We start from the raw sequence: 69,901 nt of genomic DNA on the forward strand, positions 1-69,901 counted from the left end.
ACAGTGATGTCGCTGGCAAACCTCCCAGCTTGTGATTGGGAGCGCATACTTCCATCCATCCATGGTATTTGTACATGCTGCTGAACCCTTTAGGGCAGTGTTGCTGTGTGTTCACATTGTTGAGTCTTGACGTTGACGCTGTTGATCTCGAACTGCATTTTGTCTTCAGGGAGAGATCGGTTGCCCTCGAAGCTTGTTCTTCAGTGTAAGGTGTACATGGAGTGAAGCTGTGTAATATTCAGTCAAAACACGGGCTGGGTGTAGTTCCAATGATGTTAATCTATCATTTGGCTCCAGCCGCTGTGCTCGTGGAGGACGTTGATCCAGTTCTGTAGCCACCTGTACAAACACACTAAAACTTTTAAGGATGATACTCAGTTATTTAATCGTGTATTTAATTCATTCATTATGGCAGTCCTGGCGTTCCATAAGATGAAGCCTCGTGATGAACTGAAGCTTTCCATCACACTGGTCGACTCATGGTCAAAGCATTGTGATGATTCATTTGCTCTACTGCGCCATCAAGTGGACGATTCAAGTGAAACAGACTCTTTGATGGGATGTGTAAACCTCTAAACTGAATAAATTGTTTTCATGGTTATTTATCCCGAATATTGTCTCAGTATGTCTGATACAAAAGAGAAAGTGGAAACTATCAGGACAGAGTTTTGGTATGATTGTGTAACTGTGTAATCATGCTTATGTACATCTGGATAATCACACAAACTGTGTGGCGCTTCACTTTTTAATAAACTAAAATACAGAAATCAGATTATAGGATCTATAGTTTTATTTATATTATGGTACTTATCATTTGTGACATTTATTACTGTGTGCATACTTTATTAGGAGATTAAATTAAAAAAAATCTCTTCCTTGCTGGTTCCATCGAAGAAGAAATGCTCAACTATGTAGCACGTACGTAGTCCAATTCCACAACAGTGCGATGGGGAATCAGCTGTGTTTTGCTGCCCATTTTATTTCGAATCTGGCGCGAACCGGCGAGCCAGTCCCTGAATCAGTCACGTGGTACGGACTGCCCGCAAGGCCTCGAACGTCACTGCACACGTAATCAAAGCGAGCCTCGATACGTGCTTCCCAAAAACTCCCCTGACACACGCTTGGACACACAGGACATCACTATCTTACAGGGCTTGGGCGCGTGATGTCACGGGGTGGGCGTGGAAAGTCTTTTGGGCTGATGCGCCATATAGGGCTTCGGAGCGTGATGTCACGGGGGTGGGCGTGGAAAGGATTTTGGCCCGATTCACCATTTTGGGGGTCTAAGCTAGGAGCGATAGCATAGCCATGGTTCGTACTTGCTGTGTGCTCGGCTGCAATGTTCGATCTTACGACCGGCACGGGAATAAGGTTGGATTGTCTTTTTATGCTTTCCCCACCTGGAAGCAGCATGAGGGAGCTCATATAGCGGACCTTACCAAAAGAAGGCGTCTAGCCTGGATAGCAGCCGTGGGACGACTTGATCTCCAGTTCTCTTCCATCTCTAAATATCTGTTGGTGTGCTCCCGACATTTTCACTCCGGTAAGTGAAAATGTAGTATGTTTACATCACTCTTTATAGCTTAATGATTTTTATTGTTGATGCACTCGGAGGTTATACAATCCGAACAAACATCGTATTGAGTGACTTTGCAGACACGTGCAATTCTATCGCACCACTGTAGGGAAGCCTGCCTATGAAATGGATCAAACAAATCCAGACTGGGTACCAACGCTACACATGAACTCCGAAAAAAGACGACGAACGCAAGGACAACAACAAAGAGCACTAGTCGGAGGTAAACACACCCCAAACCCCAATCCCTAATTCAAAAAAAATGCTCTTAGTGTCTGGCAATCGCCACATAAAGTTTTGAGGATTCAAACGGCCTTAATGTGAAAACCGCTGAAAGTTTCCCCTGTGTGCATGGAGGACAACAATGGGTTTAAAGTAATATCTTGCCCGATTGTCAATGTAGTAGTTTGCATCTACTTTACAATTATGGACACATAATATGACAACGAGATATTTGCAGTTCATTGATAAATGTATAACATTAATTGTGGTGGAGGGTGGACAACAACACTAAGTGCTATACTCCTTTCTGGCATCGTTGTATTTTCACTCAGTTGTACATAGAATTTGTATTCTGTTTCATCCTATTGTATATCTTATTCTATTTATTCTACTGTATATAGTATTTTTTATTTTATTCTATTCTGTACAGTTGTGTACAGAATTTTATTCTTATTGTATTCTAATTTTTGCTATATAACTTTTGCACTGTCCACTAACTGCTGTGACAAAACTAATTTGTGTGGGACATGAAGGTTATCTTATCTTGGCTATTATACTCCACGCACTCCAGCTGACTTAACGTGGTTTGAATGAGACGTACTCACAGTTTAGCGGCTTGAAAATAGCCACATTTGCACTCAGCCATTAGTAAACTGGATGCGATTTCTTATTTCGAAACTGGTCGTATTTGTGGTACTGCGCAGGGAGCAGCGACCTCTGTTCAGGCTCCGGGAGATGACGTCACACAGGTTCGCCCCCTCCCCCTCCAGGCGTCGCTATTTTGGCAGCATCCGGCTGCCGTGGTGAACGCGGCTAACCATTGTTGATAACTGTTGCGCCCCAGGTTGTACAAATAGACGAGGAAAAAAGAGAAGTACTTCCTTTTACCGCATTAGGTGAACTAAACTGAGTAGCACCATTGAAGGAGCCAGGAGTAAGCAAAACAAGACTGAAAGATGGGACCTTCCAGCCGGCGTATTCCGCTTGTTCCGATCATTTTGTATTGGGCAACTTTTATATAAGCTTTCTAACATAAGTGTTTTCATTATTTACTAGACTATCGTTGTGGTTTCTGATGATGGAAAACCACATAGCTGCATGCATAGTGGGCTTTATGTCGTGTTTTCTTAGTTAGCAAGCTCTAAAGTAGAAATAATGAAATGTTTATGTTTATTTTGTAGGCAGAAAGGCAGAGGAGGCATCTGCAGAGAAGATAAGAAGAAAAACGAGACTGGATGTGTTCAACAGAAGACAGACAGCAAAGCTACAACGGATAGCACAAATCAAGCTATCTGCAGAAGGCATCCCTGCAAGGTGAATATATCAAAGTCTTTCTCTGGGTGTGACTTAATACCGAGGAGTGCTGTCAAGTAAGCATATTGAGGCTGGGTGAGGTGAGACTAACGCTACATGATAGTGAAACTGTGTTACTTTAACCCTGCTTTAGGTGGTGGGAAAACTTAAAAAAAAACTACAATAAACACATAGAAATGATTTTAACTTTAAAACTGTTTTAAGTAGGTTCTTCTAATTCTTGGAGCTGTTTAAACCCTTAGCAAATAATGCACTCTTTATTAATCACATTTTCACCCACTGTGCATTTATACACCTGTCTGAATTGAATCATTAGTTATTATTAATCTTGCCACAGCGTGCCTTTTGTTCTGTCTTCCTCGCCTCCCCACCCTCTCGATTCTGACTGTTATAAGGGAGTTTTTCCTTCCCCACTGTCACCAGAAACATGGCCCATTTTCTACAAAAGTCAACAAAAAAGAATGAACATGATTTTGTTTTCTCTCTTATCAGGGACCCAGCAGCCAAGGATGCAGGACCAACAACCCTTGATGGTCGAAGGAGGCTTTTTAAAGGTGCTGTCCCGACACTTTTTCAGTGGAATAATTATAAAGTTGAACCAACGCAGAGTAGTGTTTGGGAGAGAACGGAGCGAGAACCCCCTGAACTAGTTCATCCTGGGGATCAAGGTCAGCACAGCGTTACAGGAGATCATGACTACTGCTCAGTCCCTGAGCCATCAGCAGAAGACCTGTCCAAAGACGTGGAGAGTCTGAGGAAGGAAATACAGGAGTTACGTGTCCAGCGAGAGTTTGGGTTACAGCGGTTTGCTGGCTCTGACACTGACATCCAATTCTATACCAGGTACATCGAAGTTCAAGTGTTTCCAGTCTTCATGAAAACAACAGATATTTACTTTTTATCTGCTGACTGTATGTTTCATGAGTGATGTTAATTAATGATTGACACGATGTTTGTCTCTCTTGTGAATAGATTTCCAAGCTATGATCATTTGATGGCATTCTGGGTTTTGATTGAGCCTTGCATCTATAAGATGATCCGGGCTTCAAGAGCCAAGTCAGCTGCCAACACGGACGAAGAAGTGTTGACACCTGCACGCACACAAACGGTATGCTATGGCTTTGTTGGTAGTTGGAACTAGAGGTGCGATGGCATTGTGTTTATGTGGCGTAATTTTTGGGCTACAAGCCACTACTTTTAGCACAAGCTTTGAACCCTGTTACTTTCAGAGGATTTGTTTTGTTTGTTCTGCTGTTGTACGGCACTACGTTGGCTGGCAGAAGGGCATGTGATCAGACACACAGTATCGGGGGACAAGAGTGGTATGTTGTCCGTCCGAAAGGCAACGTAGTCCCGTACGAAGTAGCGCGAAAAACAAACTTGATTAGCAAGAGGAGTATTACAGGAGCAAAGGAAGCTTTCATTCACAAACCCTCAGTATGGTAAACACAATAAATGCATATGATGCAGCTTTCAAATTAAAGCTCTCAGCGAGGGGAAGTAGAGCTGCTGCACATACCTTTGGCATAAACGAATCAATGGTGAGACGTTGGAGACTCCAGCGTGATGAACTGGCTCAGTCCAAAAAGATGACAAAAGCTTTCAGAGGAAATAAGAGCAGATGGCCTAAATGTATTGAAGACTGGATGAACACACAGAGAGCAAATGGGCGAGGTGTTTCAACTGTGCAGATCCGACTGAAAGCCAAAATAGTCGCCAACGAAAAAACGAAAAGGACTGTCCATCAGGGCGCGGACGACTGTGTGTCAGCAACTCCCCCCCGACTATGCAGAGAAAATAACAAACTTGCGCAAATTCACACAAAGAAAGTTAAACGAATATTCCATCGGACCGGACGAGATCATAAACATGGATGCAGTGCCGTTGACATTTGACCTGCCCCTTAGTAGGACTGTTAACAAGTCCCACTAAGACTTGTCCTACGACTCATATGAGGACGTTTGCAGTTTGTATATAAAGATAATAAAAACAACTTTATTTACTAGAAAAATAAAAGAATTCAACCCTGACAGTACAGTATGGTGTGCATAACCATTCCAGCAACCATTTACTTTGACAATATCACATTTTATTCTGATCTATAAAGTATTTTATTCTATTGTACACAGTGTCTTATTCTTATCCTATCCTATTGTTTTTCTGAATTTTTGCCACTTTCTGCTGTAACTCAACAAATTTCCCACGTGTGGGGCTAATAAGGGTCTATCCTGTCTTATCTTACAAAACATTTAGCCAAGAAAAGCATGATCGTACTAGTTCATAGATTAAGGAGTAACATTTTCCCTTTTGTTTCAACCTTTCAGAGGCAGCTGCTCCAGCCAATCGACGAGTTCTTTCTTTTCCTGGTTTTCCTGTCTGTTGGTCTGAAGGAGAGGGACCTGGCTCATCGATTCAACATACACCAGTCCACAGTGAGCAGCATCATTGCAACATGGACAAGTTTTCTTGCCACTGCACTGGGGTCTCAGTGCATCTGGCTTACACGTGCAGAAGTGCAAGCTTACCTCCCTAAGGAATTCAAAGGTTTCTCAGACACCCAGGTGATCCTTGACTGTACAGAGCTGAGGTGTCAGACAACATCCTCACCACTTCTCCAGAGTGAAACGTACTCTTCATACAAATCCCACTGCACGATGAAAGCCCTGGTTGGCATAGCTCCACATGGTCCAGTCACATTCATCTCTGATCTGTACGCAGGTTCGGTTAGTGACAAGGAACTATTCAAACAATCAGGCATTGCTGAGAAGTTGACTGAAGACATGGCAGTGATGGTAGATAAGGGCTTCCTGATCACAGATTGTTGTAAATGCAAAGTGTACCGCCCCCCTTTTGTATCTAAGCAGAAGAAGAAGAAGAACCAGGTTAAGGAGACGCAGGCCACAGTCAGACTCGGGCTACATGTGGAGCGAGTCATTAGGAGGATCAAACAGAACAAACTTTTTGATGGCATCATCACCATGTCACCTGTTTACAATATCAACCAACTGTTTGCAGTAGCATGTATGCTGTCAAATTACCAGAACACAGCATTAGTTAAAAAACGGATTAAGTGAGACGAGATGGAGTTGTCCCAAGACACCAGTGCAAGTAACTTATGCTAGACATGGAGCTTGAAATACTTACTATGTAAATAAGTTCTGCAAACATTCAATGTGTAAAATGTTTTTGATATTTTTGCTAAAATAAGAGTTTATTGATTTCACACAACAGTAAAATGTTTTTTTAAACATTCATTAAAAGTTTTGCCAATAAAATATCACTTTGTTCAGTCCAGCCTGAAGGATCTGTTTTTCTTTTTGCTGTTGCTTTCACTGTTCATTTTTCAAACACCGGTATATGTAGAAAAAGAAATAGTCAGCTTATGCACATCTGTATCATGTATATTCTTTGCACTAGGTAGTCCTTCGATGCCCACACAACTTAGGCTCACAACAGTCATTGTTTGCTACATGGATCATTTTAGTTCAGCTGGGCGTCTTTCCTTTTGTTATATTTCTTTAAGAGTTCAAAATGTGTTCATTACATAAATAAAATGTATTTTTCTCTGTAGCACTTCATGGATTTCATAAGCAACACACCTTAGTATTCACACAAAGCATAAAGATAATAAGAAATATACAGTGTTATCTTCATTTCTTTGGCGTGGAAACCGGGTCCAAATGGCTCTTTGGATGTGAAAGGTTGCAGACCCCTGATCTGGACCAAAACACAAAATTTTCTTAATATCCATGTACGAGGACATTAAACTGCTACTTTATCAAAATGTCAAACAAACGTATGTGGATAGAATTAAATAGAACAGAATAGAATTAAATAGAATTCAACTTTGTCATTGCACATGTCACAGGTACAAGGCAACGAAAAGCAGTTTGCATCCATCCAGAAGTGCTTCAGCCATGATATAGATATATTACAATATATATTAGCAATAATATAGATTATACAGTAGTGCAGTTAAGATAAGTGAAACATGGATAATTAAGCGATCTCACTTTTCTCAAAAACAAAAATAAAGAAAAAAAAAAAGGAAATCAGGTAATTCTTTGTTTTTACATTCATCAGGTCCCAATCAGCCCAAATAGCAACGAGAAATTAAAAATGCCATGAAAAAGTTCAGGTCTTGGCAGGTTAACTATGTGAGACAGCCTCACCTCAGACCTCAGAAAAATGCTTTTTTCCCCCAGACTGTCAGTGAAGTCAGGGACCTTTGTGGGGTGTTGGTGGCCTCTGTGCGTTTTTAGACAATTTCTGTCTCTGTGATCAGCAGCAGGAGATTCATAATTCAGCTGTAGAAAGATCTCAGACATTTGATTCTGCGGTTCACTGCGAGGACAATGTGAATCTCGACTGTGTTGTTCAAAACAAAAAAACAAAAACAAAACAACAGCAACAACAACAAAACCAGAATCAGAATCAGAAAGGGTTTTATTGCCAAATGTTGAGCAGGTTTACAACATTAGGAAATTGCTGCGGTGCTTCAGTGCAAACATAGTGTCATAAATAGCACTTAAATAGACATGAAAAAATAAAAGTAGGAATAAGAATTAAAAGTGCTACGTAGAAAGATTGCACCATTAGTACTTGTTTCCCTGCTCCAAACAGTGTGAAACCCTCCCAATGTCTTTAGACTTTAACAGGATCTCTGAGAAGCAGGAATCACATATTCAGCACCATTCCCTTTTCTTCTTTTACAGATCAAATCATTAGGTACCAAAACTGACAGACTCACTACCAGTGCCACAAACCCTCCATGTCCTCCTGGAGGACGTGCAGGTGAGAAGAAGGTGTGAGCTGGTGGTGAGAGAAGAACAGAATCCAGGATTTCAGTCAGTTTTTCATTCACAGAAATAAATCCCCTTTATAAAAACCCTGAAAACCAAATTTTGGGCTCTTTTCATGACAAACACGTCCTCAGATCTGTTTTTTACTGTGCTGAGTGACAACGATGGGAAATTGGCGCAAAGCCAGGAGACTGAGAGCTCATTTGGAAAAGCTCTGAGACATTTCAAACATGGTGCATTTCAACAGGAGGCTGGTATGAATCTTGATCCTGCTTCTTATGTTTTCTGTAGATCAAAAATCCAGAAACAGCAGCAACAAGAAGCACAGTGGAAATTACCAGACCAGCTATTAGTCCAACAGATCCACTCTTCTCTCCTCCATCCTCCTTCCCTCCATCCTCCTTCCCTCCATCCTCCTTCCCTCCATCCTCCTTCCCTCCATCCTCCTTCCCTCCATCCTCCTTCCCTCCATCCTCCTTCCCTCCATCCTCCTTCCCTCCATCCTCTGTGTGTGTCTGACCTGCAGGTGAGAAACAGGTGTGAGGTGTCAGCTGTCAGGTAGGTGATGAGTGAAGAACAGAACAGAATCCATTTCCTCTTCAAACTGCTGTCAGACATTATCTACTGCACTCTGATCACATCACTCAGACCAGCTGCTTTCTACAAAGTCTCATCAACAACATCTTTAGAAACAAACATCAACAACCAGGAAGCAGCTTCACCTCTGATCACACACACACTCAACTCTACTCACTCACCTGGAGGATCAACAACATGAAGGTTGATGATGCTGATGGGGTCAGTCTCCAGATTTGCTCTCTTCCTGCGGTTTGTTCTTTGTACAACACGACACTCGTATGTTCCAGTGTCATTAATCGTCACATCCTTCAGAATCAAAGACACGTCTCGTTCCTTCATCTGTCTGTCCTGCAGATCCACCCGGTTCTTAAAAGATGGATGCTGGTTGTCTGGAGAAAACTGCTTATTGCGATAAAAAAGGACATATTCTGATCCCAGGTCAGGTCTGCTCCACTCTACCATTGTGATGGTTTTGTTGTTGTTTGGAGCTCGACATGGCAGAGTGATGTTCTGTCCAGCTGTGATGTTTATCTGGACTGAATGAGAGGACACAGTTTGGGTTGTAGACATTAAAAAGCTAATTTACTCCTTTGTGCAATCTAATCATCAAGAGCTGCAAACAGACTGACATCTGGTGAAATAGATGAATTACATCACACACTGGATACTGAAATTTAGCACACAGTGATGTGTGTTATCAAAGGAGACTTTAAATATGTGGAGAATCCAGCAACATTAAAGTCTGTGGTCACTTCCTTGTGTAGTATGAATGGCCATGAGGTTTTTATCAGTAGGAAAAGCTCTAAAGCCTCTGTAAATACAGATAAAATCTAAAATTTCTTCTTTGAGTATTTTGATAAAAGCCTTATTTTTATGCATTTGCTACTACTATGAAGAACACATGAGAATTAAGGCATGGACAAGTTTGAAAGATGCTGCTCATTGTACGTTTTTGCATGTTTCTTCACATTTGTTGTGCCAAAGTAGTTACCTCCAGCAAAAATTGTTCCCCCATCCACAAGAGCGTTCAGAGGAGGAGGAGACACTTGTCTGGCTACGTTTCTTTACTCTACTTGTTACTGATCTGAAGTCACTGAAACAAATCACAAAAGCTGAAAAAACGCATTTTAATGCTAATTTCATGACATTATAATGTACCGTGCGGAAGACTATTTACCTTAAACTGTGCACTACAATAATCTGACGGGAACAGTTTGTTCAGACAAAGACTTTGATACTATAATAGTGTAAAACCAGACGTGAGCATGTCATCACATCGCACCCCAGTGAATTAACCTGGGTTTATCCCTCTATAGATTTTATCAGGCTGTGTGGCTGCATCTGCCAAAATGTGTGCGTCCCCCTCCTATAATGCACGGTTTCCTTTTGAAACTAAAAACTAAAGATAAATACACAGATCTTTTTCAGTAACAGGGGGATTCAGAAATTTGCAAATCAGTTCTGTTACTGTGGTTTTTGGTTATAATCTGATTTATTTAGCAAATAAACCTGTGTGGCACTGATTCAGTCTTTGAGCACTACGGTCACCCCGGTGTGTCGGCCAGAACACTACTTAAGGCCAAATAGAGTACGAAAGAAGGAGGGAGCTTGAGGTTCCGTTTGAGGCACTTTATTGTCACCGCTTAATTTCTGGGGCTGTAACACAGCGGGTGTACATAAGTGTGTGTCTGGGTGTGTGTGTGTGGTTTCCTACAAAGGAAATAAACAAGGGAAATAACAATAAATAAAGAGAATAGACAAGTCAAATACTCAAATATAAACATAATACAACATAGTTAACATAATCAAATATAAAGATCAGAAAAATATAATACACTTCAAACTGCTCACACTATGCAACTAAATAGCATTAGCGCGAAGTTAAGCAACCGTCAGTACACAGGAACTACTTCCGGTAGTTATACAAAATAAAAGCGCCCCCCATTATAATCCGCTATAATGCACTTATTGTGAAGGGCAAGCGGGACGCCATACTTCCGGTCAGACTACATTTTATTAATCCACGTACCTAATTGTTCGCTACAAACTCCGCTACTTCAAAGTAAACAATCACAAGCATCACATACAGAGAAGGTCTGATAACACAGGAATGACATTATGGACATACGAGCGACCGTACATGCGTCAACAAAGCTAAACCGGGGGCAGCTAACAACATAAGTTAGCATATGAAATGAGGGTGAACTCACGCGTTGCATGCGTGGCCTACCGCTCCAACTATGGACTACATTAGCTCCTAAATGGTAACATACTACAGTACTGACACAACAAAGGCAAAATACGACACAGGTCACTACTTACTTGTCATTTACGCACACCTAACATGCCCAACCAATCAGTGCACCCCCTCCGGACCAACACTGCCCAACCGCCATAAGAGAACTTGTACTAAGTGATAACCCCACTCTTTCTTCATGCGTTAAATGTGCAGTTCTTCCCACCCGTAACTGAATCAGAATAGGTGAAGCGATATTTAAGTGTACTTTTACAAATTTTGTATAACCGATCTACAGTGATATAGTAATGTTAGACTGCACCGAGGAGGAACGTCTTAACAAATAACCCCAACTTACCGTTAAACGCAGAGACCAAAAAAACCACAGTCGAGAGGAGTGCAGCGTGAACCAAGGGCATCGTAGCCATACTTCCTTTGCATTAGATCCGTCGAGGAAGCATAAAATTCCACTTGGGCACCGGTAAGGCAGAATAGCACGTCACAGGGCACAGTGACGTGCTATTCTGGGGTGGAGCCTCCAATGCGGGGCTCCACCCCTTACGTCCAACGCCTCGAAATGACATTTGACGTCGCCATCTTTGTTCCAAAAAGGACTTGTGAGTGGTCAGGGTGAGCCTGAACCTCTCTCCATAGCCCGTGGTGGGACGCAGATGCTTCACCTGCTCGTCTTGTTCCATTGGAAAGCCTTTCGTATATTCCAAATATATCTAAGAATAATCTCCGAATCTGAAAATATAAAGAAAAGCCGAAGCAGCGCGGACTCGCAGCACTGACGGGGAAGTCCCGATTGAGGCAACAGCTGACTGTGGTGGGTGTTTTCTGCACTGGGAGGAGGAGCTAACGTGGATACTGGGCGATTGGACAGCTACTTTTGGCCCAGCTGGTTTCTGAAGTCACGCGGAACCAATCAGACTGGAATTCAGTTACGGCTCATCTGATAGACAGTCATGCTCCAGACTGTCTCCACCCACGGAAAACAAATGTAGAAATACAAACAGCAAATGAGAATATAAATAAAGACATTTATGTTATTTTCTAGTTCATCCTAAAGACACACACACACACACACACACACACACACACACACAGGTGGTTAAAATGTTCTGATTGTTATATGTTATTCTCTTTAGTTGTAAAATGATCTGTGCCCTAGTCTCCAATGAGACAGTGCTGGTGAGAGTAGTTATGCCTCCGTTACACCACAAGAGGGAGTATCTCCTGAAATGAGGAGCTTTAGTGCGAGTAAACAAGCCACTCGCCATACTGCAGTGCGCCTAACAAAAGCTGTGTGAGACTGTGTGACGGTACTATGTCTATATATTTGTTGAATACAAAGTAAAGGCGGACTCACAAAGCCACACTGGTTTCTATTTCTTTTAATCTAAATGTGCAACATAACCATGATCCCGAATTTGATACTATTCAAAAAAATGAACGTTTCAAAAAAGGATCTGTCTGCTGCTGTAACCCAGATTGTGCTCTCTCTGCTGTGACCATATGCACATATGCAAATCTAACATAGGAGAATTAAACGCACAAAAATGGTAAATGGCCTGCATTTGTAGAGCGCTTTACTCAGTCCCAAAGCGCTTTACACTACACCCAGTCATCCACATCCTGGTGATGGTAGCCACAGCTGCCCTGGTGCGCACTGACAGAGGCGAGGCTGCCGGACACTGACCACCACCAGTAGGCAAACGTGGGGTTAGTATCTTGCCCGAGGATATTTGGCATGCAGCCAGAAAGCAGCCTGGGATCAAACCACATCATTTTATTGTTATAGACTAAACAATGTAGAAGATGTATTGAAGCGATTTAAATAATTTCACAGCTTCAGTGATAAACCAAGACGACAGGTGGCAGCACATGTCCTTTCTTTAGACGTTATGATCACAGCCACTCTTATTCTAAACGTAAGCTGTCTGCCCTGCTCACACTTCAAAGCTCTTTGCTGGAGTAGAGGGGACCTTATCTGGATATGTGTAGTGGTTATATTAGACAAAGGATGTCAAATATAGAGCTGTCAGGTATGGTAGGAGGAAAAGATGGAGCCCACAGAGAAGATTCATGGATGTAGTGAAGGTGGACATGCAGAGGGTTGGTGTGACAGACATGGATGCTAGAGACGGGTTTTAGTTTGTTATATGTTCAGCAGTGGTACTCATTTCAGTGACCGTAGTATAATCTGCTACAGGATAGTCGTCAGTTCAGCTTATACAGGAAAATAATTAATAATCACTAATGTCTACTATTTACTAATTATATATAGTAGTGTCTGGATTAAAAAAGTGTATGTGTAAGAGACAGTTAGAAATACTTCATGTTAACATCAACCCATGGGCTATGTTGTATAAGACACTGGCTGACATTGCTAAGGATAGGTGTGAAACCTTCATCCAACTGTGGGAACCTTGCATGAATTTTGTTAGAAAGATGGAAATCTGAGTGCAGGAGGTTTGTGTTAACTGTGTGTGTGGTTGAATATGTTTAATAAAATAAGTCTAATAGAATTTAAAAAATCAAGCACTAGTTTATTTTCAGTGATAAAGTCGCATTTTTATTGCCTCAATCTTATAAGAATGTGTTTGTTTGTTCTCTGAAACAATTTAAAAACATTCAGCCTAACATCATAGTTGTATAGTTGACCAGAGCTGACCTGGAAGATCTATGTCCTTGTTTCTGGAATGAGCGATTTGATACAGACAACCAGCATTCAGTTAAAGGATTATTCTATTCTATTCTATTCTATTCTATTCTATTCTATTCTATTCTATTAATTTCATCTTTTAGGAATCGGAAGGATCTGCAGGACAGACAAATGAAGGATGGAGGTGTGTCTTTGATTCTGAGCTAGTGGTGCTCAATACAGTTCCAGTGTGGCTCCAACTGCTCAGTATGTCTCATTCTCTCTGAAACACCTCCCATAAACTTAAGACTCTGCACCCACCATCATTTCAGTATTATGCAAACCTCAGGTGAGTTTCCAAAAGTTGATTCTGTTCATCTGGAAACTGGAACTGAAAGGGAAGAAAAAGACAGGAAACAGTAAACATTGCATTTACAAAGCAAATAAATAACACGCCCTAACCCAGAGCAGCAGAGTTAAGTATCTGGTTTACACCCATTCAAAAACTTGCCAAATCTTCTCTCGCAGCGCCAAACAGACTATTCTTCTTTTGAATCTAGTTTTAAGATTCTGGTGCTCCACGTGCTGACAATCGGGTGTCTGATTGGCTCCTTATCAGCAGCACCTGTGAGCATGGACCCTCTTGCGGCGCACAGTTAGCGTCTGCTCCTAGCGGGGGTGACAAGAGGAAGACAGTTCATATATAGCTAATGTATCTGTGAATAATAAGGAGATCTCACAGCTTTTTCCATAATGGTCTGGAAATGACTCCGTAACTGGAATACAGCTAAAATGATAATGTGCAGTTGCACTTTTAAGAAAGCTCATTTTGAAATGTATTGCTAGACACACACAAATGGATAGGATTCAGCCTGACACAAGGATAGGCCGAGGATCAAAGGATCTGCTGTTAATGACTACCATAGCCCATTACTTCAGAAAACTGGAGTTACGTTTGTCATAGAAAACATTGCCTAATTAGTAACAAGGTGTCTTTACAGCACGGTTTACAACAACAATACAATAATACCATAGTTTTACAATAATATCTAAGATGGTCGAGGTCATTGTGGAATGCGATTCAAATATAAAGCCCTAAACTCACAGCACACCTTTAAAGGCTGGTTTCATTTTTCATTTTAACTAGCGTGACTGTAGCTAGATTATGATAAGTTACTGGAATCAGTCAGTCACTGTTGAGGCTGTGTTTCCACAAGCCCCGCTAATTCTAGAGACGTATTCAACATCATTCATCACAGTCGATCGATCGATTATTTGCGCAAGGGAGGCCTCGTCTGTGTCCACCACGAAAATGACCCCGACTCTGCTGCCTTTTTATTGAGAGACAGTTCACACAAAACACATCATAGCAAAGCAACGCCCCCTTGGTTCTAAGACAAGGCATTGTATGTATATGTGTGAACTTCTGTATCTAAGTAAGAGTGTGTGTGTGTGCTACCTCCTGCTGACCAAAGGGTTGTAAACGCAGGAAGCTTACATTAAAAGCACAAGGATGTGTCTGTAATAAAAGACTACAGCCCCCCACCTAGAACCTGGAGAATCTGGGGGGAAGGACAGTGGAATTTCTTTCATCAGAGTTAAAACAATGTACAAATGGTAAACATAAAAATGACAAACATTTAAGAATTCACTCTGTCACGTCTTCCTGCTTTTGTTCTGGGGTTTTTTTTTTCTCCCTCTGATAAATAAATATGCTCTGGATAAATCCTTTTTGATGCATATTTGTTGCAAGTAGAACAACACAGAAATCTTTATACCAGTAGTTTTAAGTTGTCATATCGTTAGCATATTTATCTTTCTGCATGAAACCAGAAAATGACCTAATGTGTTACAAAACAATCGCATGTTATTGTATTTAGCAATGTAGCTTCCAGACATATAGGTTTATAGATGTTGTTCATATCAGTGCAATTTGATGTTGCCTTTGAAATTTCCAAAAGTTGATTCTGTTCATGTGGACGTAGCGTTTTGTGGGAGAAACGTTTCGTCACTCATCCAAGTGACTTCTTCAGTCTCAGCTGAAGGTTTCCCCGATCTTATAAACAGGTGAGTTTTATTTGCACCTTGCATTAAACATTTGTATGAGTTTTGTTTTGAGTCTTGAGGTACTGTTGTCCTTTCAGTTTCATTTATAAGTGCTTCGGTATAGATGGTCCTCACTTTAGGTCCTCACTAGGTCACACTAAATACTTTGATCCACTGTGTAACACCATCTGAAAGAGTCTGACTGACAACATCTTTGTTTTGTGTGCTGTTAAGAGGTGGTTAAACTTCAGCTACATTTTTATTTGAGATGTTTGATATTTGTCCTGTGAACAGGAGCCATGGTTTGATAAAGTGCTGCTTTTGTTTTGAATAATTTGATGTTAATGTGAGGACCAGTTTGATCTTGTTGCTTCAGGTCTATTTACATTGACAATTTTCTGAAGGGTCGAAGAACCCAGAGCGCGCCCTCTGACCTTTGCTTCTAGAAACTGTGAGGAGGGAAACAGAGACATTATTGTCTATTGGAGGATTCAGGAAGGAAAAATCTGACACACATCTATAGGTCTTATACTATCCCACATGATGTTCAGAGATGTTGTAAAGACATTTCAATCGGTCTGTTTTATTTGGTATTTTAACCAGTGTTAGCATCATGATGCAGGTACATCCCAGCCAGCAGATCTGGACACACCAGGCTCTTCAGCTTCTTCCTTTAATAGGTAATTAACATGGAATTATACAGGAACGCGCGGCTTTGCATTTTTCAGCCCTGATTACACAGAAATTATCACACAAGTTTTTAGATAATAAGCCACAACATTGCAAAATTGTTATATTCATGTTAGATATCAACATAAACAAAAGCATTAACGTGACGCTGGTGGAAGTTATTGTTCGAGTGTTTCTCTTGTAGCCGCTAAAACTGGTGGACCCAAATCTTCACCTCCAAGTCCGTTCACATACAAGAGGAAGGGGAGCGAGTGGGTCAGTGCTCTGGGCACAGACACTAAGCTGACTTTGAACACACACCATTTATTTCCATGGAAAAAACACAGCCAGAATCACAAATACAGGTTACACTAAAAACCCTGCCGGCAAAAATAACTATACACTATTAAAACAAAGCTAAACAAATGTCTCCCGTATGCAAAATTTCCCCCTCACAGTCCCATAATCCCACAGTCCAGCCACAAGCGGGGAAATGTTCCTTATCTAAAACAGGAGAGGTTTTTCTCTTCCGGGATGGAAACCACGCAGGCCAGAAGAACAAGGAGGGGGCTCCTGTCGCAGACCTGTCTCCTACTGACAGCGCGTCACCGCACAGTCCCGCCCCACTCCACACCTGAACACGGCCTCCCCCGTAGCACCGCCACGTGCAGGCAGAGGGACACCCCTGTGAAAATGCGGCCATCGCCACCCACTGTTGCTGTTCCTGCCGTTGGGACTGGATCACCGAACGACTCGTGGCCCCCCACAGTCAGGCAGCAGGTCCTCCAACACATGTGCGGGCTTACACGCGTTTCTTTTTCTCCTCCTCACCTTTCGTGCGTCGCTCCCCTTGTCTCTGCCCTCACCATCCCCTTTAACAGGTCAGTCTGGCGGCTGATAGGCCACCTCAGGGAACGCCCCCACCTCACAGGGGCCTACAATTGTCTGCTAGTGGATTAGAAGAATATTGTGCAACAACACTAAAATACATAATATAAATATGAGGATAAAACCATGCAATATAAATATCACAATAAAACCATGCAAATAAAATCAACACTATGTACCAATACACAGATTGATAAAACATAAAAACACAAATTTCCACTGCGTGACAGCCTTTAGTTATGAAGCATCATATTTAACCCTTATTGTGGGTTGACTGTTGGACTGCTAGCAGTACTTAGCATAATTACTGTGCCTACTATTTTAAAGAAGCATATCAACAGTAGGTCTGAAACAACACATGAACCAGAGTTGGGAGCCTGTTAAATTGGTTACAACTAATGAGCTTAAAGAAGAAGCATTAAAAAAAACAAAAACATTCCTATGTGTACCAGTCCTGTCTGAAACAGTAAACTCCTGTGTGCTGTTTAGGTATGGGGGACCGGTTTTCAGTGTTTACCAGGCACATTATTAATTAGAATAGAATTCAACTTTATTGTCATTGCACATGCACAGGGCAACGAAATGCAGTAAGTCTCTGTTCACTGACCGGGAATCGAACCCGGGCCGCGGCGTTGAGAGCGCCGAATCCTAACCACTAGACCACCAGAGCATTCAGTAATGACAATCTGATCGGTTTACTTGAACTTGGCCAAGAAAGACTTATAAATGAGACTTCCTCTCAGTTATGTGCTGAATTTTGATAAACTCTAACTATAAACCTTCTTCAACCAGAACTTAGACTCAAAGATAAAAGCTGTTTGGCTCTTAAAGCTCAGTCTGCTCCTCTAATACAACATGTTAATACAACATTTAATCACCTTCAAGGTGCAGAATGGATTTACTGAGAAAGTTTTAAAACGAGAAATGTCATTTTAGATCAATGTACGGTGGCCTTGTGGTGCCAAACACACACACCACAATGAAATATGACGTCTGGCACAGCTGCAAAATCTGTCTGCTGAATTTTATGAGGTCAAGTGTAACAGTGTGCATAATAAAGCCCCCGAGAGTAGGTGTTAGTATTATTTATTTCTGTCATGCACAAACCATTATTTTGTAGAATGTTTTAAAGCGAATTCATTCATGACAACAGAATATAATCTCATGTACACATTTCACCACAGCTTCAGTGACAAACTACAGCCAACAGGTGGCAGCATCTCCTTTCATGTCATGAACACCTGATAATAATCGCAGCCACTCTATTACTCCTCACTTGAAGGCCTGTTTCTGTTTTGCTCATATTTTAAAGCTCAGCGGGAAGAAACAGATGTTCAGCAGCTTTAACAACTGTAGGGATGAAGATGCAGAAAAAAAAAAACAGGACAGAAATCAGCCAGCTTACAGAAGCACTGCTGAGACACACACACATCTTTAGTCTTATTAAGTCTGACCACATCCTGTTCACAGAATTACACACAGACAAAGTGGTGACCAGCAGAAAAGAAAGAAAGTACAGCAACGATCTGATGATCTGATTGTGAGGGATGTGCAGTTGTTCGTTTTTACGTGGCTGTTTCGGACAAACAGGAACATCCACAGCAAAGAACATTAGTGAAATGAACATTTTGACCAGTTGTGTTTGTGTTGTGCTGAGTCATTTATTTACAGGCTGTGACCAGAGAAGTCATCCTCTGACCCGTTTCATTTTCCTAGAAGTGAAAGTCACAGTGCATCAGTCCCCACAGTATCACAAATGTCTATCTACAGGTCACTGTGACACACGTCACCACTACTGAGCAAGTCAACAGTTTGTAGCATCAGACAAACATCATTCCCATCCTCTCTGTGGGTTCAGAAAACATAATCTTGGTAAAAATATGAGGAAACATGCAGAACTCTGACTTTCAGTATGAGATAAGCTTCAACTGAAAACATGACTTATCTTTATTGGCATTCGTGATAAAGTCTTCGTGAGCTGTACTCGTGGCTTCTGACTGATTAAACCAAAGTGACTGACGGTCAGCTGTTTTTTTATTTTGGAAGCAAAGTGCACTCATGAGTAACAGATTCTGCAGATTCCCTAATCCCAGTCTGATTTTATGATGAGAGAGAAAGAAAAGCAGCTCCTGTTAAAAAGAAAACATTAAAACAGACCTACTGGGTCCTGTTTTGGTAGTTATTTTTGAAGTGTTCCCAAGACATAAAAAGTACATGTACAGACTCAGCAGTCAAATCTGATCTCAAGTTTTTTTTTAAACCTGCTGACTTTGCCCAAAATAAGGTTTTAAATAGCTTTGTGTGCCCTGGAAGTTAAACTGTCTTTAAGGTCAATGTCAGCTAACCAGACATGTGACCAAACAGTCGAGTCAGTAAAGGTTGATAGCTTGCAGCTGGAGCGATATACTGTGTCGTGTTTGTGAGCACAGTGTACTTCAGAGCAGGAGTGGAAATAACCCGAGTGCATCTGAAATGAGCTGCAGCCATTCCTGCTACATACCAACAACAGTACCAGGGGGAATTTAGGAACATTTTAGTCACAGTTAAAGGACACTTCAAACATTTTCTGTTTCCCGCCTCTTGACTGTGCCGATTTAACTTTTTATTTGTTTGGCATATAAAGATCTAAAATGTCTTTCAATGCTGGACTCAACTAAGAAAGTTCATTTCTACAGAGAAGCATTTACGAAAAAACACCCATAATTATAATTACTAGAGTTTAGAAGAAGGAAGTGCACAAGTGTAAACAGGCTGAAGTTAATGACATAGTTCCCCTATTTTTGCTTTAATCAGAGAAAAAGCCCCTAGAGGGAAAAAACATCAAACAAACCCGTCATTGTGTTAGTTGTGATATGAGGCTCTCACTTTATTTCTATGATGAGTTCAGATCAACAGTCCAGCCAACTGCACAACACTTACAGTTAATTTAAATGAACAGAAGACAAAAGAGCAGGAATATAATACAAATATGTCACAAAAAACAAAGTTCCAATGTAAAAATGGTACTGAGAAATGAACATGTTTTCCATCATACATATGAACACGTATTTTCTATGTATTATTTACTAATTTGAGCCAACAGATCCACTTGGCTTGGACACAAAATATACAAACAACAGCTAAACATGGAGGGAAGCCACATTTCTCTCCATGGGTTTCATACCTCGTTCCTCCTGCCGACTCCTGATATGACCGCTCATCCTGCTCGGTTTTAATTTTGAACGCCCGTCCATCTTCTTCCACCTTCCTTTTACACATTGCACTGTCCCTTTTGAGCTTCAAATATCGATTTATTCTTTTTTTTGACAGTGGATATTTCCAATGAACTTTGCTTATCACTCTGTCAGAGTCAGACTGGATATCAGTAAGAATCCACAACATTTGAACTGACAAACTAAAGAAGATCAGTGGGGACTAACAAAACAGAAAACAAAGAGTGAAATATTAACACACTGAGTACATCAGATAAATAAAGACTTAAATTCTGAAAAGTTCTGAGAAGAGATCGATAAAAACCAGAAACCTCTGGACTGTTTTCAGAGCCGCTGCTGCTTTTAGATCTCAGAGGAAGTCCCTCTCTGACCTCTGCAGCCTCACCACAGACCTCAAACGACAAACAAATTGTATTTAAAACTAACCTGAACTTCATGACTGAGCAGTTTTCTGATGAGTTTCAATGCCTGAAGGCAGCACAACAGGCGAGGGCGCCGATCAGGAGAAAGGGTGAGATCCTGAGGCATCAGGACAGGAAACGAGCCGAACTGTCAGGGGCTGAAAGCACCAACTGACTCAGATTGTGTTAAAACGTCTTCAGAATTAAAATCCTTCCTATTCACCAGATTAATGTTCGAGTGAACTCCTGAAAATGAAAGTCAATGGAAACATCAACCTTGCAACTTGTGCAGAGGAACAAATTTAAGTGGACATGACGGGAAGTCTAAAAACAGCGACGCCCGATCTGAACGTGAGATCAGCTGAGTTTAAATAAGGTTTCTGATATTTACAGATCCAACTCAGAACTTTCCACAACTCATATAATAACACAATAAAACCATTGTGATAATGGTTTGTATGTTTTTTAAATAAATATTATGGTTATACTATAATCACATATTACATTACCTGACTTGTGTTTGGCGAATTATTTTGATCTAATGGAGGCAATGGCCAGAAAGAAGGAAGTCGCTGATTGGCTGCAGTTGCCACAAATAGCAGCAAGTATAATAAAGTGTTTAAAGGTGCAAAATAAAAGCTTAAAGAACTTAATAAAGTGCTTAATTAGCTGTGAGAACCTGCGAACCGTGCTACTGTGGCCCCGTTTTAATGCACTGTCTGAACTGATTTACTCTACGTCTGTCTCCTCCACCTCTCTACCTGCTAAAAGCTCCACTACGCTCGCCTGCTGTTCTCTACCTGCCGCCTGTTCTCACAGTAAGATCAAGCTCTGCAGAAAACCGCACAGAATAAAGTTAGAGCTTAAAAGAAAAAAAGGGAAAAGAAATAGAAACAGTCATGAAGCTTGTTGCAGCCACAGCATTGACCTAATGTTACTTTTAATGATTGATGGGAGAACATGACTTGAGATCAGAGGAGCGGTGCATCGAAGCATGTTGCTGTGAGGGGACCCTTGTTTGTGCTGTCTGCTTGATAACAGGGTCAGAAAATAATATTTTACACATCGCCTGATACATTTCAGATCAGCTCTTTTTCAGGTGGATGTTTATAATGTTCATGTTCCCTGTGTGTTGATGATTTCTTTTTTCTGTGGATACATACAGCAGCACTAAGAATAACAAAAAGACTTAAAACAACAGCAACAATACCTATAGCTAAAAGAAATGTCTTCTTGTCCTGTTCATCCTCGCTTCCTGCAGAGAAAAAACAAAACAGGTGTGAGGACTCAGGTATGCTGACAGTATTTCTGCTTTTATACTTTGAAATCCTGCAAACAGTAATAAACGCTGAGCAGCATCACTGCGTCGTGTTTCAGAGACTGACACTTTTATTTTCTCTCTCTAAAGCTGCTGCATGTATACCAAGTAAAGCACCAATCAAATAAAAGCATAAAAACAAGAAACAGAACTAAATATAAACTTAAATATACAATTCAAAATACATTTTCCCCATGGAAAGAAGAAAAGCAGGGGTGCACCCAAAGATGAGAGTGCAGGGTGACGCTAGACCCCCAGAAATATGAAACTTCAGTTCATTATTTTACGGTACCTTGTTAGTTATAATTGTACTGATACTGATATATTGCTCGATTAATATAGATAAAACCACCCAGAAGTATAACCCAATAAAATATCCATCTTATACATTAAAAGGAAGCACATTTTAATGCTGCAACAACTATGATCCAATCATATCACGGACATTTTTCTGCATAATAAAAGATTCTGCTATAGGTACTCGAAAGCTAAAGTACTAGAGTGAGTACACAACTTTGTAAATCAGTTATTCAACACTACACTCAGTTTAAACTCACACAGACTCTTTTCATGTCATCTGTGTCTCGGCTGCACACCAGCCTCAAAATCGGAGTCTTTTCAACCAGCTGCCTGCACCATCTTTGTTTCTTGCTTCACTGAACCACCACATTCAAAACTCTGAACTATGAGACAGTGCAGGTTAGTCCGTGGACTTCAAACATGTACAACACACTCAGGTGGTATAATAATGTCACACAGAGCATGGAAAAAAAGAGCAATAGCAGATGTCTGAATAAAAATAAAACAGCCAATAAACAACTGTGTCAGATCAGATATGTCACCACCTGTCACTGCAGGATGCATCATTATATCTCAGACCACAGTAGAAACAGAAAAATAAGATCACTGCAGTTTGCAGTGAAGATTTCATAAACATCAAAGTCTGCGCTAAATTCAGAGCCCATCCAAGGACGATATTTTTTAAATCCTTTCCAGTGACGTAGGTTGGGGATTTTTCTCCTCTTTCTTTTATCAGATGGTGGAAAATAACATGCAGGGTCTTCTGTTTTTACCATGAATGAACAGATAATGCTTCCTTCCGAAAAGCCAGCATCACAGTTCACAGACACAAAAAGCTCTTTTGTGCTTAGCCGTGCAGTGAGGGCTGCAATTTGGCTCTGCATGTCCCTACAAGTCAGAAGAAGAATAAGTAGTAAAGTGAACCTCTCAACTCACCAGAGTCTATGACTGTGAGGTCGATGGACTGCCTGGACTCATTTTGGACTCTCTGACCGCTGCTGAGATCACTGGTTATAATCCGACACTCATATGTTCCTGTATCGTTGACGTTGACGTTCTTCAGAATCACAGAAACGTTTCCGTTTTTCATAGACGGGTCTGCCAGCTCCACTCGGCCTTTAAAACGCTCGTGTTGGTAGCTTTCATATGAGCGCCGGTTTCGGTAGAAGAAGACGTATCCGTCTGACTTAATCTCAGGTATGCTCCACTCTAACAGGGTGATATTTACACCCCTGGGATCCTGACAGTGAAGAGTGACATCTTGTCCACACCTCACTGTTATATCTGTGTGACCAAAGACAAAAGAAAAAAGCAAACATTGATAACGTGTCATACTGCATCTCTTTAAGATATATTGTGTAGAAGAACTCATGTGAGTCCCTCTAAAGTAAAGTTGTTTTCTTTCCAGTACATGAGCATATTCAGAGACTTCTGACAGGAACAGGACAGGAAGCACTGAAGACATCTAAAAAAAAAACATCAGCGGACTCAAGTAATGGATTCCTGCAGCTCGACATGCATCCAAAACAAGCCCAAGGACCTTAGAGAAGATGTGCATCTCTTGAAGATGCACTTTCACCACCATCTCTGCTGTATTTTAAAGTGACATGAAAAGTCACAAATGTCCTTGATAGGTGTAGGTTAGAGTCTTCTGCTTGCATTCAGGATTTCATGCAGGATTTGTGGGGATTGGTAGCTTTTCTGTCTCGGTTTATGCTTTATTTACAAGAAACAAAGAACAAAAATGCACTGCTGAGACAAATCACATACAGATGTTAGGAGAGTCAGAATACAAGCTCCTATTCAAGTCTGTAATGAGCCTAGTTTTGTGTTGTTTGTTGGAAAAAGGGTCCTCCATAAATGTGAATGTGTCACCTGCTTGTGTGAATAACTTTTTATTCCAGGAGATCCACAACAAAGGAGAATAAAAAAAAAAAAAAAAAATCAAGCTCAAAGTGACCTCATCCACCTCTGTGATTATAACCTACTCTGTGCACACAAACACCTGACTCAGGTTACAACATTCATTGTTTGTGTCTGGCTCGATTACTTAAAATCACCTCAAGGGATTAACAGGTTTCGTGAAATTCCCTGCTGAACAGAAACACCTTGAGTAACAAGCTCTTCTCGAAGAACACCAGACTCAAATCATATGGTACAAAGTACTGGTCAGACTTTGTGGCTCTCTTTTTTAGAATTTGCACATTTTCTTCCCAGCGCCGTTCCCAAGAATCCCTATCAATATGTTGACTGTTACAAAGAACCCACAATGACACAGCTGCGATGCCCTTGAATTCTCAGGAAATGTTTTCCCCGAAATTCCCATTGTACCATTTGTATAACCTTAAAGATTTGTAAATAAAAACCAAATAGAATAGAATAGAAAAGCCCTCTCCTGTCATTGTACATGTACAATGAAATTGTGGGTGTGCCACACAAACTGGGCAAGTATCAACTCTAAAAAGTAAGAGAGCAGGAACAAACATGATTAATGTGTACAAAGCAGGAGAAAAAGCGGGGATTAAAGGGATTAAAGAGCAGTTTGCAAAGTGTCTTGTGTTTCGTGTGGCACGCTACGTGATGATCAATGGCAATCAGTACAATTCACACAGAGTTGAGGAATGGCTGCAATCACAGAATAGTATGATGGTGACAGATGTCCCCTTAGGCTCCCTCCTCCATTCAGAGATGGTCTTTCCCTTTTCACATAAATGGCCTCCTTGACTCTGCGCTCAAATCAGCGTTCCTTCCTGTCCAGGATGTGTACATCCTCATCATTGAAAGCGTGTCCACTGGCCTGTAAGTGTAAATAGACTGCAGAGTCCTGGCCATCTTACAATGCTGTGATTGAAGCCATTCCACAACTCTATGTGAATGGTACTCAAGGCCATTGATCAATGGTCATGTGAATTTGCATAATTAATATTAAGGAACTGACCTCCCAGCCCATTGTTCCTTCATGGTTTCAGTCATTATGCAAATGTACTCTTCCTAAGATCGGGGAAACCTTCAGCTGAGACTGAAGAAGTCACTTGGATGAGTGACGAAACGTTTCTCCCACAAAACGCTACGTCCACATGAACAGAATCAACTTTTGGAAATTTCAAAGGCAACATCAAATTGCACTGATATGAACAACATCTATAAACCTATATGTCTGGAAGCTACATTGCTAAATACAATAACATGCGATTGTTTTGTAACACATTAGGTCATTTTCTGGTTTCATGCAGAAAGATAAATATGCTAACAATATGACAACTTAAAACTACTGGTATAAAGATTTCTGTGTTGTTCTACTTGCAACAAATATGAATGTTGGGTCTGTGTTTCCACAAGCCTCGCTAATTCTAGAGACGTATTCATCATGAAGAAAACAAGACAGTCGATCGATCGATCACTTGCGCAAGGGAGGCCTGTGTCCACCACGAAAATGACCTCGGCGATGACCTCCCTTGCTGCCTTTTTATTGAGAGACAAAACATCAGAACAAAGCCACGCCCACATGGTTCTAAGGCAAGGCATTGTATGTATATGTGTGAACTTCTGTAAGACTGTGTGTGTGTGTGTGTGTGTGTGTGTGAGACCTCCTGCTGACCAAAGGGTCGTAAACGCAGGAAGCTTACATGAAAAGAAGCAGATCTTCCAGATAGTTTGTATCTGCAATAAAACATTACAGCCCCCCACCTAGAACCTGGAGAATCTGGGGGGAAGGACAGTGGAATTTCTTTCATCAGAGTTGGCAAGCATAGAAATGACAACATTTAACAATTCACTCTAACAATGCATCAAAAGGATTTATCCATCAGAGGGAGAAAAAAAAACAAAAACTAAAAAACCAGAACAAAAGCAGCAAGATGTGACTGACTGATTACAGTATCTTATCATAATCTAGCTACAGTCACGCTAGTTAAAATGAAAAATGAAACCAGCCTTTAAAGGTGTGCTGTGAGTTTAGGGCTTTATATTTGAATCGCATTCCACGATGACCTCGACCATCTTAGATATTATTGTAAAACTATGGTATTATTGTATTGTTGTAGTAAACCGTGCTGTAAAGACACCTTGGGCAATGTTTTCTATGACAAACGTAACTCCAGTTTTCTGAGGTAATGGGCTATGGTTAGGGATGGGTATTGATAAGATTTTAACGATTCGATTCTTTATCGATTCTCTTATCGATTCTTTTTTTTTTTTTAAAAAAAGGAGAACACTAAGGTCGATTAGCTTAGAACTTTGTTTTATATCTTCTCTTTGAACAAGATAGAAATTTAGGAGTAACATGGCCTTACAAACCCAACAATGACATCTTAAGAGATCCACAGCCTATGGCTCTTCAATGGGGTGTCACAGGGTCCCCAGGAAAAAAAATTGTAAATGTAAAATAATAAAATAAATATTCTTCTGTAGCAATAACAAAGTATAACATAAATTGTTCTGTGGCAATTACACAAGAATATCCAGTAATGTCCCTGCCTACAATTAAACACATTCACTTACCAAAAATCGGGGGCATCTGCTGTGGCAAATGGGTTCAAGCCTTTGACCACAAACTTAGACACTGCTCGGTGACATTCGTCTATCCTGGCCTGAAAGGAGACGCTACGGGTAGACTGCAGCGAGAACTGCCAGCATCTGAGCCAGACTCTGTCTGTCTCTCTCATCATGGTCACCTATAGGTGACCATGATGAGAGAGACAGACAGAGTACATGTACATGTACAGTAATGGCAGGTCTTGTAATAAGGCAGATTGCGCTAACATAATTTGCACTGTTAGTTGATTATTTACCCGCCGCATTAACGGGAGAGGACGTGCAAACGTTACCGCTGCTGCTGGGTTGAGAGTCACGAGTCCGGAGCGGAATTAAAAACGCGTGTCATCGCGTGTTTTGTGAGCAAATGCTTTTGCATATTCGTAGTGTTTCCTCCCTTAAATGAAATATCTACTTTGCAAGTTGCCCTGTTGTCATCGGTTCTCATAAAGTATAATCAAACTTTTGAGCGTTTGAGCCGCTTAGGCGCCGTGTTTCCTGCCAGGTAAATGACGCGCCGCAACGTGGTGACGTCATTCGGGGCGACTGGAATCGATAAGGGAATCGTTTGCAAAAATGGCAAACGATTCCAAGGAATTGAAACAGTGGGAACCGGTTCTCAACAAGAACCGGTTTTCGATACCCATCCCTAGCTATGGTAGTCATTAACAGCAGATCCTTTGATCCTCGGCCTATCCTTGTGTCAGGCTGAATCCTATCCATTTGTGTGTGTCTAGCAATACATTTCAAAATGAGCTTTCTTAAAAGTGCAACTGCACATTATCATTTTAGCTGTATTCCAGTTACGGAGTCATTTCCAGACCATTATGGAAAAAGCTGTGAGATCTCCTTATTATTCACAGATACATTAGCTATATATGAACTGTCTTCCTCTTGTCACCCCCGCTAGGAGCAGACGCTAACTGTGCGCTGCAAGAGGGTCCATGCTCCCAGGTGCTGCTGATAAGGAGCCAATCAGACACCCGATTGTCAGCACATGGAGTACCAGAATCTTAAAACTAGATTCAAAAGAAGAATAGTCTGTTTGGCGCTGCGAGAGAAGATTTGGCAAGTTTTTGAATGGGTGTAAACCAGATACTTAACTCTGCTGCTCTGGGTTAGGGCGTGTTATTTATTTGCTTTGTAAATGCAATGTTTACTGTTTCCTGTCTTTTTCTTCCCTTTCAGTTCCAGTTAGATAGAGGCGGGGGAACTCCAGGCCTCAAAGGTGGCCTTGAGGTTTTAGATGTGTCCTTGATCCAGCACAGCTAATTTAAATGACTGAATTACCTCCTCAACATGTCTTGAAGTTCTCCAGAGGCCTGGTAATGAACTAATCATTTGATTCAGGTGTATTGACCCAGGGTGAGATCTAAAACCTGCAGGACACCGGCCCTTAAGGCTTGGAGTTCCCCACCGCTGCAGTAAGACATCAATAACCGATGTTTTAGATGTGCAAAAGATCAAATATGGACAATATATAAGTATTGGTGGTGCTGAGGTGGGTGGTAGGCGATGGAAGCATGCAGTCCAAATTAATCTCTGCTTAGAGCCACTCAACACCTCGTGCTGGTGTTCCAGGTAAACTGGTTCTTATGTTAACTGGTTAGATTTGTTTACTTATTCGACTCTCGGTGTTCCAGATGTTGGATCCGCAGATTTATCATTTTCACTGAGTGTTCATCTGTCTGTCAGTGGCTTATGTGGTTTGACAAGATTAAAGACCTCTGCAAAAAAAACAAAAACAATCTCCAGCTCCTAGAAATTAGCATCAATATTATCTCCCGACAACAATGAAATTATTTTAATTAAAAAATAATAATAAACTTTAGACGAGCCAGTGTTTTCTCACGACACCATAGATCAGGTCAATAGACCTTTAAGTTTACCTGCATATATCCTGTTGACCTGTCAGCTGTTTAACATCTGCTGATTTAGGAAACACGCCCAAGTTAACCAGTGATAACAGTCAAAGTTTAATGTAATCAGCTGCTGCTCGATATAACATGATGTCATCGTAATATTCTGCACAAGATAAGCAAACCAGCAGGGTGTAAAAGAGGAGCGATGTACACCGAGATGACTACAGAGCACTTTATAAGCAAATCTGTTGCTTTAATGAGAATCTGGGCTGTTCGCTTTTGAAATAAACAGATTTCCTGGCACGCATCTATCCGATTGGTACCTCAGTATATATTATTATTATATATATAAACTATATAGTTTTGCCACCATTTGTTTAAATGCAAAAAACATCATCCTCTCAAAGTGGAAAAAAACCAGTTAAGCTGGAACACCGGCTCTGATTATAACAAATGGACTGGAAACGCCTTTCATTTACTTAACAATATTCATGCCTGCAGGCAATGAATTCAATCTCACTCGCCCATCACTTCAAACTCTTTTCTTTGATGCAACATTCTGCCTATATCAAGTAAAGAAAACGCAGTTTCGCTTTTGTTTCACTGCAAATCTGCAGATTTAAAGAGCAGCAGTGAATCTCAAAGATATGTTTATCATCTCGCTCGCATTTGATTTTATTTACCATCAGCCGGGCCACAGTTACGATTTTCAGGTGGCTGCTCGCTGCAAACACGCTGCTATTAATAATTACATTTGAACAGCTGTTAAAAAAAAAAAAATTTCCCTAAAAATCGTGAGTCACAGCGTTTGGCAGACTGCCAACTCCTCTGCTTGTTTGGCACTCACCTTGTGATGCCGCTGTCTCGAAAGTCAGAAGAAGAAGAAGAAGAAGAATGTGAGACATTTCTGCAGAACAACTCACACCGACCACCCTGAAGTTGCTGGAAACTGGATGTGTGTACATTTGTTTTGCCAAGGAGTCAAGGGCGGTCTGCTGCGTTTAGGACACGCCCCCAGTCTTACGTTTTACACAGTCTTTACAATATCTCTGTGCGACGGTGATCACTGTTTTTTTTTTGTCTGTTTTTTTTTATTTGTGTGTTTGTTTGTTGCCGTTTTTGTACAGTGGGAATTTAAAATCACTCCATACATCAGTTACATCTAACTATAAAACCTGTGCTGATCTATTGTATGTCTAACGTCTCACTGTAGCGGACTGCAGTGTTATTCATCATTTGGTCGAACTCGCAGCGCGCACACACTGTAAGGTTCACGGAGACGTGGGCTGGAAAGCTGCATCAGCTGTCTCAGCGGGGTTTAGCTCTGAAGCTGCACACACTGTTTATCTCGCCTTAGATCACACGCTAGTGGCAGGGCGTGGAGCTGTTTGTTTACTGAGGATTCCAACCACAAAAACATATTGCAGTCTATGCTGTTAACCTCAACCATCTCTGCTCGCCTGCTCATCGTCACTACCCCGGCATATCCTCCTACACACCGCAGCACTGCCCTGATCTCTCTCCCCTGTTTGAGTAGCCTAGAGGAAGTGAGATCATCCATGAAGTGTTTATATTGTTTATTATATATTAATTTTGCTTTTGTTTTGTTTTTTGTTTCTATTATTCTACTATAGATGCTGGAGAAATGATATTTGGTTTCAACCTGTGCATTTCTGTAAATGTGAAATGACTGACTGCCCTCTAGTGTCCGTCAGCGGGCACTGCAGGTTTAATTCTTACTCATAATGATCGAAATGTTTAACCAACACTGCGCAAGATGAACTAACCTGTAATAAACTGTCTTCAGCAGCAGTTTTACAACCAGGAAACTCAAAAGCTGTCGAAATGCCTCTGAGAATGCACGTTGATGCATTCAGGGACATCAAGGGAAAAGCGCTTATTCTAACCCAGGATACACGAAGACGTCAGAGGACGCTTGCTTTCTAAGTGCTCACGTTTAAAAGGCTTCATTTAACAACAAGCTGTTCCACATGTGTGCGGGTAGAGAAAGAAAAGGGACTGAAAAGTTGTCGACTCGAAGAATGACACGAACTCACCTGATCACCGTCTTTGGCTTCCTGAGGTAAAACTGCCCCCCTTTGCATTCATGTGTGCGGACGACCGTCACACGGACGTCCATGAGGGAGAAAAGGAATGAAAAGCAAAACACTGCGTTTAAATCCTCCCAGTCTCCCAATTCTCGCTGAGTGACAGCAGGGGTTTCGATCAGGTGGCACTTTGAATGAAGCATGGCTGCAGCACAGCAGCGCATGTCCGTCACTTTTCTTCCGCATCGCTTTTTTTTTCAAGTTAACTTTATTAACACACTGACATGTTCAACAAGTTAAATCCCAAAAGGGCATCTTGTAGTTTGCGTGTAAGTGCACCAGCGAGTAAAAAAAAAATCTCTCCATGTGCGTGAAATACACACTAGCGTTAAGAATTTGCTCAACAACACAGACAAATTTCCATTTACACAAGAAAGATATAAAGATATATAAAGTCTACTCTCACAGCTGTCATTTCTGTGTTGTTTGTGTAGCAAAGCTGCATTTCTGTGCATGAGAAGTTAATCAAATACCTGAAAGTTTAAATTTTGTTATATGGTGCAAATCATATACAGGCCAGAATAACAGCTTACATAAATGTCCTACATTTTACATGTTGAGGTTGGTTCATTCAGGTCATGATAATTTCCTCAAAGACTAAGCGACAAACACTAAAACAAATTTTATGAAGGTTTAAAACTAATAATATTCAGGTGCCCACAGCTTTGACATGTTTCATTCTTTCCCGTTCATCGCTTTAATAAACTCTGTGATTCATATTTCAGCTTCAAACCTGAAACTTACAGGACTTTCCTTTTTTCTTTCTGTCTTTTTTTTTCGTAGAACTGCTTCAGAGAAACCACAGGGCCTCTAAACTGCGCTGCCGAGAGGAAGGAGGAGGGTTCAAGTGCTTCTGTGGAACAAGAAGATCTCAGATCTGTGTGGCACGATGGGACAAACACGTCTTCTGTGGCCGCTCTGTAAGTACCACATGCTGCCTGTAAATCTTATTGCGTGACTTGAAGCTGTTCTGCTGAGAGTGGCAGCGAGACACTTAATACTCAATAACTGTGATAATGACCTCGAGATAAATGGACAAGAGACGAGACTACAAAGAGGAAGATGCAACTTTTAGGATTGTCTAAGAAGGTTTAAGTAGAAGTGTGCACATCAGCTCTTTCTATCCAGCTGCTTTACATCTGTAACAGGAGGTTATAACATTTTACTTTTTAAACGTCATTAAAAATGTGATTTTGCACATAAACCACTGCAGTTTGAAACTGTATCCTCACCTCCTCCTACACGGCACGTCCTGTTTAAAGAAGTCGTTTTGAGTTCATCGCTTGGAAATTAATTTGTGGTCACCGTTCTGCTGCTCCTATAAACAGATGTTGGTATCTGTTGTGCTTCGTTTTCAGGCCTGATGTCGCTGCTCTGCTGCACAACTAACCAAGGTGAGGGACAACCTGCTTTATTACCAACTAACACTTTTTATAAAAAATAAAAGAGTGTAAAAACAACTTGGAACTGTGCTGAATGTGACAAAAGTAGAGACAGAATAGAAACTGGTTAGGCTCAGATGGACCAGCTGAGTCAGAGCAGCTTTAATGCACGGTTGGTGAAGTGAAACTCTGTGTGGTAAAATTCAGTCAAACATTTAATAAAATGTCTTGATTCAGTTTAATATTTGAATAAAAATCCTGCTGATTGTATTTTTAATGATATTATAAAAGCTCAGCCTTCTGGTTTCAAATAGTGTCAGCTAGATACCAAGACGTGAGCAGAAGCAGCTCCTGACACGGAAGTCGATGCATTTCTTGTCAACGATATTACTATAAGAGTCCAGTGAACAAGCTCATGCACTTTTGAGGCCTTATTAGTAAAAAAAGAAAAAGAGGGTGAATGTAAAAAGGTTAGTATCTTCATGTTGTCTTCAGAGTGACCTGTAAATCTTAGTTAAAGTGATCGGATGTGCTTTTAACATAGACTGAGAGAAAATCCAGTCACATACATGTTCAGCTCTCACCAGACTGTCTACCTAAAAATATTAAAAATCCGTTTTTGCAGTTCGGTATCTTTTTTCCCATCAAACATGCTCAAAATTTCAAATTGAATTGAGTCTTTTTTCTGCTGTTGGTTGTGTATGATGAGGTTTATCCCTTATATTTAAATGTGTGAGCAAAAAAGCCCCACAGTGCTGCTCACACCTATTTGAGGGGGAAGAAGGTTGGTGTTGAGTGAGAGGAGCTAAAACATTTTGCTTCAGAGAGACGATGAACTAAGAGGCACATATGACACTTATGTAACCCACAGTGTTTGATCACTACATGAACATCTGCACAGCTGGTTAGTTCAACCTGTCAGCCATCAGGATTCTGTCTAAGTAAACCGAACAGCAGCACTCACAGAAAAACGTTTACTGAGTAGAGCTGTTCTGTTTATTGTTGTATTACTGCATTGCACCAGATTTAGGATTTGGAATTTAATAAACTGTTACGTTATATTTTGTTTAACGAGATCTACCTGCCAGTGACTTTTAACATCTACTAGTGTATCAGGATGGAGATGAGATTCATCAGGGTGATTTGTGACAGAAGGATAGCAGCAAGATTGAAAGGGAGGGCTTTTGGCATCTGATCAACAAGCTGTTTCAGAAGCTGTACTTGTGGATCCTCTTTTATGCTCTCTATGTGAGAAAATATATAAATAATTGTTTATGTTTTTCTCTCAGTTCATTTAAGTGTGAGTTCCAGCAGCTCTCAGTTCTTTGAATATGACTCTGTGACTCTGAGCTGTGAGGAGGACGACAGCTCTGCTGGATGGACTCTGAGGAGAAACACAAGCAGAGACATCAGAACTGAGTGTGACAAGTGGGGAAAACCAGCTGGTTCTTCCTGTATCTTCAATGCCATTGCCACCTTGGACAGTGGAGTTTACTGGTGTGAGTCCAGAGAGGGTCCCATCAGTAACATGGTTAACCTGACAGTCACTGGTAAGCTGAGTGTGTGGAGTTAGTGTTGATGAAGCTGTGTGTAAATGGATGAAATGCTGTAGTTTGTCTCTGTGTTGAGGTGGATCAGTGATCCTGCAGAGTCCTGTCCTCCCTGTGATGGAGGGAGATGACGTCACTCTGCTCTGTAAAACAAAGACCACTCCCTCCAACCTCCCAGCTGCTTTCTATAAAGATGGCTCCCTCATCAGGAAGCAGCCTACAGGTCACATGACCATCCAGCATGTTTCCAGGTCTGATGAAGGCCTCTACAAGTGTGACATCAGCGGTCATGGAGAGTCTCCATCCAGCTGGATCACTGTCACAGGTGAGGCTTCTTTTTATTTTACAGATTTTAGACCAAAAGCAACTCAAAGTGACCACAAAGATCCCTTTTTCTCTTTAATTCCAGGGTCTTCCACCTCTCCTCCTCCATCAGCTTCCACTGCCTCTTTCTCCTCCTCGTTTTCCTCTACTCCTCCTTCTCAGCGCTCCTCTCCTCCTCTCTCTGTGCTGGTTTCTGTTCCCTTCATATTTGGGCTGCTAATGCTGGTTGTACTGGTTGTACTGGTTAGGCGATGTGTCCAGAGGAAACCTGAAGGTGAGACACACATTCTGCTCACACTTAATGTGAACATGTTAAATAGTTTAAAGGAAAAAACTGTAATCAAATATCTCTAAGTTTGGCCAGTCACTAATCTGAGTGGATAAGCAGCACTGGAGACCAAACACATGTAGGTGTGATTATGAGGTGAACTGTTCCTTTAAAAATGGTCACATGGTGCACAGGATGTGTTAATTTCACATTATTATATTTGTGAGTTGTTGAGCCATAGACCTTCACATTTTTAAGTAAATTCTAAAAGTCCATTTTAAGCTACTATAATTGATGATAATCATCATATTTGAAATATATCCTTATATTTTAATATTTATGATTAGTTTGTGTTTTCAGACTTTGTGGTCAAAGAGACTCGATGAGAGCAGAAGCTTTGCTGCCATCCAGCTATCTGACTGTAAAAAAAGAGACATTTTTTTCAGCGTTCAGAAAGATTTTTGAAAGAGTTACTGTTTTATTTCAGCTTCATTAAAAACACAATGCTTTATACATATTAACATGCCGAAGCAGCAGTAACGGTTGTATTATCAGAGGGAAATCTTTGGTATTTGCAGAGAGAGATCCTGCAGCTGCTGCCTCCTACTCATCAGTGAAAAGAACAGCAGCAAACCACCGAAAGGAATCAAACAGCAAACGAGGTACGCAAAGTTTCCTGTTATATAATCTCAGAAGTCTTTGATGTTCCTCTGATGGTTCCACAACAGGGTCTGCCCAGCTCGTGCTTGGGGTTTTTACAACATGTGTGTTGGCCCAAACACCCATGTTTGATTAGGTAGCATGTTAATACTGTCAGTACTTTCAAAGCTTCACTTTACGACCAAATACCCGTGTGTTTGAACTGCACATCAGCATGCTGAAGAAGAAGAAGAAGAAGAAGAAGGAGAAGCTCTGCTGCTGTCCAGTTTCAGTTTCTCACCCCTGGACTGAGAGAAAGAAACACCTCGATTTTTTTATTTCGGTTTTACTGCTCATGTTCTCATCATTAGCTCTTTTCTATATTTTACACACCATCCACCAAACGGTTGCAGTGATTTTCAGATCTCATAACTTTATATTTCTCACAATCAGAATACTTCATTAATCCCTAATAAAATAATAAAATGTTCCGTTCACAACAGAACAAAGAAAACAATGTGTAAACTGAAAATATGTACTTTTTAAAGAAAACAAAAGTCTTTTTACATTTGAATAAAGTTGGCCAGGGTCATGTCACACAACAACAACAGTCTGTAAACACGTGGGAACTGGTGCTGCTGGACTTTTAGGAGAGCAATGTGGTCTCATTCTTGTCCCATAGAGGATTCCAGCTGCTCAAAGTCCTGCAAGAAGGACAATTCACCACTTGGACTCTTCTACTACAAATTCACACTGTCGTAATAGATGCAGTATGCAGTTTGGCATCGTCTTGCTGAAATATGCTGAGCCTTTCCTGAAAAATACATCTGCATACATTTTTCAACACTGACTTTTGCCGTTCCACATGTGCAAGCTGCCGATTACATACAAACATCCCCACACGATCAGAGAGACAGACTTTCCAGCAGAGGTCTGATATGAAGCCCAGTGCTCCCTCTCCTTCTTCACAGACAGTACATTTTTGCAGTGCTCCTGAGCCCGTGCAGTGATTTCCATGAAAGAGTCGAGTTTGTGCTGTCTGAATGCTCAAAACAGGGATCTCAAGTAGCACTGAGGGCCCTGCGCACAGAGATTCCTTCAGATTCTCTGAATTTGTTGGTGATATTCTGCACTGTAGATGATGAGATGTCCAAAGGTTTTGGTAATTTTATGTGGAGAAACTTGTCATGTTGAGAAATTGCTTGACAATTTGTAGCCGCAGTTTGTTGCAGATCAGTGGTCTTCATTTCTGAGAAGCTCTTTTTATACCCAGTCATGTTCCTGACCTCCTGCCAGTTAACCTGATTAGATGCAGCATCGTTCTCCAGCTGTTTCTTTTTTACTTTCCCAGCCTTTTGTTGACCCGTCCCAACCTTTTCATAAAACATTAAAATGAGTCTTTTTCGACATTTCAAATGTTTTCTGTGCTTCATTGTGAATAAAATAAGTGGTTAAGAGATTTCACACAGTGTCAACATGTTTCTGGATTTCAGCTGTATTAATATTCCAAATGCTGAAGCAGCAGCAGCAGCAGTACCAGTCCTGTTGTTTATGGAAAGTCTGACTTTGTTTTACAGAGCAAGATCCTGCACCAGATGCCACCTACTCCTTAGTGGAAAGAACAACAGCAAACAGCCAGTATGAGTCAAATATGACCAGAGGTATGAAACGTTTCCTGTTACACAGTCTCTAAACTCGTCGATGATCCTCTGACATTTCCTCAGGATGTTTAAACGTGTGCTGGATGCACTGTGATGAAATCGACTTCAGACAGCAGTGATTCATTAAAGATCGTGCACTGCAGAAATGTTGAAATGCTCTCTCTTTGTGATGTGCTGTCATCAAATGTTTAAGTGATTTATTTGCACTCTTTAGTTTTTTCCCCAGGTTTTAATAACGCGTGGGGTCATTCGTAGCCAGGTTTTAGTAGTTGAGCTTTTCCTAAGCTGCTTCTTTGCTTGACACAGGCCAATAATTTGACCCGTCTGAAACACAGCAACATCATATCCTCTGACATGTTTAAGAAATGAGAAGCTCCTCCGATGCTTTCCTCGGTTAAATAACCTGCTGCTAAAATAATAATAGTAATAATAACATTATACATTGTAATAACAAGCTTTTATTTCTCAGTCCTCCTTTAATAAGGCAGAAAGTGCTGCTGGAGGAAGTAGCTGTGTGTCTCTCACTAAAAATTAAAAAACCTCATTAAACAGAACACAGTGAAGTTCAAGCCGTCCAGCATCCACAGCTGAATCCTTTGTTGGGAACTAAAGCTGGTTCCCTGTAATGATGTTAATAAACCACATTAACACACTAAGCTCATCATGTCACCATCCTTTTTATTAAACACAGCCAAAGTTTGTCCATTGGACTTTCACAGAGAGCCAAACCCATTTTGTTTGTGATGTATCGACAAACCAAGTTAAACGTTATAATGATGCGTTGCTAAATGGTAAACCCGGTCAGATCAACGTAAAAAAAACAGAACAAAACAAAACAAAACAAAAATGTTTAGTATTTTTCTTTGAAATTGGTTTTGCAAAATATTTTAATGCATCATGTAAAAGTGAAACATGTTTCTGAGAGAGTTGGGGAGCTTTGTGGCCATTGAGCTTCCTGTTTTATTAACTAACACAGTCTGTAAACATGTGGGAACCTTAGCTGAGGTGTAAAAGCAGCTTTCGGTGAAACACCAGACACGCTGCATCCTCCTGCTTGCAGGTCTAATTTATGAAAAGTCCAAATTTTTCTCACCCTCAAACAACAGTTCTGTATCAGTCACGTGACTTTTTCTTGTCTTGCAGAGAGCGATCCTGCTGCAGTTTATTCTTTACTGTATGGAACAGCTGATGTCAGCTATGCACAGATCGCCATCAGGACAAACAGCAGTCACAGAGGTACAGCTGCTCCTCTTTCATGCTCGCTGCACGAACTCCTCTGCAGGAAAGTTTAGCAAAAGAGTAGCAGCACACACTGTGAAAATCACTGTGGTCACATGAATGTGGTTATTAGCTCTGGGAGGAGGATTAACTATAATATTAGAAACATATGAAGAGGTTAAACACATGATACACACAGCTGTGGCAGACAAACCCTAGTTTGTGTGATGAAGACAGTACATTCTGTAACTATAGTAAGAAAACATGTTGTATAAATGTGAAGGTGGTGTAAATAACTCTGAGATGTCAGGAGACGAGGAAATAAAAGGTGCCTTTGTAAGTTATCACATCACAGCTCTGTCATTCATACACACAAGGCCTGAATACAACTACAAATGCATGTTTGTACATTTAAATATTGGTCATTATATTCGTGAGATTCAGGTGTTCATACAGTGTATAAGACAGATTTAGTTTTATTCTTTCACCTGCAGTGTTAAACTCCTCCTGCTCACATCAGCTCCTCTGTGATAAACTGAGCCAGTTCAGGACTGAACCTTCTGTAATCTGTGTGTTTGTGTTCAGACTTTCCAAAAGACTCAGCTGTCATCTACTCCTCACTGAAGCAGACCCACACACCTTCACCACAGTTTAACCAGTCTGACCAGTGACGTCCAGCTCGCTGCCAAACACATCCCTGCACTCCTCTCTATATTATTTATTATTTATTTAATCCTCTGTGTGTTTACAGTCGTACAGCTGCACTGGACCAGTTTGAATGTAGAGCTCAGGATGAAGTGGAAAGTTTATGTTTGTCTTTAATAAAAGATTTTAAATACAAAGCAGTCTTTCGGTCACTGAACACACCTGTGCAACACCAGAGATTTAAAGAGGAGACTGATTTCTGCCCTGAAGCAGGTGGTGTCAGAGGAGAATGTAGCTAGGCACCGTCACATGTAGTTTATAGGATGACTTCAGACATCAAGAAGAAGAAGTGAGTGAAGGCAGAGGCAAGGATCACATGGTCGAAGTTGAAGAAGGAAGATTGTTTCTAAAATATTAATAACTTAGCATAGATTTATGAAAAATAGCTACTGAGCAGATAAAGATTGCTTGTCACACTGCAGTCTGCAACAGAAGTCAGTATTAACTTTTTATAATCTTTTGGAACATAAAAACTGAAAAAGCATCAAACATGCAGCATTTATAAACTGTTACTGTTATATAACTATTATATTTTCCATCGTAATTTGAAGAGTATTTGCATTCATATATGAATTTATGTTTGATTAGTCAACTAAGGGAGGAAAAATAGTGTGGTAGTCACCACCATCACCTCACAGGAAGAAGGTTTGAATCCAGTCTTTCTGTGTGGAGTTGCATTTTCATGCCTCAAACTAGCTGGTAGCTGGACTTTTGGAGGAAGCCGGAGCTTCTTCCAAAAGTCCAATGACAAACAGTTAGTAGGGTTAGATTAACTGGTGGTTCTAAATTGCCCATAAGAATGTGAGTGTGAAAGGTTGTCTTTTTGTGTTAGTCCTGTGACAGACGGGGCTAAAATGCAGGTAATCTGTCCACCTCTGTGCCCCACCTCTCCTTCTATGACTGCAGGATAAGTGTCAAAATGTGTGCAGCCTGCAGAACACTGACTCTCCGTTCCTGTGTGATCTCTTTTCTGATGATGTAGCTTTTTCTTTCAGACTCTGTATTTACAGTTTTGTGCCATTAAAGCTCAGAGTGGAAGCCACTGTGAGCCAAACTGAAGCCCCTGTGCTGCCACCTAGTGGCTATATTTATACCACACTCTGATGCTAAAGTTTGACTCACACTTGCACATCTCAAGGTGAAGAGGAGACCTGAAGAGAGAGGAGTAAGGCAGCAGGTGTTTTAACCGAAGGACCCATCCTCACCTCAGAGCCTCATTTCAAAGTGATTTAAATGTGATGTTCGCACAGCTGCAACATCTGTCTGCTGTATTTAATCATGTCAGGTCTAACAGTGTTCATGAAAGTTACATGTTTACAGCCTTCACATAAAATTTTGCAAAATGACACACAGTTAAACTGTTGTTCGTTCATTCATTACTCTCAGACACATATGGCAAAACAGAAAATGACGAAGAATAAGAAAAGGAAACTGAAGAACTGAGACTGATTTCTGGTTCACATGGAGAAGGATGAAGGAGACAAGGAGGGGCAAAACATCAAAGCATGATGTAGAAGATCCATAAGGAAAGTAACCTTCAAAATACAAAGGAAGTAGTAAGAACTAGAGATGTGTCGGTCGCGAACGAAACGGCTCTTAGAGCCGGGTCTTTGAAGTGAATGACGCGAGCCGGCTCCTTATCGCGAGCTGTAAGGTTTTTCTTTCTTTCTCTCTCTCGCACTTTTTTTCCCGCTTCACTCCGCATGTAGCACAGGAACAGAGCAGGAGGGAGAGACAGAGAGAGCCAGGGACAACAACATCACATTAGAAAGGTAGTAATCATCCACAACTATTTTCAGTTGCAGGTGATAAAGGATTCAGAAAGTTTATTCATGCAGGTCCATATGACAGAGAATATGCATCTTCTTTTTGTTTTCATATTTTAATTTATATTTAATTGTGTTGTGGTTTGCAGTGTTTTGTGTTGTTTCACTTTAAATTTGTTTAAAAGGAAAAAGCTGAAAATTTAAATGGTTAAAAGTTGAATTGTGACTAGTTGGTTTTTGTAAAAGTATATTTACGGTGGTCCCTAGAGACAAAGCACGTACAAACTTCAAATCATGTACGAACTCTGAAGCACGTACAAAACACAACAGAAGTTCTCCAGGATGCTAGGGGCAGTGTTGAGCTTTTGTTACCTAGTGGCTACACAAGCCAGAAGTACCAACGACCGGATTTGGTGTAGTAACAGGTAAATTAATTTTATTTAATTATTTGAATATATATGAGTGCTTGTGTATAAATACACAAACAATACACATATGCTTTCAATTGTGTAATTTAAGTGATCTAGTAGCTCTGCTTTGGAAGTTCAGTTAACACTAGAAATGTGCTTTTTGGAGTTTGTACGTACGTTGTCTGTAGGGGCCACCGTATATATTTAAATATAAAAATATATAAATAAAACCACTCTTTTTTACATTAGTAATTCCTTTTGTGCATAATTTTATATTATTGTTTATTAAAGCAACAAAACAACCTGAAGAGCCGGTTTGGAGCCGAAAGAGCCGGTTCTCTAAAAAGAGCCGGAAATCCCATCACTAGAGCCCAAAAAGCCTCCGTCTCCTCCTCCTGATTTCCTACACAGGAAATAATCGAACGTCTGCAAAGTTACGTAACAAGAATCTTAAATTTAAAAAAGTCACTGAAATAAATGTCTGCTTGGTTCAACAGGGTCGTTCTGTCACAGTCTGGCGGAGGCAGACTGAAACATGGAAACGTGGAACAAAGGACAACAGATGACCTGACCCTAAACAAAGGCTCAATCAAGAGGAGATATATTTAAAAAAAAAAAGATTTTTCTCCAGAACTGCTGCAGAGAAACCACAGACCCTCACTGAGCTAGAGGAAGGAGGAGGGTTTAACTGTTGCATTGAACGAAAAGATTTCACACCTCTGTGTGCCACGATGGGACAAACACGTCTTCTGTGGCTGCTCTGTAAGTACCAGATACTTTCTTAAAATTTTATGTTTTTATGTTTATTGAAGATAAGATGAGATAAAGCAAGATATATTTTATTTGAATCAATTACTGTTAATGACCATGTAGAAAGAAATGTCCAAAGAAAAAATGTCGAGGAGATAAAAATGTAAAGAGGAAGACTTGTGGCTTCTCACTAAAACAGGAAATAATAAGTATTCCTGACTATCTGAGGTGCTTTAATTCAGCTCAAAGTTTCACTTCATTAAAAATTCAGAGTGTGTGGTCGATGCTGCAGATAAACCACCACAGTGTTAAACTGCATCGTCACCTTTGCTAACAGGACACATCCTGTTCAAAGAAAACATTTTGAGTTTATCAGTCTGAGGCTCAGTTCGTGGTCACTGTTCCTGTGAGCTTATATTTGTTATTAACACTGAATTTTTATGATCTTTTCTTTTCTTTTCAGTTCTAATGTTTCTCCTCTGCTGCACAACAAATCAAGGTAAGTGATCCTGTCCTGTGACAAGACCATAAAACAGGCCTTTCCCAGCACAGAACAGAGCCACAAGGAGCAAAAATGGAGCCGGAATAGAGACAGGTTAGAACCAGATCCTGTGGTATGGTAATTTGAGCCAATTTGATCAATTCCTTAAAGAAATAAAAGTAAATGCAGTAAAACAGAACAAAAGAAATGCGTGGGTCAGTTCAATATTTGTATAAAAATGTATTAACAACATTAATGGTTTAAAGCAGTTAAAGATGACACCTCAGCTGAAGCACTTCCTTACTTTATAGTAAGAGTGTGCATACAGAGAACCGACAGCTTCAACCTGACAGCTCCAGGCTTTTCACACCTTCTGCTTCTGAGGGGCAGCCAATCAGAAGAAAGGCGGAGCAAAGGAGGAGGAGAAAATTTAGCATATTTGATGGAGGTCAGAACAATGAGCTGTTGCATGAGCTGATGGACTGAAGAGAAACATCAAGACAGCTAAATCTAAAGATTTTCTTTATTTTATGTTATGTCTGCTGTTTAAACATCTACTGAACAAGCTGCTCTGCTCTTCACCTTCATTCTGCAGCCCAAACACACTGTAGCAGCCATAACTAAATGTATTGAATTTTTGATGATCAATGGGTTTTCATTTGTTTGGTTGCTATGGTGATGTGTAACGGGAGTCACGTGGGTGCTAGTGGTGACATTAAGAGGGCGTCTGTCATTCACTGGTTTGATTTTGACTGAGAGGGCTGGGTAGCCGTAGTTTTTGTTGACCGCTGCACAACGAGTTTCCCTTTGTTGCATTAGAGCCTGTGATGTTAAGAGTCTGAATCGCGAGCCGATCACATTACTCTGTAAACTCTCAAAGCACTTTAATAAACAAGCAAACAATTCCACCTCTCGCATTATAGCGTAAAGTTGACAGTGCGTCAGTCAAAGAGGCAGGCTTCATCTCTGACCTCTAGAGACTGTGGAAGTCGCTACACACACCAAGAAAGATCTTTGTAACATACTTACTTTGTTGAGACGTATTTTATTTAACCCGTTCATGCATAGTGGTCACTACAGTGGACAGCTATTCAAAGGCTGTTTTCTTGTATGTGTGTCAGTGTTGATGGTAAACTTGCACATAAACCACTACTGATGCATAGAGAGGAGGGAGGCTGTGGAGTCATGAGTAAGTTTCAACTTTTTGCATTGCACTGGACAGCAACAGAAGCAGTGTTACCACATAAGTTTAAAAACAACAAAAGTTGAAAAATATTTTTGATATTTTATAGTTTTTACACTGTATATAATATTTATTTGTCTTTAAATTCATGAGTCAAAATGTATGTTGTCCACCACATGTAAAAAAAAAAAAAACTCTTTGGAAAGTACATGTTTAACAAATTAAGTTGAGAAATCTTTTTTTCATGCCTAAAGATGAATAAAAATACTTAAGAAAAAAATCCCGATTGAGGTTGTCAGAAATCATGCATGAAAGGGTTTAATGTTTTTGCTCAAAAATATAAATTCTCTCACAGCTCGTCTGACTGTGAGTCCCAGCAGCTCTCAGTTCTTTGAATATGACTTTGTGTCTCTGAGCTGTGAGGAGGACGACAGCTCTGCTGGATGGACTCTGAGGAGAAACACGAGCAAAGACACCAGAGCTGAGTGTGAGGAGTGGGGACAATCAGCTGGTTCTTCCTGTGACATCACTGGCTTCCACAAATCACACAGTGGAGTTTACTGGTGTGAGTCCAGAGAGGGTCGCATCAGTAACATGGTTAACCTGACAGTCACTGGTAAGCTGAGTGTGTGGAGTTAGTGTTGATGAAGCTGTGTGTAAATGGATGAAATGCTGTAGTTTGTCTCTGTGTTGAGGTGGATCAGTGATCCTGCAGAGTCCTGTCCTCCCTGTGATGGAGGGAGATGACGTCACTCTGCTCTGTGAAACAAAGACCACTCCCTCCAACCTCCCAGCTGCTTTCTATAAAGATGGCTCCCTCATCAGGAAGCAGCCTACAGGTCACATGACCATCCAGCATGTTTCCAGGTCTGATGAAGGCCTCTACAAGTGTGACATCAGCGGTCATGGAGAGTCTCCATCCAGCTGGATCACTGTCACAGGTGAGGCTTCTGTTTCTTTTGCAGATTTCAGACCCAAAGAGACTCAAACTGACGACATCGACTTGTGTTTCTCTTTAGTTTCAGGTTCTTCTACCTCTCCTCCTCCATCAGCTTCCACTGCCTCCCTCTCCCTGTCATTTTCCTTTCCTCCTCCTCCTCCTCACCAGTCCTCTTCTCCTCTCTCTGTGCTGATTTCTGTTCCCTTCATATTTGGGCTGCTGCTGCTTGTACTGGTTGTACTGGTGAAAAGACGTGTCCAAAGGAAACCTGAAGGTGAGACACACATTCTGCTCAAACTTAATGTGAACATATTGAAGACTTAAAGGGACAGTTCACCTGAAAAATGAATCAGATATCTTCAACTGTGACCAGTTCACATTAATCTAAGCGGACAAACAGCACTACAGACCAAACACATGTAGGTGTGATTATTAAACTGGTCCTTTAAAAACAGTCACATGACACACACGACTTTGTGGTCAAATAATGTTGATGTGAACAGAAGCTTTCTGTTTTATGACTCACAATCTTTATTTCATTTATGTTGATAGAAAATCATACATGGATATTCTTAGATTAATAACACAAATCATGAAACAGCAACAGTTCTGTTATATTTAGGAAACATTTACATTTGATTTTGCAGACAGAGATCCTGCAGCAGCTGCCACCTCCTCATCAGTGAGAAGAACATCAGCAGACGGCCGAGACGGATCAATCAGGAGAAGAGGTACGACAAGTTTCCTGTTAGAAAGTCTCTACATTTCTTAAAGCTCCTCTGCTGTTTCCACTGATAAGTTTTACCATGAAGCTAAGGCAAAGAGTCACTGAAGCAAGGTTACAAAGAGAAGTGACGATCAGTGAGCAGCAGTGTGGCTTCTTGCAGAGAAAGAGCTCTTCAGATGTGATGTTTTCTTTAAGAGTGTTGATGGAGAAGTGCAACCAAGTGCAGAGAACTTCAGCAGCAGCTTCACTGTGTCTTTGTGTATCTGGAGAAAACAGATGATAGTCCTGAGAGAGGAACTGTGGTGCAGTGCAGTGGTGATGGACAGGTTGACAAATGAGCTCAGGCAGCAGTCTCTGTGGATTATAATGTTGCAGATGACATGGTGATCTGTAGTGAGAGTAGGGAACAGGGTGAAGAGAGTGTTAACAGCACTCTGATCATTTTAACTGCAAACTCCTGAAGTTTGGCTGTTAGTGAGCCGAAACGTTCATGTTTTCTGTGTACCGCACGAAGACAACAATTAACCTTTGGTAAACGGTAACATGAGCAGCTCTGTGGTCACTACGTTTCCTGTTTTGAGAACTAAACTCAGCAGAGGTGTAAAAGTCGCTCTAAGTTAATGTGCTGTGGCCTCATGTTTGAATGCTTGCAGTTCTTTTCTCATGTTTACATCCTGACAGCTAAACTTCTTTATTCTGTGTTTGTTTCAGATGTTTCATTAGAGACAACAGTCATCTACTCCTCACTGAAGCTGACCCACACACCTTCACCACAGCTCAGATTCAGAAAGTAAGATTGTTTCCTCACTTGAAGAAGACAAAGAAGAAGAAGACGTCTTTGAAACCAGCTGCAGTCGCAGTCTTACACATATTAATAGAGAAATGGCAATGGCTGCATTTTATTTTATATTTTAATATTTTATGCTGAGGGTATAATCTGAAAGAGATTGCAAGGTGGTGTCAGGGGGAAGTAGCTAGGCAACAATTGGAGGAAGTGAGTGAGAGCAAAGGCAAGGGTTAAATGGTGGAAGCTGAAGGTTTGATGTAAATTTGGTGTAAAATTTTGTGATAAATAAAAAAACATACACACCTTGAAGGGAACCACCACTGAATTTAATGTTTCCCTGATACAGACACAGAATGGCTGTTACAGTTAAGTGAAAGTTCTTTTTTGTAATGTTAAATGTGACATATAATTGAATAAACAATGTTAAAGTGTTTGTCATTCATTCTGATGCCTGCAGCTCTGTCACATGCATGAGAGACACATTATAAATAATTACAAAAGGCAAAGTAATATTTATATTTGCTGTTGCATCACTCATGTTATGCACTGTTACAGGCACAAAGCAATTTCAGCTTCACATATACATTATAAATTATTACAGTCCAGTGATCTTCATGCATATGTGGCCCAAATAACCCATTCATGTAAGTATTTAAATATTTAGATAATAATATATTCATATAATAACATTTTCTCATTAATAACAAGCCCTTAAAGATTATAAACAAAAATCTAAATGCTCAATAAATGAATAAATTAACATTGACTTATGAAAAATAAATCTCACAAACATAGTGAAACAGTCAATGATGGAGAGGATTGAAGAGCTGGAACATATAAATAAAAAGGATGAGTTATTTAAAGCTAATCCAGTTTGGCGTCACACAGGAGATTCCTTCTAGAAGCAGATCCGATCACTCTGCAGCCATCATGAAATGCTGCATTGGTAAATATTTATGAAGCATTATCTGCACTGTCTTTTATTTGAATGGTCACCAGGACATAAACACTGCATGTACAGGATCAGCAGTCAAATCTGACATCAAGCATTTTTTAACGTTTGCTGACTTTGCCCCAAAATAAGGTTTTAAAAACCCTTTTTCACACATGGGATTTCAGCCTCTGCAACCATCTTTACTGTTGCTGTCTGCCATAGATTTGAATTCAGGGTTTTCTGAGTGCCACATGTCTCTCTTAGACTGACCCCCTCCTGCCAGTTAATATAGCATAATATAGCAATAGGTCTTACAGTCACTTCAGGTTAAAGAGTGGATGAGCTGTGGCGTAATGTTTGCAGCTCTAATCTATAAAGCCCAACATTTTATCCTAAAACAAAAGTTTTGTATCAGTCACATGACGTGTTATGACTGAGAGCGATCCAGCTGCAGGTTATTCTTCAGTGCACAGAACAGTTAATAACTCCATCAGGACAAACTGCAGACACAGAGGTACGGCTGCTCCCTTTTTCACACTTAAAGACTCCCTTTTGGAAAAAAAAGGTTCAGATCTCAGCCTGCAGCAGCAGATACTGTGAAAAACACCATTTGTTCCTGTGACAACATGAAGATAATCAGCTCATCAAATCAGACTAAAAAGAAAGATCAAACTATCTTAGAAAATATCCATCCATCCATGTTCTTACACTTGTTTGAATTCAGGTTTTGGTGGCAGCAGTGTGAGCAGAGAAGTCCAGAGTCACCCTGATCAACTCTTCTAGCTCATCTGGGGAAACAGAGTCATTCCCAAGCATGCAGAGAAAAACATAATCTAGGAGACATCCTAGTCAGATGCCAGAGCCACCATAACTGTCTCCTTTTAATGTGGAGGAGCAGTGGTCTACTCCTATGGGCTCAAATACGCAAGTCCAAAATATTATTCCCACAATTTGAGCCTATACACTCCGACTCCCTCTTGAATGAGCGAGCTCCTCAACCTGTCATAGTGAAGGTAGGACAGTAGACTAACCAGTTGCTCCTCTGTGTCTTCTCTGTGATAAACAGAGCCGTTGCACTACTCTTCCCATGTTTACGTCCTGACATCTAAACTTCTTTATTATGTGTTTGTGTTCAGACGTTTCATTAGAGACAACAGTCATCTACTCCTCACTGAAGCTGACTGACACACCTTCACCACAGCTCAGATTCAACAAGTAAGATTGTTTCCTAACCTGATGAAGACAAAGAAGAAGACGTCTTTGAAACCAGCTGCAGTCACAATCTTACACATATTAGTAGACAATGGCTGCATTGAAGACATACTTTAAGAAGAGGGAGAAATAAAGGATATACACATTATAAATAATTACAAAAGACAAAGTAATATTTATATTTACTGTTGCATCACTCAAGTTACACACTGTTGCAGACACAAAACAATTCAGCTTCACATGTACATTATAAATGATTACAGTCCAGTGATCTTCATGCATATATGCTACAAACAATACATTCATATATGATTTAAATATTTAGATCATAATATAATCATATAATAAAATATTCTCAGTAATTACAAGACCTTTAAACAATATAAACAAAATTACAGCTCCTCCTGGAGCTTCGCAATCCTCACGATGCATTTTAAGAATCAAGACATCCTTCAGCATGAAAGGCTCACAGTGGTTTTTGGTGAGGAATGAAATAGTAAATGCAGTAAACAGAAACACAACAGGAGACTAATCTTCAAAATATAACAGAGGGGGGGGGGGGGGGGGGGGGGGGCATTATATTATATATCAAATCAAAGTTAAACCTAAAGAAATGATCTATGTCATCGTTTTATCACAATTTCAGTTACAAACTACAGCCAGCAGGTGGCAGCACATCTTCTTTCTCCTCAAAAACACTTGATGATCACAGCCACTCCACCATCAGTCCTCCTTTCACGGCCTATTTGTTTGCTCATATTTTAAGTCTCAGGGGGAGAAAACAGATGTTCAAGGCGTGCAGCTGTTCTGCTGCTCGGGACTTAAAAACTGTGGAGATGAGTGAAACATTTTCTGATGGAGAGATAAACAGACACGGAAAGCATGTAAAACAGAAACCGATCTCCACAGTTTTCGAATCATTTTGTCAGTAATGGTCAGTAATAGTGTCTATATGTCTAGTTTACTATGATACAAACAGTCTTATTTTGTTTTAGCCACACAGAGACTTTTGTGGGTTCCGATGTGATCCTGGAAAATTACAGAGAAAAAAAAACAAAACATGATCAGCTCCGACTTCCTGTGAAAGTAAGGACCGGCTAGTCTGTAAGTTTCACCAAAGGCTTCTAGTTGTTGACACAAAGTGTCCAAGAGCTGCATGCATCTTAGGTACAGATTTACCACTTTGAGCTAAAAGGAAGAAAATTTTAAAACAGCTCCTGTTAAAAGGACGGATGAAAACAGACATTTAGGGACAATTTATTTTTAAATTGGGGTCTGCACAGAGCTCTGAGGGTGGCAGGGCCACAGCTGGATGTGAGGAGGGAGTGTTGACCCTTGATCCTTTAAACAGAACTCATGATCCACTGACAGTGAGTCAAAAACATCAATAAAAACAATAACCAAGTCTCTGTAGGTTTTCAGTCATGCAGGTCATGGTGATCTAAGGAGGTGGGAGGAAAAATAACTAGTCCAAGATCACCATAACCAGTTATGACTCCAAGACTGTTTTCTCATCCAGGTGAAACTTGATGTGATTTGCAACACGACAAAGTTAAACTAAGCTTTCATCTCCACAGGATGGACTCATCTCTGGCACCGCAGCTGCAGGACGACAGCATATCTCCATGCTCTGCAGCCATCAGGAAACACTGGTCGTTATTTGTGAAGCATCATCTACACCTCCTTTAATGTTAATGGTCACCAGGGCATAAAATATGCACGTATAGAATCAGCAGTCAAATCTGACATGACGTGTTTTAAATGTTTTCTGACTTTGACCCAAAATAAGATTTAACATTATTTTAAAAAGATATTAACCAGACAGTGGGAAGCAGTGGGCAGCCATTGGCGCCCAGGGAGCAGTGTGTAGGGACGGTACCTTGCTCAGGGTACCTCAGGGTAGCCGTTCAGAGGATTCGAACCCCCGACCTTCCGATCATGGGGCCTGCCCCCACTTACTACTTCAGAGACAAAATAAAAGGCCTCACATGAAAACCACCATACACATCCTTCAGCCTTCTAGATGAAGTCAGATGTGTGTAGTCAGAACATTCACACAAACGGTTAATATAAAACAAAGAAAACAAGGAACACTGCGGATTTTAATAATGACGTAATCACAACACTTTATAGCTTATGTATGTCATCCATCTGACATGTACAAACACACAGAGTCTTGTTTCCTCCTGATGTGGAGTAAACTCCTGCTCAGTTTCTTTAACAGATTTTATCCAATCATTGCACTGATAGATTTCCATTATATGAATTGCTTATTTAAAATGTATTTGACTCATCACTCAGTGATGAGTCAATGTGTTGTATATTTGTCAGGATTATATGCTGCACATTAAACAAACTGAAACACGATAAACAATGGTAACGGCTGATCATGGTCCCCTAACACTGACTAACAGATAACTTTAATACACATATATAATAAAAGTAAATTCCTTATAAACCAAAGAACAGATTAATAAAAAATCAGAAACCTCTGGACTGTTTTAGGTGCAGCTGCTGTTTTTAGACCTGCCACCAGTCTTTGAATGTCTTCATCAGAAAACTGCTCAGGAATGAAATTCAAGTCAGTCTTTGATCACCACCCTATTCACCACACTAGCCTCCCCGTGACGTTGTCCACTTCCCAAAAGTGAAAATGATTTGAAAGGTCCCAGTTCTGACTCATTTAAGACGATTGATCACAGAGACACAAGTAGAAGAGGACATAATAGGATGTCTGCTGAGATCTTAAAACTGCAGCTGTGCTGAAAACAGTCCAGGGATGCCTGAGCCAGTGATCTTAAATGTGAGGTCATCTGAATGGAAACCACTGATACGGTCTCAGCAAAAAGGAGGAAAGTGCCTGCAGTTGGTTAAAAAAACAAATATTTTTTTAAAGTGCAAAACAAAGTGCTTAAAGAAGGTAATAAGGAGCTTATTCAGTAGTATACTTTGGATCTAAGATGTTCCAAGCCTTGCTACAATAGATGCACTGCATGCCTCCACCTCTGCCCACATGCGCTGGGATATATAGCTTATATTACATGTTAATGCTGATTCTGTTGGTCTTTCTCAAAACAGCCCCCCCCACCCAAACAAAAACAACACCTACTCGTTTCATTTTTTCCACTGAGAGGAGGCTCCAGGACAACATGGAGGAAGTGGCTGGTGAGAAGGAGGTCTAGCCTTCTCTGCTCAGGCTGGGGCTCCCATAACCCACTCCAGATAAGCTAAAGAAAAAGGATAGATTGATTTTTTCTTTTGGAAAGACTCAACCAGCATACCAGCTGCTCCTCCACCTGCTGCCTGTTCCCAGAGAAAAGCCAAGCTCTGCTGTAGGCTTCAAACAATAAAGCTACAAGTACATAAAACCCAGGGTTAAACTCAAAGCCTTTTACAGCCACAATGGGACAGCACTGATCTAACATTGACTGATTTAACTGTAATGATTGGTGAGGTTGTCAATGCGCTGCATGAAGCTCTAACAGAATCAGATCCTATTGAAAGATTCGTCTTTGTTGAAGAGCAGAACTCACTGTCAGTAAAGAGATCGGACACATTTTTCAGGTTCTGCGGGCAATTACATAATATCAGTAATAAGCAAAAACTGACAGGACAGGGATGATGACAGACAGACACGTATCCCTCTCTCCTCCATCCTTGGACTCAGCCTGGGACTCCTTGGTGTGTTTATCTGTAAAACCAGCAGAGCAGAAGCAGGTGTGAGAACTGAGCTACCAGGAAAACCTTTCCTGTTTTCAGCAGAAGTGATGTCACACCTTTCAGCAGTCACCCGGATGTCAGAAAAGCAGTAATGACATTATGTGCAGGCATTTGGTTAAGAACTAGAATCTCAGCGTTTCACACCATTTTCACCCATAAACACATCCAGCAGAAGAAGAAGTGAAATAAAGAATTAATTAGGGTTAGAGCGCACTCACTGCAGAGGTTATCATTTCTAGTTTCTCTCTCAGACTCCTGCATCGGCATTAATTGATGACTGACGCCACTTTTCATCTCATACATTTGTTTTTGGTAACAGAGACAAACATGAGCCTAAAGACAAACAAACCAACGGACTTTGCCCTGAATGAAAGAACCTTTGATGCTCAGACATCCCACAGTGAGAAGACTTATAAACACCAAGTTCCACCTCTACAAACTTACCTGAGGTTGTGACTTTGAGGCTGATGGAGCACTCATGGGTGACACTTTCTGTTTCCTTGGTTGTAATCTGACACTTGTACGTTCCTGTATCGGTGAGCTTGACGTTCCTCAGCGTCACTGAAACATTTCCATCCTTCATGGACGGATCCATCAGGTTCACTCGGCCTTTGAAGGACTCATGTTGGTAGTTTTCATATGGGCGCTGGTTTCTGTACAAGAAGACATAATCATCTGATTTGAGGTCAGCTCTGTTCCACTCCAACAGGGTGATCTCTGCATCTCTGGGACCCTGACACTGAAGAGGGGCATCTTGTCCAGGATTCACAATGAGCTCTGTGTGATAGAAACACAAAGATAAAAGACAACAAAATTAGTCATGTTTAAGAGTGCACATCTGTCAGACATGCTATGCTGAAGAACTGGTTGGACTTCCTCTCTATAGTTTGTTCTTCCAGAAGACGAGCCCATCCAAAGACTTCTGACAGGAACCGTTTGGACTGCAGGGAGTACTGAAATGAAGAAATCTAAAAGAGCATCAGTGTGTTTTAGTATTAATGTAATGATCACCTGCTCTGCTCTGCAAGCCTAAAAATTTTTGCGACTTGTGCCAGCATGTTGTTTGAATGTCCACAGAGTACATCAAAGAACATGGGACAGAATTTGTTTTTGTCTGTTAAACTCTGAATTTTACTCCAGTTGTTATAAAACATTGTGAAACAATGATAGACACAGCTCATGTACAGCTTTAGCTTTTTTTTTCCACTGTAAAAATAGAAATCACCCCAATTCCGACTTATTCAGGAAAGCACCACACACGGAGCAGGGTCCACAATGTGCCTGGCAGATGTCAGAGCGCAGGTGTTTACCAGAACAGACTAACCCTCTATTGTTAAATAAAACTAGAGATAGATAAGATAAGCTAAAGCATCGATGCCAGAGCAGTACCACCCCCAACCAAAAACCCGATGATTGTCTGACTGGGTTGTACGTGTGGTCATGTTAAATAGCGCAAAATAACCCCATGTTGTGCAACACTCCCAAATGAAACTGTAACTACGACATCTGCGTCACATGTCCTCTAGGCCGCTGCAAAGACAGGGGGGTAACTGTTTAGCTTCCCGTTTTCACAACGGACTTACTTCCTATAATAACTCGCTGAAAAGTTTCCCGTTTAGACCAAAACACACCAGCAGTTCGTTTTAACTTGTAAACACACGATGACGCTAATGTTTACATTTTTTTCCTCTTCCTGTCTCCAAGAACCGTGACTCACCTTTTAATCCGGAAACCAGGATGACCAGCAAACACAGGAAAACCGCAGCGGACAACATTTGTGAGGAAAAACTGAACAGCTGATGTTTATTTTGGCAACGAATAAGTGTTTTTGTTTTCCTTTTTTGGGTGGGGGTGGGTGACGTGTTCGACACGTGACAGATTATGAGCCATTACATGCGCTGCTTGATCGGCGCTGTCGTTTTTGCAGCTGAGCGCTACAGCGCTGAAACTGCAAACATCAAGGTTACTCGCTGCGCCGCAGTCCGAATTACGCGAAGATCAGACAGGAGGAATGGACTTCGGTCACAATCCGAGCTGTGAGGGTCAAACAAAATGAGAACCAAACTTAAAACATGTTTCAGATGTTCTGACACTGGGAAGTTCCTGCAGACATTTTGGCCACTGGAACTCTGTGTCTGCGATTTCAGTCAACAAGACAAATAACGGATGTAACGGCGACTCTCCCAGATTCGTGTTAACCCGAAACTCTTGAACACACCACATAAACAGACCCTCCCACTCTGAATAGACTCTCTGACAGTCCTGATCATCAGTCGTTACAGCAGGCTTTACCTACAGTGAACAACGCGTTGGCTCACAGTAGAAAAGCTACAGCTGTTTTAAACTGGAAACAGAGCGAAATAACAAACACGCAACATGCTGCTGCCATGATGTGGTGCTGCATACAGGTGCACGTAAAAAAAGGAAATTTTGACTTTGGAAGCAGCTGAAAGTAGCCCGTGTCTGAAGCATTAAACTAAGTTACACTCATCAAGTCACTTTCTTTGGGGGATCCGCTCCTTTCAGGTCATGTTTTCGGGATTTCCCTCGAGCAGCAGCTCAGCTCTTCCTCTCAAGTCGCCAGAATAGAAACTCCACAGAGAAAAAACCCTCAAAGCTCATCTTCAGCGGAAAAAAAAAATAAAAACAAGAAGCTGTGAGCCAAGACCGACAGCATCAGACTCCTCCAGGACTCCAGTCCAGTCGCCAGCTGTATGAATGAAATGCAGACTCTTCTGCTTTTGGCAGCTTAGAGGTGGATTACCGCCACCTAATGGACTGGAGCATAGATCGGACATGCGTATGCTCACTCATTTCACTCATTTCAATTAAACTTTATTGACACAATGACGTTCTCAGGGGGTTAAAACTATATTTTATTTGTGATATGGAACTAAAAAGGGAGGCATATACCCAAGAAAGTACGGGTATAACTAAAAATAAATGTTACAAAGAAAAAATAATTAAATTTAAAAGTGTTTTATAACTCTGATTATTTGTGTTTGTGTCTCAGAAATTCAAAGAAACAGGAGATTTCCTCCATAAGAAACATTTTAAGATTAAAATGTGATTTTAATTGGAAGGAGCCTTTGTGTGACCCTTAGTTTAAATAATCTTATTTAATCATTGTCTCTGAAGGTTCTCAGTCATCCAGGTCATCGTAGTCTAAGGAGCTTGCAAAGAAAAGCGTCTGGACTTCTTTAAGTTGCTTGAAGACGTTTCACCTCTCATCCGAGAAGCTTCTTCAGTTCTAAGGTCAAATGGTGGAGAGTCCCAGATTTAAACTCAGTGGGCGTTTCCCCCCAAAGAGGGACAAAGGACCCCCTGATGATCCTCTACCTAATCACATGAGCCAAGGTGTGAAAAGGGATGTGGGTCACAATCAGCCAGGGTTTCATCAAAACTGGATTATAGATGGCAGAGAGTTGGTGTCGTAAACCACCGCCTCTGTTCAAAGATGGTCGCTCACAGTGGACATAGATGGCTTCTTTCACTCCTCTTTCAAACCATCTGTCCTCTCTGTCCAAAATGTGAACATTGGCATCCTCGAAAGAGTGTCCTTTATCCTTAAGATGCAGATGGACTGCTGAGTCTTGTCCTGTGGAGGTGGCTCTTCTGTGTTGTGCCATGCGCTTGTGAAGTGGCTGTTTGGTCTCTCCAATGTAGAGGTCTGGGCATTCCTCTGTACAGTGTAGTGAGGAATGCCCAGACCTCTACATCTGTATTTGAAATCCCTTCCCAGACGCCTTAACGCCCACTCACATCCTGGGCCATCTGATCTCAGGAAATCACATGATAAGGTGGGGCCAGGTTTCACAATGAGCTCACCGGAAACCCTGGCTGATTGGGACCCACACCCGTTTTCACACCTTAGCTAATGTGATTAGGTAGAAGATCATCAGGGGGTCCTTTTGTCCCTCTTTGGGGGGAAACTCCCACTGGGTTTGAATCTGGGACTCCCCACCAATTGGACCCTTAGAACTGAAGAAGCTTCAAGTAACTTAAAGAAGTCCAGATGCTTTTCTTTCCAAGCTCCTTAGAATATTTAATCATTATTTAAATATAACAGACGGACCCTAAACATCACTTTTCTATGATTAAAAAAAAATCAGGTTACCAACCCTACTGATGTTTTTCATTGTTTCTTGTTCGTAGCTTTATTAAATTTCACAATTCACGTCTCATTTATAACCTAAAAGATTATAACCCCTTGTTTTTCTGACCTGCTACAAATAAACCACAGACTCTAAATTGTGCTGCTAAGAGGAAGGAGGCGGGTTTAACTGCCTGGGGGGAAGCAGAAAGATCTCACACCTCTGTGTGGTACGATGGGAAAAGTACCTCTTCTGTGGCTGCTCCGTAAGTACCTCATGCGTTTTAAAAAAAAAAAAAAAATCTTAATATGTGCATTGAAGGGATTCTGGATGGGAACAGCAGTGAGATAAAGCAGATATATTTGCATTTACTTAAGTATAGAAGTTAATGACCATGAGGGAAAGAGTGACAAAACTCTTAAAAAGAAAATGAAACTTTAAGTACAATGAAAAAAGAAATACTAGTGACTGAGGTGTTTTAATTCAGCTGGTTCTGTCATTAGCAGGAGGTTTTAACAGGTTCAGAGGTTTCTTTCCTTAAATTCATTGAAATTCTGAGTAAACCACCACGGTGTTAAATGGTAAAATGGTAAATGGCCTGTATTTGTATAGCGCTTTACTAGTCCCTAAGGACCCCAAAGCACATCCAGTCATCCACCCGTTCACACACACATTCACACTGATGGCAAGCTACATTGTAGCCACAGCCACCCTGGGGCGCACTGACAGACGTGTTAAACTGCATCTTCACATCCTGTTCAAAGGAATTGTTTTGTGTTCATCAGTCTGAGACTCAGTTTGTGGTCACTGCTCCTGTAAGCAAAAACTCACTAAAATACACTGCATGATCTTGTGCTTTCTTTTCAGTTCTAATGTCATTGCTCTGCCACACAACAAATCAAGGTTAGTGAACCTGTTTATGACAGAATAACACAAAGAACAATTAAGCAGACCCAAAGAGCCTCTCTGACCAATAAAAGACAGATTAGTCCCAGATGTGTGTGTTAGGGGAAGCTCAGAATTAAAAACAACAAAAATTAAAAATCCAGTAAAACTCCAATTATTCTTTAAAAAATGTGGTTCAGTTTAATATTTGAGTGAAAATCAGTGGTTTAGACTAGTTAAAGATAACATCACTAAAATACAGTCAGTTCCTTATTTTGTGTGTGGTATAGAGAACCACCACCAGAAGGTTCAAGCCAAAGGAAGGTCCATGCTGCTGTTCATACCGTCTCTCCCGGACATGCAGCCAATCAGAAAAAAAGACTACTGTGGAGATAATTTGTGATATTTTAAACAGATGATGAACTTAGGAGCTACATCAAGGCAGCAACATCTACCAACCAGCTTTAGTTTATGACATGCACAGAGTGCGCATTATCTGTTGAATAAGCTTCAGTTCACCTCAAATACACAATTTTTTAAAAAGGTTTTTGTTCAAGATACAATAAATTCTCCCACAGCTCATCTGACTGTGAGTCCCAGCACCTTTCAATTCCTCAAAGGAGATTTTGTGTCTCTGAGCTGTGAGGAGGACGACAGCTCTGCTGGATGGACTCTGAGGAGAAACACAAGTAAAGAAGCCAGAGCTGAGTGTGACAAGTGGGGAAAACCAGCTGGTTCTTCTTGTAACATCAGTGCCATCCTCCCATGCGACAGTGGAGTTTACTGGTGTGAGTCCAGAGAGGGTCCCACCAGTAACATGGTTAACCTGACAGTCACTGGTAAGCTGAGTGTGTGGAGTTAGTGTTGATGAAGCTGTGTGTAAATGGATGAAATGCTGTAGTTTGTCTCTGTGTTGAGGTGGATCAGTGATCCTGCAGAGTCCTGTCCTCCCTGTGATGGAGGGAGATGACGTCACTCTGCTCTGTAAAACAAAGACCACTCCCTCCAACCTCCCAGCTGCTTTCTATAAAGATGGCTCCCTCATCAGGAAGCAGCCTACAGGTCACATGACCATCCAGCATGTTTCCAGGTCTGATGAAGGCCTCTACAAGTGTGACATCAGCGGTCATGGAGAGTCTCCATCCAGCTGGATCACTGTCACAGGTGAGGCTTCTGTTTCTATTCATAGTTTAGTTCCAAAGTAATTCAAACTGACCACAAAGATCCCCTTTTCTCTTTAATTCCAGGTTTTTCCACCTCTCCTCCTGAATCAGCTTCCACTGCCTCCCTCTCCTCCTCATTTTCCTCTACTCCTCAGCACTCCTCTGTTCCTCTCGCTGTGCTGGCCCTTGTTCCCTCCATAATTGGAGTGCTGCTGCTGGTTGTACTGGTTGTACAGGTGAGACGATGTGTCCAGAGGAAACCTGAAGGTGAGACACATTCTGCCCTCACTTAACATGTGAAGGCACAGTTCACCTCAAAATCATATTTGGTTTTCTCTGCTTAAGGCTTGAAAGGTGACTGAAAGTTAGTTTCATTTTATTGAATTAGATCAATGTGTTAGTCATACTAATCTAAGCAGAAGCAGCACTGCAAACCAAACGTATGTAGGTGTGATTATGGGGTGAATTGTTCTTTAGATACATACAAAAACACATGATTCAACGGAAGTGTAGCACTTCTATTTTTGTGAGGACCGATTTGAGCCACAGACCTTCACATTACTACCTGAGGGTTAAATTAAAGATAAACTACAGGCTGTATTTGTGCATCATTTTCTCCTCATGCATAAGATAATAATTTTGTGATTTTTGTAAATATACTTTTACATTTGGATAGTTAGTTTAGTTAGTTTGTTTCCTGTGTTGATTGCAATGATGTACTTTGATGTACTCAATGATGAGACTTTGTGGTCAAACAGTTTTGATGTGAGTTGCTCTGCTGGCGTCCAGTTTCCTGTATTATGACTAAAAAAAGAAAAGCTTTTTTTTCCTTTTACCGCAGCTTTCAGAAAGAATTAGTTTTTTTTTATTCCAGCTTTACTGACTAAAATGTTTCATTCACTTTCCATTATTCTTATAAATATTCATATTCCAGCTGTCAAACCAGCAGCAACAATAATTATTGTGTTATCAGAGGGAAATCTGTGGTATTTGCAGACAGAGATCCTGCAGCAGCTGCTACCTCCTCATCAGTGAGAAGAACTTCAGCCGATGGTCGAGACGAGTCAAACCGAAAAAGAGGTACGACAAGTTTCCTGTTAGAAATGCTTTAAAAGTCCTCTGCTCTTTCCACAAGAGGCTCCATGACGTCGATGGCTGAGATTTTTAAACATGTGCTGATTTTTCATCAGGACAACATTTATCATTTTAAGATAAGATAAGATAAGATAACCTTTATTAGTCCCACACGTGGGAAATTTGTTTTTGTCACAGCAGGAAGTGGACAGTGCAAAAGTTATGAGGCAAAAATTAGAATACAATAAGAATAAATACAGTACACAACTGTACAGAATAGAATAAAATAAAATAAAATAAAATACTATATACAGTAGAATAAAATAAAATAAATATACAATAAGATAAAAATAGAATACAAATACAAAATACAACTGAGTAAAAATACAACGATGACAGAAAGGATTATTGCACTTAGTATTATTGCATATGTATGGATGTGTGTGCTTGATCAGTTAAAGTCTTTATTATGGAGTCTGACAGCAGTGGGGAGGAAAGACCTGCGAAATCTCTCCGTCCCACACCGTGGGTGCCGCAGTCTCCCACTGAAGGAGCTGCTCAGTGCTGTCACAGTCTTTAAATACTTTCTATACTTTTGCTTAATATTAAATATCATATGTTAGCATACTGTGTGAGTAATCATACTGCTGGATTACAAAGTTGCTTGCACAAAGTCCACTGCACATGCTTAGAACACTGTGCTCACCTTTCTTGGTGCTCAGGCAGGTGTCCAAACACAAAAACTAAAAAACAAATGATATAAGAGGGAAAATTGAACTTATTTCTATTTAGAGATGACTTCTCAACTGTCATGCAGAACCCCAGTCTTCTTTAAAATTGAGTTTATTTTGTTGTAACACTGGCAGTGGCATTTTCCCATTCTTTTTGATCAGCATGCTTGATTTGGAAGTAGCACTTTGAGGAGAGGAACTATAGAACATTGCAGACCGAAGAGGGTGGATGGAGGATGGTTAGTGAATCAGGAGGTGCAGAGGAAATGAAGGAGTGGAAATGCTGTTAGTCCAGATGACATACATGTGGAGATGTGTAGGAGGGAGATCAGTAGAGGTGTAGATCAACAAGCAGCCGTACGGCTTCACGCTGAGAAAGAGCTCCACAGATGCTTTCTTGACACAGTGTTGATGGAGAAGACAGAGGAGGTTAGACGGAGCTGGGCTGTGTTGTTGTGGCTCTAGAGAAAACATGTGATAGGTCGCCAAGAGAGGAACTGTGGTACTGCATGAGCAGGTCAATATTGGCAGATAAGTATGTAAGGGTGGAGCAGGACATGTATGAGATCTGCTCTGAGCCCCTTCTTGTTTGTGATGTCACGGACAGGCTGAGGTCAGGCAGGAGTCTCTATGTGATGTTTGCAGATGGGATTGTGATTTATAGTGAGAGCACGGAGCAGGAAGAAGACAGGCTGGAGAGGTGGAGGTGTGCTCTGGAGAGAAGATGAGTGAAAGTCAGCAGAAGCAAGACAGAATACATGTGTGTGAATGACAGGGAGGCATGAATGAGGCAGTGGCATGAACAAAAAGACATGAGACAGAACTGAAGATGTTAATTGATGATGTTAACAGCAATATAATCCCTTTAACTGCAGATAACTTTAAAAAAAGAGGTTAAAAAGTTAAAAAAAAACTTAGTTTGTCCATTTGACTGTCACAGTGAACAGAAGCTTTTATGTTTTCTGTGTACCACATGAGCACAGGGCAGCTCTATGGTGATGCTGTGCCAGTCAGGTAAAAACATTTATTTTAAATCATTTATAAGAGGGTTTCCTTTACAAGAGGTGTAAACAGTTGCATCGTTTTAACACATGAGCAGCTCTGCGGTCATTAAGTTTCCTGTTTTGAGAGCTAAACTGAGCAGAGGTGTTAAAGTGGCTTCAGGTTATTAAACAGAGGATGCGTTGTGAAGAATGTGCCTCAGGTTTGCAGCTCTAAATCATGAAAAGTCCATCTTTATCTCACCCTAGCACAAAGTACTGCATCTCTCACATGACTTTGTCTTGTTTTGCAGAGAGTGATTCAGCTGCAGTGCAGAGAACAGCTGACATCACTTATGGAGACATCACCATCAGGACAAACAGCAGACACAGAGGTACAGCTGCTCCTCTTCAAAGGTCCAACCCTAAATCAAATTTTAAAAAGTTTAAATCTCAGGCTGCACCAGCAGACACTGGGAAAACCACATTGAAAACATTACAGCCCTTAGGTCTTTGTGCAGTGTAGAGAGACTAATGTGGTCATATGAAGGTGTTATCAGCTCCACAAGGAAGAGAAGTGTTAACCTGCTCCTGCTCACATCAGTCAGTGAATATCTGATGCAGGCCTTTTTCATGTTTATCTAAACTTTCTGTAATCTGTGTGTTTGTGTTCAGATCTTCCACCAGAGCCAGCGGTCATCTACTCCTCACTGAAGCCGAGCCACACACCTTCACCACAGCTTAACCAGTCTACCCAGTGACGTCCAGCTGGCTGCCAAACACATCCCTGCACTCCTCTCTATATTATTTATTCAATCATATTCTGTGTGTGTTTACAGTTGTACAGCTGCACTGGACCGGTTTGAATGTAGAGCTCAGGATGAAGTGGAAAGTTTGTTTGTCTTTAATAAAAGATTTTAAAGCTAATCCAGTTTGGCGTCACACAGGAGATTCCTTCTAGAAGCAGATCCGATCACTCTGCAGCCATCATGAAATGCTGCACTGGTAAATCTTTATGAAGCATTATCTGCACTGTCTTTTATTTGAATGGTCACCAGGACATAAACACTGCATGTACAGGATCAGCAGTCAAATCTGACATCAAGCATTTTTTAACGTTTGCTGACTTTGCCCCAAAATAAGGTTTTAAAACCCCTTTTTCACACATGGGATTTCAGCCTCTGCAACCATCTTTACTGTTGCTGTCTGCCATAGATTTGAATTCAGGGTTTTCTGAGTGCCACATGTCTCTCTTAGACTGACCCCTCCTGCCAGTTAATATTATAGCAGCTAATCAGACCTGTGATGCAGAGGTGTTACAGTCACTTCAGGTTAAAGAGAAGATGAGTTGTGGCCACAAGGTTCTGATCTATAAAGCCCAACATTTCATTCTAAAACAAAAGTTTTGTATCCGTCACATGACGTGTTATGACTGAGAGTGATCCAGCTGCAGGTTATTCTTCAGTGCACAGAACAGTTAATAACTGCACAGATCTTCATCAGGACAAACTGCAGACACAGAGGCACAGCTGCTCCCTTTTCACACTTACTGCAAAACAGCACACAGGTGGACTACATCTAATGCAGAGGGTATAATCTGAAAGCGATTGCAAGGTGGTGTCAGGGAGAAGGTAGCTAGGCAACATGAGATGGTGGAGTATGTGATGACTTTGGACAACAGCAGGATGGAGCGAGCAAAAGCAAAGAGTAGAATTAAATGGCGGAAGCTGAAGTCCGCGGTTTGATTAAATTGGTGTAAGTATTTGTGATTAATAAAAAAAACAAAACAAAACGATGCAGAGCTTTGAAGAGAATCACAACTGAATTTAATGAATTTATTTTCCCTGTTACAGACACAGAACGGTTGTTACAGTTGCAAAAACGTTAAGTAAAAATTTACCCTTGATTTATTTATTCTATTAAGATGTAATTGTAATTTTTAATTTCATGTAATTTAAAATGTAACATAAAATTGAGTAAAACCCATCAAATTGTTTCACATTTATGTATCATTCATGTATCAAATAAACAATTCCTGTTTATGATTACCACCGTCACCACAGTCTACAGGGAGAAGGTCCAGAGTCTGAATCCAGTTTGGGACCGTTCTGTGTGGAGTTTGCATGTTCACGTTTCTGTGTGGCTTCTCTCCAGGTACTTCTGGTTATTTTTCTCTGTATGTTTGCGCTGTGACAGTCTGGGAAGCAGGAAAAGCTGTGATGAGAAGTAAAATAATTTCTTTCTCATCACATAAAAAGAAAAAAGAAAACAAAAATATTGAGGCATTAAAAAAAAAATCAAACCATCAAATCCTTAGAAGAAGCTTACGTGTCCCACCAAGAACAGGAACAAAATACGCAAAAAAAAAAAGGTCAAAGAGTCCTCCTCCCTACATGCTTCGTATATTCTAGCTATGGCCACGCCTCTTTCAGATGTTGAAAGATGCAGCATTACAGCTCCTCCTGGAGCCTCCTTTCTCATCACCATTAATTAGAACAATGCATTTTAAGAATCAAGACATCTTCCAGCATTAATGTGCTTCATGCTTCATTTATTGCAACAGTTGCATGAGTTTAATAACGCTTAGAATTTCTGTGTTCTTCCCCTGAACTTTAAAATATGAGCAAAAAGAAACAACCCATAAAGTGTCAAGTGATAGTGGAGGTGTGGCTGTGATACTGAGGAAAAAGGAGTTTGAGTGGGGGTGGAGGTTAGTGGTTAGTTCAATACAGGCCCCCACATGCATGTGTAATTCGTCATTGTTTTTGCTAGTGATTATGAAGACTAATATACCCTCCCATTAACCACCAAGAACTTTTAGGTGGGGGTGATCCAGTGTAAAAACATAAATTAAAATGCAGAAAAAAATCATTAATTACATTATTTGTTAAAACAAAGTGTCATGTATCTATTTTTTAATTCCCACTGACATTTGGTGTAAATAACTCGTAAACATGAGGAGAAAAGTATGCAGCTTCACTGTAGCCAGTGACTCAGAATCAGGCAAGCATCATGTCAGCCACAGAAGAAGTTTTGCAACTGTGGCCCTCAGACTCTGGAGCTACTGGACTCTTTCAGAAAGCAGCTTTTTAAACTTTGAAGCTTTGGTTTTCAAAACGTGTTTTAGGATTTTTGTTTTAAAGTACTTTGTGATGTGTCTCAAAAAGTGCTATATAAATCATTTTTACTTTAATTTACTTTCACAATGACTCAAAAAGTTGTACATTTAATCTGGTTGCACCAGGTTGCAGCACATTTAAATACACACAGGTTAAGTGCAATCCTACTTAAAAGAACAAACATCAGAAACACGTGACAATAGATTTAGACAACACACCTTACACACAATATGTTAAAAAAATGAAATTCGGGAAAGTTTCTTCATCCTACGCTCAGCAACTTGTGAATGGCAGATTTAAAATGATCTTGGTCAGTGTTAAAAGGGCTGTTCCAATCAGTCAGAATGGGCCTGGAATAACTTTAAAATTGAAAAAGAAAACACCTTTAAAAAATGTATTCATGTATTAAGTTTTTTAATTAATTGAAGGTCAAATCTAAAACTCTCTGTTTGAGAGAGAGTTGAATCTCTCAGAAAGTTTAGAAGTCATTCAGGACATTCAAAATGTTGGGGATTTTTTCTTCTTCTTCAATAAACACAGCATTCCAACTGACAGTTTCAAATCTTAATACTTATTCTGTGGTTACTTTTAAAAGACTTCCACATGTCTTATGAACCTTACATCTGTACTGATGGCAAAAACTGAGTTACAGGCAGAGCCTAGAGAGAATGTAGAGGAAAAGACAAGCCAGGAGAAAAAGACTAGAGTGAGTAAGAGCCCAGAGAGGAGGAGAGTGAAGCCATAGAGAGGACATTCTCAAACCTACTTGGACTTGCACACCCAACTGATCCTGCCCATGTCATGCAATTCCACATACAGTATGATGAGGCCTTTATTCAAATGTGTGATAATATTGGACCCTGCCAACCAGTACTGTCATCCTATCCAAAGAATGAAGAGGGAAGATCGTTTCAAAAGAAGTGGTATGAGAAAAATCCATGGCTAGAGTATTCTCCAACCAGATCTGATGCCACGTTTGGTTTCAGCTGCCAAGTCGCTAAACCTGGAAAACGGAAGGGTTCAGTCGGTGGAGAAGGGATTTAGAAAGGATTAAAGAGCACAGTGCATCAGAGTCTCACATGTGTGGTATGGTGAGGTGGAACTCGTTTAAAAAAACAACCTTGGAGGCAGCTTTTGAAGTAGCTGACCAAGTGTCACAAGCTGCAAAAGACAAAGAAAGAGAGAGAAACAGAGAAATTTTGTCTCGTTTGATAGACATCATTCTTTACCTGGCAAGGCAGGGTTTGCCTTTCAGGGGAGATGATGAGACCTTGTCAAGCCAAAATCGAGGAAATTTCTTAGAGTTAGTTGAGTTGTTCAGCAAGTATGACAGTGTAATTAAATTACACCTTGAAATAAAAGCGCGACAGAATCAGAATACTTTATTGATCCCTGGGGGAAATTATTTTTTGTTACAGTGCTCCATTTTAAACCAACATAAAGACAAGACAGACAATACGCTAACTAAGAATAGTACAATATTAAATACATATATATACATACATACATAAGTCACTCATAAATAAATAGCTGGTAAAGAAACATGTGTAGTTGTAGCAGCAAACAGTGTGTTAAGTGGATGCGTTGTACAGGGAGATGGCCACAGGCAGGAATGATTTCCTGTGTCGTTCAGTGGTGCTTTTCGGTAATCTCAGTCTCTCACTGAACGAGCTCCTGTGACTGACCAGCATGTCATGGAGTGGGTGGGAGGTGTTATCCAACATTGTCATGGTCCTGAGTCTGAGGACTCAGTGTTTTGTGTTTCCTTATGCTTTTGTTCATTCCGAGTGTGTATTCTGTTGTTATTTTGCCATTTGTTAGGTTTCTGTTCTTTGCCTGCCTGCTCCCACTTCTCTGTGTTCCCTCTGTCTGTCCATGGTGTTATTGTGTCTGCTCATGAGTCTGCCTGTCAAGTTCAGTGTCCTGTCTGGTTCTCTGTCTGTTAATTTCCTGTTTTATTCTGAAGGTTCATGTCTGATGTGAGTGTGTTCAGTTTACATTTCCCCTGTCCCGTCAGCTCTGATTTCTCCCAGCTGTGTTGCCCTCCTGTCTCTTATCCCCTGATTACTGGTGTGTGTATTTAAGCCCTGTGTGTTCTCCTGCCTGTTGCTGGTTCGTCTGTATTACTCAGGGTGGCCTTTTGTTGTGGGCAGTCTGAGGTACACCTGTGCACTACTCATGATGTCAGATCAGCATCCTGATGTGGCACACCTGTGAGGTGGGATGGATTATCTCAATATAGCAGATGTGCCCACTACCACACATTTGGACTGATTTGTGACCACTGTTTGGGAGGGATGGTTATATTGTGTATCTGGAATGAATTCTAGGTCTCTACGTCCATCCCATGGGGAATGGGAGCAGTAACAAAGGTGTTGCGTTTATATTTTTGTTCAGTGTAGATTTTTTAAATATATTCTCACTCTACCATGACCCCTGTCTTTTGTACTATCCTGGTTTCAGTTTATTTACCACATTTTTTAAAAATCTGTTGCCTTATGGTTCCAAGTGCTGTCACCAATCTTTTTACATTTTATTTTTTAATAATAATGGTAATAATAATAATAATAATAATAATAATAATAATAATAATAATGGATTGGATTTATATAGCGCTTTTCAAGGCACCCAAAGCGCTTTACAATGCCACAATTCATTCACTCTCACATTCACACACTGGTGGAGGCAAGCTACGGTTGTAGCCACAGCTGCCCTGCGGCAGACTGACATTTGCTTTTTATTTCAAAGCACTTGTTTAATCAGCTACCTATGGACTTTTTAATGTCTACAGTCTCAAAACAACACAGCCCTGCCCTCCAGCACTATCAGCAGCAGAAACAGCAGTAATCCCTCAACAGCAACATTGTACGCCATCAGGTAAAACAAAGGCTACATTTGCTTTGCATTGTCCCCTCTGTCCGCCGATCAATGGACCCTGACCCTAACCCTTTAATAAACGCTAAGCAGAACTGATATTGTCCTTGCAACATTGGAATTTCATAAATGCATGAATGGCTTGGCGCACCAAAGAATAACGTCACAAGAATGTGATTGGTCACTTGCAATGTTGATCCTGAAACAACATTTACTATGTTGTTCCAGGAACAACACCAACACGACGATATCAGATCATCCAATGAAGGAATGGCCAAAAAGAAAATCACACATGGTGTTAGTGGCCAGAAAGGCAGTTTAATGACCAAATAACCCCTGAAATGACCAGTAAAATGATCAAAATTTATACTCCAGTACGTGCCTCTGTGTGCATCCTCATTAGCAGCAAGATGTGCTAACCACAGTAGAGTGGTTTTTGTAGGCACACTTTCTACACCTGGTGCAAGGGGCTGCTGTTCCAGTCCTGGAGGTGCGCCGTTTGCACCTTCTTCTCATTTCATTGGTGGGGTGTGGGTCACACTCTGGTTCAGACTACTGTATCTTGAGATCAATGGCAGAAGTGGCTGAGAATTAAGGAGAAGGGTGTCTTGCAGTTGTTGAGGTCACCAGCATGTGTCCCAGCTCTCCCAGGATCACTCTTCATTTGTAGGTTGTAGAGGACTCCCCCACTTCAGTGAACTTGTTTCCGGCGGGACAAAGGCATCGTATCCCAAGACATCCAGGAGATTGGAGAAAAGAGCCAGCAGCCATCAGTTTTCCTTCAACAACCTGGGGTGCCAACATCCTCTCTAAATTATCCAAGCAATATTTGTGCCTATTGTAGTCCAGGATTGCTTCTTGCTTTCACGCATCCTTTATTCCCCATCACTGACTGCTGGTTCCTTGTGTGTTGCTGTCAAAAGAAGCACATTCCTCCGTTGCTTTGGCATGTGGGATATCGCCGTGGTAGTTTTGGTGAAGCCAAAGACAGACAACAAAATCTTCCTCTGTTGCATCTGGAGGAGCTGGGGAGGAAGCTCTGGTTTGTTTCCCCTGTGCCAGTTCATCTGAGGAGTTCTTCTGCCAAGGTGACCAAAGGAAAGACGCTGTCCTCGGAGCTCCTCCGTCAGTTGGAATCTGAACCCCTTTCCCTTTTTTACTTCCTGAGAACTTCCAGTGTTGTCATCCAACATGCTATGTATTGCTTTATTCTGATGTAGGCTTTATCTCCACTTCATCTACATGTCTTTGCTTCAAGGGCAGAGGACTGCTTGCTGTCCTTGCTCTCTCACTAGATCATACAGACAGTGCTTGAAGCAGTGATGACCTTCTTGCCAAATAGCCAGAATAAATGATGTGGAAGCTGTTAGGCTGACTTACAGCAGTAGCTCTGTCTGCACCTGCATAAACTCCAGGACACGTTTACAAACAGTGTTTGTTGTTGTTTGCGCTGCAGCTGCAGGTTTGAACTCTGCAAAATGTCCTGTGATTGGGGATTTTTTGTTTTTGTTTTTGTTTCTAGAGTTAACATTTTGGATATGGTCTCTTTTTATGAAAAATACAAGAGTAAAAGTGCTTTTAACATGTGCTTCAAAGCTAAGTGACTGGGAACCTCAAAGCTCAATAGCCTGCATCCACAGAAATTCACTGCAGCCTATGTAGTATTTTATGCGTCATTATTTATTCCAGTCCATCTTGCAAATACATGTTTGTGCTGCAATGTCATGCACAAACACAAACTATTAGATCCTTAAGATCAAACCTATGTCAAAATTGTTTCATTATTTTGGTCCATTGGAGTGTGGTAGGCCATCAAAGGCCACTACTAGAAACTCGGAATATTACATGAAATCGCTTGCTTGGCCAAAAATGGGTAAATGATGTCATTTGGTAAAAAACATTGAAAACTACAATTTTCATGTGTTGACTTTAGAATGAAAGCAATTTTACCTAAATTGCATGATATAGTACTGTCAGTAACAAGGAATCAAAAAAGGTGGTTATAATGGGTTTCAATTGGCCAAAAATGGTATAGTGTATATTATTGACATTATTAAGGAGCTGATGTTGAAAATTAAAAAATTAAAAAGATTAAAAAATCTGAAAAAAATACACACCTTTGGAAAGTTTCATTCCATTTGCATTAACAGAACGAAAATGGTTGAAAAAAGAAAAGTGAAGTGGCCACAAATGGCCAGGATAGAGCCCGGAGGGTTAAGGCTGCAGACCCTGAATTGGGATACAGCCAGAGAGTGACGGAATACTAGAAAGCACAGGGGCGGTCGGAGGGAAGACGAGCCCTGTGTGGATGCTCTTCAAGACCTCCAGCTGGGGCCTGAGAACCCCAGGGCCCGAACCTGGAACCCAGGATCAGACTGAGAAGAGGAAGCGTAGCTCACCAAGCCGCACATCGGGGACCCCGCTAGCCATGCAACCTACAACATGCGGGCAATACGCCAGACAGGGAGCTAGTGCTGCAGGCCAGAGAAGACTCACCCGCTGGCTGACGTATCAGACACAGCGAGTTCCGACTGGTGCGTAAACCTGCGAACCGCAGGCAATATGCCAGGGGCACACAGCCTGCAGGAGCAGAGACCAGTGAGACCTATTCCAGACTGCTGGGCACTGTGGTGGCTGTGATCAAGAAGGAAAAAAATGTAAGTAAATAAATGAATGAATTTACTTGGAAAAATTCAACTGAAGTTATAAGCAAGTGAATAAAGTTTTTTTTTTTTTTTAAGTATATTGATGACATTTGTCATCAAATATTAGTGCAGAACAGGGTGAATCTTGGATTTGAATTTTGACTTTGTGATATTATTTGAATTTAATGTTTTTCAGCAGCAAAAGAATAAGAAGACTGACAAACAGGTGGAGGAAGAGAATGCCACAGAGGAGGCTCATCAGCCTCATATCAAAGACAGCTCCCATCCCATTTAAAAGGAATAAAAGTCTCATTTCATCAACTAGACTTTCGCCTTTGCTTCAGACATGAACATCAGACCATTTTCTCTGAATCCTCTGTGACTAAATGTCTCTGGATTTCTTCATTTGTGTGTGAGCGGTTTGTTCTTTAAAACTCCTCCACGATTACAGCAAGTGATGATCAAAGGTAAATATCCATCCATCCATTTTCTTTCACTTAGCCTTATCAGAGTTGTGAGGGGGGCTGAAGGCAATCCCAGCTACTAATGTAAATATATTTTAATGTATCCAAAGCTACAGCTCACACTCAAAATCAGATAAAACTTTCAACACTTTTCACGATATTATTCAGTTTATAAAACAGGAAAAATAAGATAGAAAATAAAAACATAGAACACAATTTATTGTAACAACTTTTTATTATTTTTATTTAGTATTTTCCAGTGAAGGAAGCTGCAGATAATGGTTAATGTTAGTGCTACGTTAACCTGACACCTCGAGTTACAGGATACCTTTGCATTTCACTAAGAAAACGCTTCCTCTGCTTACAAAAGACAAACATCAAATAATTAACTTTTTCTTTAGAGTGTAAATCTAATAAGCGGCAGCCAAGAAGGTGCTTAAGGAGAATAACATCGCTTCCAGTCAACTTTCCCGGCCAGGCTGAGAGTGTACTGCAATGATGG

At 40.8% G+C, this 69,901-nt stretch overlaps 7 protein-coding genes, 1 long non-coding RNA gene and 1 other non-coding gene across 11 annotated transcripts in view; 4 read left to right on the forward strand and 5 right to left on the reverse strand.

Moving 5' to 3' along the window:
- Positions 1-1,120: 1,120 nt before the first annotated feature.
- LOC146578824 (uncharacterized) lies at positions 1,121-6,401 on the forward strand. The gene is made up of 6 exons (XM_085268839.1): positions 1,121-1,543; positions 1,686-1,799; positions 2,980-3,112; positions 3,605-3,955; positions 4,085-4,220; positions 5,437-6,401. Exons 1-6 carry the CDS (start codon positions 1,309-1,311, stop codon positions 6,184-6,186), a joined length of 1,719 nt encoding a protein of 572 aa, XP_085124965.1. The 5' UTR covers positions 1,121-1,308; the 3' UTR covers positions 6,187-6,401.
- A 1,460-nt stretch (positions 6,402-7,861) lies between these two features.
- On the reverse strand, positions 7,862-11,560 carry LOC146578825 (myelin-oligodendrocyte glycoprotein-like). Its single transcript, XM_085267850.1, has 4 exons — positions 11,088-11,560; positions 8,673-9,029; positions 8,253-8,434; positions 7,862-7,924 (listed from the first exon to the last, which is right to left on the reverse strand). Exons 1-4 carry the CDS (start codon positions 11,155-11,157, stop codon positions 7,862-7,864), a joined length of 672 nt encoding a protein of 223 aa, XP_085123976.1. The 5' UTR covers positions 11,158-11,560.
- A 6,015-nt stretch (positions 11,561-17,575) lies between these two features.
- trnae-cuc (transfer RNA glutamic acid (anticodon CUC)) lies at positions 17,576-17,649 on the reverse strand. The gene has a single exon. It is a non-coding gene; the product is annotated as a tRNA-Glu (tRNA).
- Positions 17,650-19,815: 2,166 nt separating this feature from the next.
- Positions 19,816-29,628, reverse strand: LOC146578827 (V-set and immunoglobulin domain-containing protein 1-like). 2 transcript variants are annotated; one of them, XM_085269031.1, is made up of 4 exons: positions 29,453-29,628; positions 23,147-23,494; positions 21,803-21,847; positions 19,816-20,393 (listed from the first exon to the last, which is right to left on the reverse strand). In XM_085269031.1, exons 1-4 carry the CDS (start codon positions 29,568-29,570, stop codon positions 20,374-20,376), a joined length of 531 nt encoding a protein of 176 aa, XP_085125157.1. In that variant the 5' UTR covers positions 29,571-29,628; the 3' UTR covers positions 19,816-20,373. The 2 variants fall into 2 exon arrangements, with proteins under 2 accessions (XP_085125157.1, XP_085125156.1); XM_085269030.1 differs by having other exon boundaries at positions 19,816-21,847; positions 29,453-29,610.
- Positions 29,505-38,848, forward strand: LOC146578828 (uncharacterized). Its single transcript, XM_085268882.1, has 10 exons — positions 29,505-30,688; positions 31,497-31,633; positions 32,072-32,107; positions 33,385-33,645; positions 33,725-33,970; positions 34,055-34,243; positions 34,816-34,899; positions 36,454-36,537; positions 37,681-37,773; positions 38,341-38,848. The coding sequence occupies exons 2-10, from the start codon at positions 31,603-31,605 to the stop codon at positions 38,424-38,426; spliced, it is 1,110 nt and encodes a 369-aa protein (XP_085125008.1). The 5' UTR covers positions 29,505-30,688; positions 31,497-31,602; the 3' UTR covers positions 38,427-38,848.
- Positions 38,849-44,152: 5,304 nt separating this feature from the next.
- LOC146578829 (uncharacterized) lies at positions 44,153-45,936 on the forward strand. The gene is made up of 3 exons (XR_014891578.1): positions 44,153-44,264; positions 44,638-44,721; positions 45,429-45,936. It is a non-coding gene; the product is annotated as an uncharacterized LOC146578829 (long non-coding RNA).
- Positions 45,937-49,734: 3,798 nt separating this feature from the next.
- On the reverse strand, positions 49,735-54,099 carry LOC146578830 (V-set domain containing T-cell activation inhibitor 1-like). The gene is made up of 3 exons (XM_085269135.1): positions 53,088-54,099; positions 51,815-52,147; positions 49,735-51,341 (listed from the first exon to the last, which is right to left on the reverse strand). Exons 1-3 carry the CDS (start codon positions 53,143-53,145, stop codon positions 51,238-51,240), a joined length of 495 nt encoding a protein of 164 aa, XP_085125261.1. The 5' UTR covers positions 53,146-54,099; the 3' UTR covers positions 49,735-51,237.
- Positions 54,100-55,403: 1,304 nt separating this feature from the next.
- Positions 55,404-61,311, forward strand: LOC146578831 (uncharacterized). 2 transcript variants are annotated; one of them, XM_085268899.1, is made up of 8 exons: positions 55,404-55,729; positions 56,332-56,367; positions 56,928-57,188; positions 57,268-57,513; positions 57,597-57,779; positions 58,509-58,592; positions 60,612-60,692; positions 60,973-61,311. In XM_085268899.1, exons 1-8 carry the CDS (start codon positions 55,699-55,701, stop codon positions 61,056-61,058), a joined length of 1,008 nt encoding a protein of 335 aa, XP_085125025.1. In that variant the 5' UTR covers positions 55,404-55,698; the 3' UTR covers positions 61,059-61,311. The 2 variants fall into 2 exon arrangements, with proteins under 2 accessions (XP_085125025.1, XP_085125026.1); XM_085268900.1 differs by lacking the exon at positions 56,332-56,367.
- Positions 61,312-69,608: 8,297 nt separating this feature from the next.
- Positions 69,609-69,901, reverse strand: part of LOC146578832 (uncharacterized) — an 8,702-nt gene continuing 8,409 nt past the window's right edge. Inside the window, exon 4 of the mRNA XM_085268935.1 lies at positions 69,609-69,901. This exon is cut by the window's right edge and continues 2,728 nt beyond it. The gene's annotated coding sequence lies outside the window, so the exon portion shown is untranslated.

The sequence above is a fragment of the Mchenga conophoros genome, linkage group LG3, assembly GCF_057382185.1.
Source record: "Mchenga conophoros isolate Kocher_MC1m ecotype Shallow Benthic linkage group LG3, M_conophoros_male_GT1.1, whole genome shotgun sequence".
NCBI classification, from domain to species: domain Eukaryota; kingdom Metazoa; phylum Chordata; class Actinopteri; order Cichliformes; family Cichlidae; genus Mchenga; species Mchenga conophoros.

Coding starts and splice junctions, on each gene's coding strand:
- LOC146578824 (XM_085268839.1), top strand. CDS start 1,309: ATGGTTCGTACTTGCTGTGTGCTCGGCTGCAATGTTCGATCTTACGAC. Junction 3,113..3,604: donor GCAGAAGGCATCCCTGCAAG/GTGAATATATCA, acceptor CTCTCTTATCAG/GGACCCAGCAGCCAAGGATG. Junction 3,956..4,084: donor GACATCCAATTCTATACCAG/GTACATCGAAGT, acceptor TCTTGTGAATAG/ATTTCCAAGCTATGATCATT.
- LOC146578825 (XM_085267850.1), bottom strand. CDS start 11,157: ATGGCTACGATGCCCTTGGTTCACGCTGCACTCCTCTCGACTGTGGTT. Junction 9,030..11,087: donor TTTGGTCTCTGCGTTTAACG/GTAAGTTGGGGT, acceptor CCTCTCATTCAG/TCCAGATAAACATCACAGCT. Junction 8,435..8,672: donor TCATGTTGTTGATCCTCCAG/GTGAGTGAGTAG, acceptor TCTCACCTGCAG/GTCAGACACACACAGAGGAT.
- LOC146578827 (XM_085269030.1), bottom strand. CDS start 29,570: ATGTACACACATCCAGTTTCCAGCAACTTCAGGGTGGTCGGTGTGAGT. Junction 23,495..29,452: donor CGAGACAGCGGCATCACAAG/GTGAGTGCCAAA, acceptor TTGGTCACACAG/ATATAACAGTGAGGTGTGGA. Junction 21,848..23,146: donor CCTCACAGTCATAGACTCTG/GTGAGTTGAGAG, acceptor TTTTCTCTGCAG/GAAGCGAGGATGAACAGGAC.
- LOC146578828 (XM_085268882.1), top strand. CDS start 31,603: ATGGGACAAACACGTCTTCTGTGGCCGCTCT. Junction 34,244..34,815: donor TGTCCAGAGGAAACCTGAAG/GTGAGACACACA, acceptor TGGTATTTGCAG/AGAGAGATCCTGCAGCTGCT. Junction 36,538..37,680: donor TGAGTCAAATATGACCAGAG/GTATGAAACGTT, acceptor CTTGTCTTGCAG/AGAGCGATCCTGCTGCAGTT.
- LOC146578830 (XM_085269135.1), bottom strand. CDS start 53,145: ATGTTGTCCGCTGCGGTTTTCCTGTGTTTGCTGGTCATCCTGGTTTCC. Junction 52,148..53,087: donor CCTGGTTTCCGGATTAAAAG/GTGAGTCACGGT, acceptor TCTATCACACAG/AGCTCATTGTGAATCCTGGA. Junction 51,342..51,814: donor CCTCAAAGTCACAACCTCAG/GTAAGTTTGTAG, acceptor CTGGTTTTACAG/ATAAACACACCAAGGAGTCC.
- LOC146578831 (XM_085268899.1), top strand. CDS start 55,699: ATGGGAAAAGTACCTCTTCTGTGGCTGCTCC. Junction 57,780..58,508: donor TGTCCAGAGGAAACCTGAAG/GTGAGACACATT, acceptor TGGTATTTGCAG/ACAGAGATCCTGCAGCAGCT. Junction 58,593..60,611: donor CGAGTCAAACCGAAAAAGAG/GTACGACAAGTT, acceptor CTTGTTTTGCAG/AGAGTGATTCAGCTGCAGTG.